General features: G+C 42.6%; 1 protein-coding gene across 6 annotated transcripts; it reads left to right on the forward strand.

Annotated features, from left to right (window-relative positions):
- Window positions 1–391: 391 nt before the first annotated feature.
- Window positions 392–42,942, forward strand: gpat3 (glycerol-3-phosphate acyltransferase 3). Of its 6 annotated transcripts, none has more exons than XM_041199760.1 (13): window positions 392–451; window positions 2,438–2,630; window positions 4,320–4,386; window positions 9,814–10,117; window positions 14,012–14,086; window positions 17,634–17,723; window positions 26,717–26,810; window positions 28,071–28,186; window positions 29,920–29,975; window positions 30,639–30,724; window positions 32,016–32,144; window positions 38,482–38,561; window positions 40,829–42,942. In XM_041199760.1, the coding sequence occupies exons 2-13, from the start codon at window positions 2,487–2,489 to the stop codon at window positions 40,923–40,925; spliced, it is 1,338 nt and encodes a 445-aa protein (XP_041055694.1). In that variant the 5' UTR covers window positions 392–451; window positions 2,438–2,486; the 3' UTR covers window positions 40,926–42,942. The 6 variants fall into 6 exon arrangements, with proteins under 6 accessions (XP_041055694.1, XP_041055687.1, XP_041055718.1 ...); XM_041199753.1 differs by having other exon boundaries at window positions 418–484; XM_041199768.1 differs by having other exon boundaries at window positions 442–550.
- The last annotated feature ends 29,147 nt before the right edge of the window (window positions 42,943–72,089 follow it).

Raw genomic sequence — 72,089 nt, forward strand, 5'->3', positions numbered from 1 at the left:
GACTCGAAACGTTAACTGTGTTCCACTCCGCTGATGCTGTCAGCCCTGCTGAGTTTTCCCAGCACTTTTTGTTTTGGTTTTTGTTTTTTTGTTTTGGATTTCCAGCACCCGCGGTTTTTTGCTTTTATACTAAATAAAGTGTCCCTAATTACGTCTGAAATGTGTGAAAAGGAAAAAAAAACTACGAGGAGGAATAAAACACAGGGAAAAAGTAAAGGCAGGAGTGAAGGTTAGGGGGAGAATCCAAGCGAACGGAGAGAGGCCGGAGAAAGCTGCAAGTGTCTGTTCCTCCTGAAGTGTGACTGCCCACGCCAGAGAGCTACTGGTGGGGGCAAACCTGGGCTCCAGCTGGTTGCTGTAATCGGGGAGGGACGGGAAACAACTGAGCTGTAAGTTCCGGGTGGGCGTGGTAAGGAACGGGTGAACTCTGGACTGGACTGGGAAAACAGGGGTAAGGAGCGAACCCGGAGCGAGAGGGACAGGGGTAAGGAGCGAACTCGGAGTGAGAGGGGCAGGGGTAAGGTACGAACCCGGAGTGAGAGAGACACGGGTAAGGAACGAACCCGGAGCGAGAGGGGCAGGGGTAAGGAATGAACCCGGAGTGAGAGGGGCAGGGGTAAGGAATGAACCCGGAGTGAGAGGGACAGGGGTAAGGAACGAACCCGGGGTGAGAGGGGTAGGGGTAAAGAGCGAACCCGGAGTGAGAGGGGCAGGGGTAAGGAATGAACCCGGAGTGAGAGGGGCAGGGGTAAGGAACGAACCCAGAGTGAGAGGGGTAGGGGTAAAGAGCGAACCCGGAGTGAGAGGGGTAGGGGTAAAGAGCGAACCCGGAGTGAGAGGGGTAGGGGTAAAGAGCGAACCCGGAGTGAGAGGGGTAGGGGTAAAGAGCGAACCCGGAGTGAGAGGGGTAGGGGTAAAGAGCGAACCCGGAGTGAGAGGGACAGGGGTAAAGAGCGAACCCGGAGCGAGAGGGACAGGGGTAAGGAATGAACCCGGAGCGAGAGGGACAGGGGTAAAGAGCGAACCCGGAGTGAGAGGGGTAGGGGTAAAGAGCGAATCCGGAGTGAGAGGGACAGGGGTAAAGAGCGAATCCGGAGTGAGAGGGACAGGGGTAAAGAGCGAATCCGGAGTGAGAGGGACAGGGGTAAAGAGCGAATCCGGAGTGAGAGGGACAGGGGTAAAGAGCGAATCCGGAGTGAGAGGGACAGGGGTAAAGAACGAATCCGGAGTGAGGGGAATAGGAGGAAGAGCCCTATCCAGAGGCAAGAGGGACAGGGGTTAGGAGCGAAGCTGGTGTAAAGGCCAAGGAATAAGGACGGACTCCGAGTAAGGGGCAGGAGTAGGGTTGACAACCTTCTAATGTTGATCTGGAGTCTCCAGGAATTGTTGGTCACGCTGCTGTGTGTAACCCTGGAGAAAAGTCATCAAGAGATTTAAAAAAATTGTTTTGTAATTTTATTTGAACATGTCTCTTTTTACCAGATATAAAAATATTGAAAATGGGGGGAAAAAAGCTGTTTAGCTGTCAGTCAAGCATCATCCAATTGGGTAATGAGTCTTTTTGCTTTCCAATTGGTGTAGGAAGCCAGCACCTCACAGATGGGCATTTGTCAATGGACACTGTGAGGGCATGGGGTTCCCGCACTCCTCAGTCCCTCTTGGGTGTGCTGGGGTTTCTCCAATCCCTAATCTCAATTTCAAATCTCCAGCTCCCAATCCTCACTGGGCAGGATTTGAGGGTATGTATGGGGTGGGTTTTCACGCCTGTAGTGTGTTTTGCGGGGTTGGGGGGGGTGGTCGGGGCAGATGTATCGCTGGTCTTCACTGTGATACAGTATTTGTGTTGCATCCCACGTGTGCACAATATTGACATAGCTCTGGCTCCTCAGTTCTACATGGTGCAAACAGGGTGGGATATTTGCCAGTTCCCATTCCCTGCTTTTGCCCATTATTCAGTGTTAAGCCCTCCTTCCTGTGCTCTGTAACCTGTTCAGCCTGACGATCTACTGAGATTTCTGCACTCCTCCAAATCTTGCCCCTTGCACATCCTGAATTTTGTTCACTCCATTGGTGGCTGTGCCTTCAGCTGCCTGACCCCTAACTGCTGCAATTCCCTCCCTAAATCTCTGCTTTCCTCTCCTCCTTTAAGATGCTCTTTCAAACCTAGCTTTGACCAAGCTTCTGGTCACCTGTTTTATTATTTCCTTGAGGCTTGGTGGCAAATTTTGTTTGATAATACTCCTGTGAAGTGCCTTGGAATGCGGTACTACATTACAGGCACTATACAAACATAAGTTGTTGTTTGCATGGTAGGTATTGTTTTGGGTGAGTTTATACAGAAGGGGCGGGGGATGTTGCACTGTTAGTGACAACATGTGCAGGAGGAGAGTCCCCATTATTACTGGTCTGTAATTCTGTTTTAATGTCTGGCCTCCAGAGCTGGATCCCAGTGTACTTTGGTTGCCGAGAACTGAGAGTGGCAGTGGATGGAGGGATTATGGGAACTCCTGTTGAAGGTGCTGTTGATATGGCTGATTCTTGGGATCACTCTCATTATGCTGCCTGCTATGTTTGGATTTTCCTTGGGAATAACAGAACTATACATGAAGATTCTGGTCAAGACTCTTGAGGTAAGGTCCTTTATTCAAAAAGCGCTACGTCACAAGTCAGTAGAAGACACTTCAACTTCAGTTATAGGATTGTGCCTGATATTGGAAGAAAATGTTGGAGCCAGGCATTTCTAAAGAGGCACAATTGGACCTGGTGGGAACATGAGGCTTTCAGTTTGTGGCTGCTCAGTAGTTACTGTTCAGTCCAGCGCCTGTGATCTCTCAAAACACATTTCAAGTACGTATGGTGTTTATTTACAAAATAGAATACGCTTCAGTTTTAATGTGCTCTAGCTTTTTTTTAGAAATAACAATTTTAAAAGTAAACTTGTGCAATGGGTTTGTGTAGTGAGGAGCTGAGCTGTTCATAGATCAGGTTTGATGAGTATTCTCTGTTGTGTTAGTTGCCTTCAAAGGGCGATGATGCTAGAATTGTCCTCAATGCCCCAGGCTTCCTGCTGCTGATCACCACCCAGTGACCACATCAGGAAAATGCTCACAGCTGGATGTTGGCTGGACCAGACAATGCTGTGATCTCCCTCACTTGCCCCAGGGCTCTTCCCTGCATTCCTTCCACCCACTACTTCTGACTGTCCACCTTTCACATTTATCATTGCATTCTTTGGACAACGTTGCATTCACTCCGAGTAACTGGTGTGGGTTTAGTCTAGGAAGAAGATGAGGACCAGCACAAGCTGGAAGAAAATGATCCAACGTTCCTCTGTCCCTGTCACAGCTGTTCTTAAGTGAAATATGATCTGTAAAGAAGTGTTTGCATCATGCAGTTATTCTGTTATTTGAAGGAAAATAAGAGTATCTGTCCAAAATAAAAAAGACAGATTGCTTACAAAACCTTCCATGATATTATATGTCACTTGGAAATAATTTTAGCCTCACGAACCCACAATTTGCCCTTCATTCCAAAATTACATTTCATTCCTTAACCTCATTAACATGGTGTGAATGTTCTGAAAGGGGAATGGATCTTGATAAATATTGCTACACTTTTTCCTTGACACTTCTTGGCAGTTTATTTTAAACTTTCATTGCAGCTAGTAAGTTTAGGAGTGAGAAACAAAGCCTTGAACAGATAAATGATTAAATCTCTCAGCCCCCTATATTGTGGGAGAGCTGCAGTGAAGTGCAATGTAATTTTGTGAGTGGAGTGTCATGATACAAGGGCTCAGATAGAATTAAACTGTAGCTTGCTCTGGTATATTACAAAAGAACCAAATAAACCCCAGGTAGTGAAGTTGTTCATGGTATGGGACAGTTTGGTGCCAGGGATTTCTTCTACATTCTTGATTTTAGAAAAGCTATTTGAAAGCAATGCTGTTTAAAGATAAGAGGGAAAGTGAAGTATATCTAGGTTACTGTAACATGCACGCACGCTAGCTCTCAATTCCCTGACTCCTTCCCCTTGCATACCACCCTTTCAAACATGCAGCCCCAAAAATCCCCACACAAGTATGCACCATGCCCTTGCAAGACCCCTATCGTCCACACACCCTTCCAGCACTCGTTCTCATTTACAGACCAAAGAGCTTGGAGATGGTGCCAGGAAGAAATTTCAGAACTGATTGATTTGCCAGGACTTGATGGGGGGTGGGGGATACAACTGACCTGTGAAATGGTGATGTCTAATTGCAATCTGGGGAGACATTCTGACATGGGCTTCTCCTAACTGAGGCGCTATCTGCTTTCTTTTAGTGGGCGACTCGAAAAATACAAAAAAAAGCGCAGGAGCAGCCTGGACACCCTTATTCTCCTTCCACTGGTGAGGTTTATTTTCTCTCTCTAGAAATGGCAAAAAAAAAGACATGAAAGGTGACATTTAATGATAACGCAAATAATGATTCATGCACAAAAGGTGTATTCTTGAAGGAAATCACTTAATATTCACTTTTAAAAATTGTACTTCATGAACTGACGAGCAAAGTTCCTCTGTACAGAATCCAAAGATAAAGAAATTCTGGAATAACCAGAAGTACCTGGGCCATCCTGCTCTCTGCAAGGAAAGCATCCTGTTTCTCTTTGTCATGGTGTATTAAAGCTATGCCCTGTAAGGGATGGGCAATAGTTTGATCCAGGAGGAGAGGAAGGCAGGCCTTGCTGTGGGGCTATGGTCAGCGTCACTCCCCTGCCTTTAGCTGACTTGGGTACATTCCATTCCTTTGAGTGGACAAGCAAATGGAGCTGGAATCAGAAATGCCATGCTTTAGTTTGGTTCTAGCACCACTTGCTTGTCCGGTCAAAGTAGTCATCTGCTTGGGAGACAAAGCATAAAGATAGAATGTCGTGTTTTTAAGTAAAACTTTGGAAACGCCATGAGAATGAAAATCCAGTTTCAGGGCCGACACCTCGACTGTTTTGAACAAAATTGTTTGAAATTATTATTCAGGAGTATATACCTTTCTTTTCATTGCTGTTTGTTGCATTCAATCTCCTTTCCCTGAATTGCTGTGGCAGTGTTACCAAGCAAACTGTTCAGATTATTCTAGGGGGTAATATCAATTTTCAAAGTTGCTGCATATCTTTGCTAGATTACAGACTGACCTGATGAAGGGAAACTTCATTTCCTGTTGTGTATGGGACCTTGTCCCGAGGGTTACATGTGGGAAAGAGGATTTTCTTTTTTTTGGGTTTGCACATTAGATGGCAGTGGAAATAAAATCTTACAGGGATTGTTGGCTGGACTGGAATTGACTACAGTGACTGCTGAAAATATAATAAAATGAGGAGAGTTTACCAACACCCAAGCACATTTATTCTTGTGCAGACCCCCAACAGCCCTTCAGCAGCTGATGATAATATAAGCTTCAGATCTGCCCATCAGGGACAATACTGCCTGTCTGGGAGAGAGTTCTACAGGCATGAAAGGCAGTGCATACAGGAAACTTCTGTAAAATCTGAATAAAATTCAATATCCTTGTTCTGATGCATCCGTTAATTTTACTACAGGTCAAGTATCCTTTATCCAAAACCCTCAGGCTGACTGCATTTCGGATTTCAGATAATTTTGGTTTTCTGATACCACGTATAAACTTACATTACAATAGCCTAAGGCTCGGTTCGTTAATAGCCTAGTGTAATAAAATGGCTAGAAAAGTAAGATGTATCACTGAATTAGTGGAGAGTATTCCATCACACTCCTGACTTGTGACTTGTAGATGGTGGACAGGCTTTGGAGAATGAGGAGCTGAGTTACTTACTGCAGGATTCCTAGCCTCTGACCTTCTCTGTAGCCACAGTATTTATATGGCTAGTCCAGTTCAGTTTCTGGTCAATGGTAACCTCCAGGATGTTGATAATGGGGGATTCAGCAATGGAAATGCCATTGAATGTCAAGTAGTGATGGTTAGATTCTCTCTTCTTGGAGATGGTCAATGCTCGGTACTTGTGTGGCACGAAAATCACTTGCCACTTTTCAGCCCAGGCATGGATATTGATCGGATTTGCTGAATTTAGACATGGACTGATTCAGTATTTATGGAGTTGCAAATGGTGCTGAACATTGTGTAAACATCAGTGAACATCCCCACTTCTGACCTTATGATGGAAGGAAGGTCATTGATGAAGCAACTGAAGATAGTTGGGCCTAGGACATCAGGATATATCTGCTGAAACCTTTTGCTGCTCATTGATACAGCCCTGTCCCCAAGCAAAAGATCAGTTCATGTGAGTTTCCATGTGCACCAATAATGTAATGGCCTAGATTTTTGCCCAGAAATTTAGGTGTGCCACTAACCGAAGTCACCTTATTTACCATTGTAACTTGGGTTGCTGGTAGTTTTCTTAGATCCTCTCAGGATCTTTTATGTTTCAAAAACTGAGTGTGGATGCTGAGAGGATGTTTCCCTTTGTGTGGGAGTCTAGAACTAGGGGGCGGGACACAATTTAAAAATTAGGGATCTTCCATTTATGAATGAGCTGAGGAGAATTTGTTTTTATATCTGAGGGTCGTTAGTCAGTGGAATTCTCTTCCCCCAGAGTGTAGCGGAGGCTGGGTCATTGAATATACGCAAGGCTGGGTTAGACAGATATTCAATCAACAAGGGAGTCAAGTGTTATGGAGGGCAGAGAGGATAGCGAAGTTGAGGCTGCATTCCGATCAGCCGCTATCTATCAACTGGTGAGGCAGTCTTGAGGGGCCAAATGGCCTACTCTTGCTTCTAATTCCTGTGTTTTCTTTTGGCTAGTTATGAGCAGGGCAATGAACCCTAGTGATTGTAGAAAGACAACAACCTCTTGGCAATGGTGCAATTCAACAAGGTAAATTAGGTCAAAGTATTCATGAAGCATTTGCCACTCAGGGCAACCTCTGTATGGTTTCTACATATAGTTGGGGTAAACCCCAGAAGATTGAGCTTCATTGTGCTGTCCTGTTCCCTACCCTCATTCTGCCATAACTAGTTTGACCTTGGTCTGTCTTTAAAGGAACTTGGCATCCTACGTATCTCCCAACAGGGTCCTTCTGCTGCCTGAACCTATTACTGTGTTTCCATTGATGTGAGTGTGTAATTACTCAGTGACAAGATTATGTGGGCAATAGACATAAAAATATTTCATGGAAAATATTGGCAGAAAGTGTGTGTGGGTGTAGATGTAGCATTTTCTATCTATCATTTATGTCTATTATGTGGTGCTCCTAGGTTTTGCTTCTCCTTCAGTGAGCTGGTTGACAGTGTGGTACAAGGAGTTTGAATTGCCCAGTCATTTTCTTGTGGTGATATTCGAGTTTTTGGGAGTGAAGTTGATGAATGACTGAAGTGGTGGGATAGTCGGTGCCAGATACGAGAAGGACTAGAGCAACAATGCAGTTACCTTCAAGTTTCCCCGTTATATCCTGACTTGGATAGGTGGTGCCATTCCTTCATCATCACTGGCCAAAATCTAATAGTGTCATGAGTGCACCAGCACCACAAGGACTGCAGAGGTTAATGGGGATGGCCCACCACCACCTTCCCAGGGTAACTAGGGATCAGCAATTGTTGTTGGTTTGTCAGCATTGCATACCTCCCAGGAGCAATTGGAAAAAAAAGCACGGCTACTTTTTTAAGCCCAAATTAATCAGATATTCAGAAACCAATTTGTTATCTGAGAGAATTTATAATTTCCCACTGGTATTTATTCTGATTTGGTATCTGTGCTGCACCTGTTGTATTTGTGTATTTAAATGTCCTACTATAAACTTCATGTGGATGAACCATCTGTACTTACAGGCACTGAAAGTCGAAATTAGTATTTAGAACTCTTTAGACAAATGCATTTCCACATTTTCGTTTAGAAGTCTGGAAGGAGCTCTGTCATATGCCCATAAGACCATAAGATGCAGGAGCAGAAGTAGGCCATTCGGCCCATCGAGTGTGCTTTGTATTTCAATGAGATCATGGCTGATCTGCTAATCCTCAACTCCACTTTCCTGCCTTTTCCCCATACGCTTGATTCCCTTACTGATTAAAAATCTGTCTATTTTAGCCTTGAATACACTTAACAACCCAGTCTCCACAGATTAACTTCCCTCAGAGAAGAAATTCCTCCTCATCTCTGCCTTAAATGGGTGACCCCTTACTCTCAGATTATGCCCTCTAGTCCTAGAATCTCCCACAAGGGGGAACAACCTCCCAGAGGGAGACAAAAAACAGGTAACTATAGGCCGGTTAGCTTAACATCTGTCATTGGGAAAATATTTGAGCCTATTATAAATGATGTAATAGCAGAGCATTTAGAAATACACAATATAATCGAGCAGAGGCTTCATGAAGGGGGAATCTTGCCTGACAAATTTATTAGAACTCTTCGAGGAGGTAACAAGCAGGATAGTTAAAGGAGAACCAGTAGATGTAATATATTTGGATTTCCAAAAGGTGTTCGATAAGATACAGCACATAAGGTTAATTAATAGGATAAGAGCCCATGGTGTTGGGGGTAGTATATTAGCATGGATAGAGGATTGGCTAACTAATAGAAGACAGAGAATTAGGATAAGGGGAGCATTTTCAGGATGGCAACCTGTAACTAGTAGAGTGCCACAGGGATCAGTGCTGGGGCCACAATTATTGACAATATATATTAATGACTTGGGGATGAGGAAAATGAATGTACTACCGCCAAGTTTGTGGATGACACAAAAATAGGTGGAAAGGCAACTGTTGAGGATGACACAAAGAGTCTACAGAGGGACATGGACAGGTTAAATGAGCGGGCAAAAACTTGGCTGTTGGAAAATGTGAGGTTATGCACTTTGGCAAGAAAAATAAAGGAGCTGAATATTACTTAAATGGAGAAAAATTCAGAAAGCTGCAGCACAGAGGGATTTGTGGGTCCTCGTGCAGGAATCCCAGAAAACTAACATACAAGTTCAGCAAGTAATAGGTAAGGCAACTGGAATGTTGGCCTTTTATTTTAAAAGGAATGGAGTATAAAAATAGAGAAGTCTTGCTGAAGCTATACAAGGCACTATTTAGACCACACTTTGAATACTGTGAACAGTTTTTGTCCCCTTATCTAAGGAAATATGCACTGGCATTGGTGGCAGTTCAGAGAAGGTTCACTAGGTTGACCCTGGGTATGGAGGGATTTTCTTATGAGGAGAAGTTGAGTAGCTTGGGCCTGTATTCATTGGAGTTTAGAAGAATAAAATGCAATTTTATTGAAACATATAAGATTCTTAGGGGGCTTGACACGGTAAATGCTGGGAGGTTGTTTCCCCTTGTGGGAGATTCTAGGATAAGGGTATTACATTGGCAATTTTCCAATCCTTTGGGACTTTTCCAGAATCTAAGGGTTGTTGGAAGATTACTACCAATGCATCTCTGCAGTACTTCCTTTGATATCCTAGGATGCAACCCATCGGGTCCTGGAGACCTATCAGCCTTTAGCCCCATTCGTTTCCCTAGTACTTTTTCCCTAGTGAGAGTGTATTTATTTCCTCATCACCCAGCCACCCCCCTACCGCCTTTTTGCCCAATGATTATTTGGTATATTTGGAATGCTATTAGTGTCTTCCACCATGAAGACTGATGCAAAATATTTATTCAACTCGTCTGCCATTTCCTTTCTCTTCCCGCCCCCCCCCCCACCACTGCCACACTCCCCAACTCCCACCAGGCACCCATTTGTATGTGCACACACTTAATCTTGGCTATCACTCTCTGGTTACTGTTTTATTAGAATAAAAAAAATGTTTATTGTTGAATGACAGAAATTATCGAGAAGCGTGATAAAGTGTCACTGGAAGATGAGATGATGGAATTGAGACGTTATTCGAATAGAAACAGGCCTCTCCATGAAGGAGACTTTGACTTGTCTGATGTGATCTATTTCTCAAAGAAAGGGTTTGAAGCCATTGTCGAAGACGAAGTGACCACTCGATTCAGCTCAGAAGAGCTGGTCTTGTGGAACCTGTTAACAAGAACAAACAGGAACTTCCAGCACATTAGTGTTTGTCTGACTATACTTTGGGGTTTGGGAGTCGGAATTCGATATGGAGTCCTCCTGCCTCTGCGGTGAGTGCAAAATAAAATTTTACAGAAGTTCAAAGTTTTTGTACTGTGGTTGAAAGGAGAATACTGCAGTCTGCATACAATTCAAATGAACAAAAAAGCTTCTAATGGGGGACCTGCGATACAGTTTTTAAATGTATTACATCATTCATTGGAGAGGATTTGAATGTAAGAGTTTGCGATCAAGAATTGCTATAACATGGTAAAGTTTGTTGGGTTTCAGTCAGTCACTAAAAAAGACAATAATGCACACACACTCAATTTTAGGTCATCACCAAATGTCATGTTTTCCATTTCCCTTTCTATTGATACCCATTATTCTTGTTGATTTTTACACATTTTCCTTTGAGCTTCCCTCTGTGTAAGAACATAAGAAATAGGAACAGGAGTAGACCATTCAGCCCCTCGGACCTGCTGCATGATTCAATAAGATCATGGCTGATCCTCTTTGTGTTTCGAATTCCACATTCCCATCTAACCTTTGATTCCCTTGCCAAACAAGATTCTGTCGACCTCTGCCTTAAAAATATTCAATGACCCCGCCTCCACCACCTTCTGAGGCAGGAGTTCCAAAGTCTCTCAACCCTCTGAGAGAAAAACTTTCTCCTCATCTCTGTCCTAAAAGGGCGACCCTTAATTTTAAAACAGTGCCCCCTAGGTCTGGACTCACCCACAAGAGGAAACATCCTTTTGATGTCTACCTTGTCAAGGCCATTCAGGATCTTGTGTATTTCAATCAAGTCACCCCTCATTCTTCTAAACTCCAGTAGAAACAACCCCAGTCTGTCCAACCTTTCTTCATAAGACAACCCGTTCATTCCAGGTATCAATCTAATAAACCACCTCCAGTGCATTTACATCTTTCCTTAAATAAGGAGACCAAAATTGCACACAGTATTTGAGGTGTGGTCTCACCTGTTTAACCGAAGCATAACATCCTTACTTTTATGTTCAATCCCTCTCAGATCCCTCCCTAAGGATAGCATTCCATTAGCGGCCTTAATTACTTGCTGTACCTGCATACTAACTTTTAGTGACTCATCTACTAGAACACCTAGATCCCTCTACACCTCAGAATTATGCAGCCGCTCTCCATTTAAGTAATACTCTGCTTTTTTTATTCTTCCTGCCAAAGTGAACAACTCACATTTTCCCACATTAAACTCCATTTGCCAGATCTTTGCCCACTCACTCAACCTATCTATATCTATCTGCAACCTCCTCATGTCTTCATCACAACATGCTTTCCTACCTATCTTTGTGTCATCTGCAAATGTGGCTACCATGTCTTCACTCCCCACATCTAAGTCATTGATGTGAAATGTAAAAAGTTGAGGCCCCAGCACAGACCCCTGTGGGACTCCACTAGTCATCGTGCCAATCAGACAAAGACCCATTTATGCATACTGCCTGTTTTCTGCTAGCCAGCCAATCTACTATCCATGTTAATATGTTATTCTCTACACCATGCACTTTTATTTTCTGTAATAGCCTTTGATGTGGCACCTTAGCAAATAACTTCAGGAAATCCAAGTACAGTATGTCTACAGGCTCCCTTTTATTCACAGCACGTTACTATTTCAGAAAAACTCCAATAAATTTTTTAAACATGATTTTCCTTTCACAAAACCATGCTGACTTTTCCCGATTACCTTGAGTCCTTCTAAGTGCCCAGCTATAACCTCCTTAATGATCAATTCTAATAACTCCCCCACGATAGTCATCAAGCTACCTGGCTTATCGTTTCCTGTTTTCTGCCTCCTCCCTTCTTGAATAGAGGGGTTATATTTGCTACTTTCCAGTCTGATGGAACCTTCTCAGAATCTAGCGACTTTTGGAAAATCAACACCAGAGCATTGACTACCTCATTAGCCACCTCTTTTAAGACTCTAGGATGTAATCCATCAAGACCCGGAGGCTTGCCTGCCCGCAGCTCCATCAATTTGCTCAGTACCATTTCCCTAGCTATTTCAATTTCACCAAATTCCTCTCTCCCTTTCACCTCCTGATTTGTAGCTATTACTGGAATGTTTTTTGTATCCTCTATAGTGAATACAGAAGCAAAATATTTGTTCATTTCTTTCGCAATTTCCTTCTTATCTACTATTAACTCCCCATTGTCACTTTCTAGAGAACAAACACCCACTTTATCTACTCTTTTCTTTTTCAAATACCTACAGAAACTCCTGTTAGGTTCTGGATCAGATGGTGCTATTTCAAGTTTGTATAAGTTGGTAATTTGTGTGCTGCAATGCACAGAGTTAATGACCTGTGAACCTGGGAATGTTAGTATCACTATTTCCCAGGTAGCTTTCAGGTGTTAGACTTGATACCACTGTGCCAAGATCAACAACAACCTGTATTATATAAGCACCTTTTAATATGGTCAAAATGCTCCAAGGGTCTTCAAAGCATACCTAATTTACAATGTGCAGACAGTGAGTTTCACTACCTGCTTGTAAGCTTTGACTTGCCTCCTCAATTTTGATTGGAATCTGAAAAGCTGCTAATCGCTGCTCAAGCAAAAACTATTCAGCACTGGCATGAAATTGCAAGTGTGATTATTAGGCTTATAGAATTAAAAGGGTGAAAGGGGTTTAGTAGTCTGGATTACAGTGCCAATTAATTTGTCTCGCACTTTGCATAACTTCAGACATCTAGGCTCCATAATCTCCAGCACTTGATGCTGAAATCAACACATGCATTGCAAAAGCTGCAGCTGTTATGTCCAAGCTGAGTACGAGAGTGTGGAACAACGGCAACCTGACTGAGAACACTAAACTGTGAATCTACCAAGCCTGCATCCTCAGTGCACTCCTCTACAGTGGTGAGACCTGGACAACATATACTGGGCAGGAGAAAAGGCTGAACAGTTTCCACCTTTGCTGTCTCAAATATATTGTAGGTATCTCTTTATGGGGTAAGGTCACTAACCCAGAGGTCCTGGAGTATGCTAATTCCATCAGCATACACTCATTGCTAAACCAATGACACCTGCACTGGCTCGGGCACATTCATCAGATGGATGACAGCCGTATACCCAAAGACCTTCTGTACAGTGAATTTACCACTGGGTTGTGACCTCCTGGCGTCTATACCTCCAATACAAGGACATCTGCAATCACGATAAGAAGATGGCGGACATTGACGCTGACTGTTGGGTGACAGTTGGTGATGGCTGTTACCTCTGGTGGTTGATTTTTGAAGGGCGTTAAAAGAAGCGAACAGAAATGAAAAGCTCAGCTAGCTGAGAAGTGTGCGCTGAGTTAACAGACATTAGTGAATTGTGTGTCTTCTCAGCCCATTGTCTTCCTCCACAGTAAATGTGGCAGAGACTGCCATGGCAGAGTGGGGCTCCTGAGCCACACCAGGTGATGCTTAACACAGAGTCGACTAACACAACAGAAGGCTGCCACCATCGTTTAAACCACCAAATGTACAATCAAAAGTAACGCCACAACAAATGGGCTCCTCACAGCCCGCAGTGTAACTGCAATCAGTGAAAATGGTACTCCGTGCTTTTAATGGCAGTGAAGAGGTGTTCTGATAATAAAATAATTCCTTTTCAGGAGTGCTGCCTAACATAGGTTAAACACAGATCATGAGTTGCATTGAGACCAATCAGAGCTGACAGTTCTGCTGGTTCATGCCACTCTCCAACAGATACTGCAGCCCTCAAACTGAACTTGCAGTCAAACAGTGTTGAAATTCCATTACTCCACAAAAAGCACCATTTACCTGCTGGTCATTTGCATGGAGTAGGAGTCCATTTTTATAATTTTCTGTTGTGATGTATCACTCCACCATACAGTGAATTAATTTAATCCTGTTCATTATAGGTGGCTTCCATTGTTAGACCCATTTTAACAGGACCTTCTAAACCGTTCTCTCCTGCAGGATCACTTTGGCTCTGATTGGCATTAGCTGGCTGGTGATTGGGACCACTTTAGTAGGACAGCTGCCAAACAGCGGGTAAGGAGGAGTGGATGTTGCAGACGTGTGGCATTTTGGCAGGCATCATTGATTGTGGTCAGGAGCGGAACTCTCCCCTTTTTCCCTGTCCACCCACCACCACCCCACCCATCTTGAGATACTGGGACCAGTTGTAGCACTTTTGCTGCTACTGAGTTCATTCAGCAAAAAAAAATTGGAGATGGAACCATTTTTGGTGAGTTTGACTCAGCTGGTGATGGGTAAACCCACTGAGGTATCAGTGGAGCCTGCTCCTGTGGATTTTAATAAAGAGCTCTCAGTGCCTCAGTCACAATATCCTGGCTGTTCTAGATTTCCACCTGGAGAAAGCACTTGCAAATTTCAGTTGGAGAACTACAGAACAAGAGAGGGAGAGTAGGTAAGAGACACAAAAAGTTAGAAAGAAAAGAGGAGAACCTGTGTGACAGTTGTTTGTTACCCTTTATCACTTTTTAGATGGTCAGTGATTGATAATCTCCGGTCTATAAATCATTTAATGGTAAGAGGTCCGATTGAGGGCTGGAGACGGGATACTGTAAGACATAAAGAACAAAGAAAAGTACAGCATAGGAACAGGCCCTTTGGCCCTCCAAGCCTGCACCGATCATATTGCCTCTCAAACTAAAACATTTTGTACTCCTGGGGTCCGTATCCCTCTATTCCCATCCTATTCATGTATTTGTCAAGCTGCCTCTTAAACACCACTATTGTACCTGCTTCCACCACCTCCTCTGGCAGCGAATTCCAGACACTCACTACCCTCTGCACAAAAAACTTGCCCCGCACATCTTCTCTATAGTTTTCTCCTCTCACCTTAAATCTATGTTCCCTAGTAATTGACTCTTCCAGCCTGGGAAAAAAACTTCTGACTATCTACTCTGTCCATTCCACACATAATTTTGTAAACTTCTATCAAGTTGCCCCTCAATCTCCGTTGCTCTAGTGAGAACAATCCGAGTTTCTCCAACCTCTCCTCATAGCTAATAACCTCCAGACCAGGCAGCATCCTGGTAAACCTCCTCTGCACCCTCTCCAATGCCTCCACATCCGTCTGGTAATGTGACGACCAGAATTGCATACAATATTTCAAGTGTGGCCTAACCAAGGTTCTATACAACTGCAGCATGACTTCCCAGCTTTTATACTTAATACCTCTGCTGAAGAAGGCAAGCATGCCATATGCCTTCCTGACTACCTTATCCACCTGTGTTGCCACTTTCAGTGACCTGTGGACCTGTGCACCCAGATCCCTCTGCCTGTCAATGCACTTAAGGGTTCTGCCATTTACTGTATAATTCCTGCCTGTATTAGACCTTCCAAAATGCATTACCTCGCATTTGTCCAGATTAAACTCCATCTACCATTTCTTCGCCCAAGTCTCCAACCGATCTATATCCTATTGTACCCTTTGACAATCCTCTTCACTATCTGCAACTCCTCCAACCTTAGTGTCGTCTGCAAACTTACTAATTAGCCCAGTTACATTTTCCTCCAAATTATTTACTACAAACAGCAAAGGTCCCAGCACTGATCCCTGAGGAACACCACTAGTCACAGCTCTCCAATCACAAAAGCACCCTTCCACTGCTACCCCGTCTTCCATGACCAAGCCAATTCTGTATCCATCTTGCCAGCTCACCTTGGATCCTGTGCAACTTTACCTTCTGTACCAGTCTGCCATGAGGGACCTTGTCAAAGGCCTTACTGAAATCCATGTAGTTAACATCCACTGCCCTTCCATCATCAATCATCTTTGTCACTTCCTCGAAAAACTCAATCAAGTTAGTGAGACACGACCTCCCCTTCACAAAATAATGCTGCCTCTCACTATTTGCACATAAGGACACTCTGGGGTTGGAGGGAAAAGAGAACTGACTTGCAGAATATTAGGACTGAGACACTATGGGCCGAAAACCTCAAGAGATGCTGTTTGTAGCCACAGACAATTTGCAGGTGGAGCCACACACACTGCCTGGGTTTGCAGAGGAGTGAATAGAATGCCTCATAATTCAGATTTTGTAGCTGTGACCTGTCCCTATTCATGTGCTATAACAATGAGTCTGTGTCCCAACCTTGTTGTTGACTTAGCTTACCCAATGAAACCTTGACATGGAGGCATGTCCAGATGCAGCTGCTAAAGAAGAAAGACAGACCTGCATTTATATAGTGCCACTCACAACCTCAAGGCATCCCAAAGTCCCACAGCCAATGCAGTGAGGTTTAGTTTCTGTGGTTGCTATGTTTCCTAATTTGCTCATGGCAAGCTCCCACAAATAGAAATATGACAATGACCAGAGAATCTGTTTAGTGATGTTGTTTGAGGGATAGACATTGGTTAGGACATGTGCAAAAACTCCCCTGTTCTTCCAAACGTTTCTAAGGGTTCTATTACATTCACCTGAGAAAGCAGATGAGGCCCTGGTTTAACATCTCATTTGAAAGAGGGTGCCTCTAACAGTGCAGCACTCTCTCTGACCTGCTCTGGAGTGTTAGTCTAGAATTTTTTTCCTGCTCGTCCCTGATCTGGGGCTTGAACTCATAACCTTCTGACTCTGAGAGAGAGTGCTGCCAGGTGATACGTGGCTGACACTGAATCTCCAAAACATATTGACTCATTTGTGAAAAAAATGCCCTTCATTTCAGTGCTGAACCAATGAAACAGAGCAAAGATCATTTTAGGCATTGTGACCATGTCTTGAGCTTATGCCAACACAAGCAGTGGCAGTTTTCAAAGTAGGGAATGTATTTTCCTGGAGGCAGTAGTGTAAAGATTTAGGGGTGTGAACTCGTCCAAAAATATTGACATTTAATAACAACTCCTGGCATTTATGTAAAATATTTTGTGTGCACATGTATGCTTTATATGAGAGAATATAATTAGCAGGGTGGTGAAGTAGACTGGTGAAAATAGACATTGTATAACCTCTTATCAGGATTGTTTAATTTTCTCCTGCTTTCACGTGATTTTATTTTGAGCCTAGACATTAATGTTGCTGTTATTGAAATGATGCAAGGATATTGGTATGATATTTCTCTGCCCGTTCAAACGGGGTAAGCACTTCAGTTGAGGTAGTGGGTTAAAGGATATCATACAAGTGCATTAAAGTAGAATCGCCAACAATAATTGCCAGGCTTGGTCTTAAAACAAATCACTGATCATCTAGAATAATATAAAACACAGCAGTAACTGCTGCACATCGGTTACCATCAGAAGGTGACTATCCATACTAACTTTTGAAATTTTGTTGTGTTGTACATTTGGAGCCAGGATCTTAGCTTCTCGATGTAAAACACACAGGCCTTTGATTCACCACACCACTGTGCAAAATTTACTTTGACCTGCTCTTTTCAAGCATGTACCAAAGTCCACTCTCTGCCACACTGGAAATCTCATCAATGTTTTCATTGACCTGTTTCATAATAAAAATTGAAGGCCACAATCGCTGTGCTCAAACTAATGCAATTTATGCACTGAGGCAACAAGCTTCATCTATATGTGAGTTAAAAGGATGGTAACTTGAAGTCTTTTATACTTCTGTCCTCACAGTGTGAAGGTATGGCTCAGTGAACTTGTTCACTTGATGTGCTATAGAATTTGTGCAAGAGGACTGTCTGCGACGATCCGCTATCACAACAAGTAAGTCTGCAATAGTCAAAAGTCTATATAGGTGATTTGTAAAAAACAAAAAAGCCTGATTTAGAAAGATAAGGCAATTTCATCTAAGTAGAAAAAACCAATTGGTAAAATGCAAAGGTTGAATTGATATGAGGACCACAAGTGTAATTCTGTTTAAGATTTGTTTGCTGCACAGAGAGCTATCATGAACTCGAAGGGCTGAATGGCCTCCATCTGTGTCATTATGACTATCGCAAGAAGACGTTCGGAACAGGTGGTGCAATGAACACAGGTAGTTCTTTTAGCCCCTGGCACATGACTTTCAAATACTGAATGGAAAGATTATTCCCCCCCCAGTGGCAGTATGGGCTCACAGGACGGGACTTTAGCCAATCTCAACCCCTTCTAGTCCCTAAAGGGCACAACACCAGAGTTCTAAAATGCTCCTAATTTACAACACTTGACATCAAAGTGATAGCCTCAGTCAAATGGCTGGTAAAAAGGTGCTGTACAATTTCAATGAAATGTTAAGCCAAGCCCCACCTTCCTGCTTGGCTGGATTTTTTTTTTTTATTCGTTCATGGGATATGGGCATCACTGATTAAGCCAGCATTTATTGCCCATCCCTAATTGCCCTTGTTCACAGAGCATTTAAGAGTCAACGACATTGCTGTGGGTCTGGAGTCACGTGTAGGCCAGACCAGGTAAGGACGGCAGATTTCCTTCCCTAAAGGACGTTAGTGAACCCAGACGGGTTTTTGCAACAATCCATAATCATTTCGTGGTCATCATCAGACTCTTACTGATGTAGAAGGTTCCATTGCACTATTTTGAAGAAGAGCAGGGGAGTTATGCCCGGTGTCCTGGCCAATATTAATCCTTCAATCAATATCACAAGAACAGATTATCTGGTCGTTATCACATTGCTGTTTGTGTGAGTTTGCTGTGTGCAAATTGTCTCCCACATTTCCTGCTTTCCAATGGTGACTACACTTCAAAGGTACCTCAATGGCTGTAAAGCACTTTGAGAAGCCTGGTGGTCATGAAAAGCGCTAAATAAATGCAAATCCTTTTTTTTTTCTGGAGGAGTAGCTTTGGGTTTCTGCCAAAACCTAGGAGACAGTTTCCTTGCATCTTTCCTATGAATTATCCGACCTGGGAGTGTTGAGTGCAACATTGGTCTAAAATTTCCTGTTAATTTTACCAGAAAAGTCGGCAAGAGGACTTGTGGGATTTTCCATTGTGCACTTTGATCATCAGGAATAATTTCATGCTGTAGGATGTGCAAGTATTCAGTTCACCATTAGTGGTGTGTGACTTTTGAGCACAATATTCAGATATGTATATCAGATTCAGCAGGATGATGTCCCTAACATAGGGCGGAATTTTATGTTCCCCCGCCCAAAAATAAATTGGGCTCAGACCTTGGGCGGGAAGGGGGTGGGGGGAGGTGGCGTGGGGGTCGCCTCCACTATCAGCAGCTCCTTTTAACACCAGGCACCCTCCACCATAAGGTCCGATCCTCACAGGTTTCCCCTAACTGTGCCCCCCCACCCCCCCCCCCCCACCCCCCAACAAGCCTCTCCACTGGTACCCCAATCCCCCTTGGTCCACCCAGCCCAGGCCTCACCTACCCTCCCCGCCCTAAGACCCCCAAAAGTTAGCTGGTCCTGAACGCCTGGTACTTGGGCTCTGGGGACTACATGCAGTGACAGTCCTGTCCACTGCAGCTTCTGGCACTTCAGGACGAGAGAGTTACTGGACAGCAGCTTGGCCGGCAGCTCCCGGAGGCAGGACTTCCCCTCGAGTGATGGGCACGAGTCCTGCCCCCAGCCAATTAACGCTCATTGGAATGTTAATGGCTGCGAGGCAGGCAGTATCAGCAGAGACATGTTCCCCACTGATTCTTCAGATGGTGGGAAGGGAGACCCCACCATCTTCAGAGTGAGATTGTGTTAAACTTCAACATGGAATGATCTGGAGATAGTGGTGGTATAACAAATTGATAATGATGATTTTGTAGTCAACTTTGAGAATGCAATTGCCCTGTGAGCATCTGGAGACTGAATGAATGTACCATCACACATCTGTGTGCACGCATAGGTACATGCAAGGTTGCAGGAATAAGGAGGCCACATACTCCTGAAAGTAAGTGTCTAAGTAGAGTAGAGAGGAGCAGAAGAATCCAGGCATATTGATATACCAGTTAGTAAAACTAATGATGCAGGTTCATCAGGCCATTAAAGAAGCAAACAAAACACTCGGGTTCATTTCTAGAGGGTCAAAATTGGAAAGCAGAGATGCTAAGCTTGTTAGCCCATATTTGGAGTCCTGTGAATGGTTTTGATCTCCACATTTATATAAAGGATACAAAATTTAAATCTGAATTTGAGCAGGTCATAACGTTGCCATGAATTCAAGTAGTTAATGTGTGTTAAATATTTTGCCATTATAGCATTTGATTAAATTGGAGCATTTTGAGATTTAATTTGTCGGTGCTTCAGGGTTAACTCTCAACACTGCATAGTCTGGGCACAATAACAGTCTTGTTTTTCAGTATAAGTGTGGGCTTATTCAGATTGTGCAGAATGGTGTTAGCCATTGTAGATATTTTGATACTCAACTGGTTTTGATTCCTTTTTTTAAACATTACAGATGAATGTTGGGGTTGCGAGAGTTCTGCAGTAAAATGTCCCAAGGTGTTTTATCTAAGGAGGTATTAGAGCTGGCGACCAAAACTTTGGTGAAAGAGGGAGGCTTTAAGAGTGTCCTAAAGGAGAGAAAGAGAGACAGAGATGGAAATTGAGGGAGGGAATTCCAGAGCTTGGGGCCTACGCAACCAAAAGCATTCCTGTCAATTTTGGACTAAAACTGGGGCAAGAGGCTGGAGTATTGGAGTGGCGCAGAGGCCTTAGAGGACCATTGGAATGGAGAGAGGAGAGACTGAGGAAGGATTTGAAAACAAAGTTCAGAATTTAGAAATTTAGGTGCTGGTTAATCAGGAGTCAATGTAGAAATGTAACAGCCAGGGTAACCAACTCTTGGAGAAAAAAAAGGGACAATCTGATGCAGGGAACTGTATGAACATACAAACAAGGAGCAGGAGTAGGCCATTCAGTCCCTCAAGCCTGCTCCATCATTTAATAAGGTCACGGCTGATCTGATAGTAACCTGAAACCTGCATCCCAACTACCGCCGATCATCAATCACCCCCTTGCTTACCAAGAATCTATCCACCTCTGCCTTAAATATTCAAGGAATCTGCTTCCACCACTTTTTCAGGAAGAGAATTCTAAAGACTCACGACCATCTGAGTGAAAAAATTTCACCTCATCTCTGTTTTAAATGAGCGACACATTATTTTTAAACAGTGACCCCTAGTTCTAGATTCCCCCACAGGAGGAAGCATCCTCTCCACATTCACCTTGTCAAGACCCCTCAGGATCTTATATGTTTCAATCAAGCTGCCTCTTACTCTTCTCAACTCCAGTGGGTACAAGCCTAGCCTGTCCTCATAAGACAACCCGTACATTCCAGGTATTTGTCTGGTAAACCTTTTCTGAACTGCTTCCAACGTATTTACACCCTTCTTTAAATAAGGTGACCAATATTGTGCACAGCACTCCAAATGTGGTCTCACTAGTGCTCTGTACAACTGAAGTATAACCTCCCTACTTCTGTATTCAATTCTCCTTGCAATAAATGGTAACATTCTATTAGCTTTTCTAATCACTTGTACTTGCATACTAGCCTTTTGTTTTTCATGCACTTGGACACCCAGATCCCTCTGCACCTCAGAGCTCTGCAATCTCTCACCGTTTAGATAATATGCTTCTCTTTTATTCCTCCTGCCAAAATGGACAATTTCACATTTTGTCACATTATACTTCATCTGCCAAATCTTTGCCAACTAGCTTAACCTACCTATATCTGTTTGTAGCCTCCTTATGCCCTCTTCACAACTTACTTTCCTACCTAACTTTGTGTCATCAGCAAATTTGGCAACCATCCCTTCAATCCCTTCATTAAGGTCATTTATATAAATTGTACACACTTGAGGTCCCAGCACTGATCCATGTGGCACGTCACTCATTACATCTTGTCAACCTGAAAAATACCCATTTATGCCTACTCAGCCAATCTTCTGTCCATGTCGATATATTACCCCCATACCATGAGCTTTTATTTTCGGCAATAACCTTTGATGTAGCATTTTAGGACCAGGGAAGTTGAGTGGGGGCATTGCTCTCCAGAGTTAGGGTGTGGGCAGCAAAGCTTTGGATAAGTTCAAGTTTATGGAGAATGAAAAGTGGAAAGCAGACCAGAGAAGTGTTGGGGGAGTAGTTGAGGCCAGGGATGACAAAAGCTTGGATGAGGCTTTCAGTAGCTGCTTTGCCGAGGCAGGGGTGGAGATGGGCATTGGTACAGATGTAGAAATCAATGGCCTTTGTGCTGGAGCAGATATGGGGTCAGTGTCTCATCTTGAGGTCAAATAACTCTCCTGGTTATTTGATTCCAAAGTTGTCAAAGCACAAATTACTTTTTAATGGTAACAGAATATAATTTATTTGTAGCATTTTTCTCAACAACAATGCAACCTATTTCATAATGTATGCTTTCTTGTTTCACTTCAGACACCCATTTTGGATTGAGTTAGATTTTGCAGTTTAACTACTTCAAATCTCATTGTTGGAAGGTGGCAAAGATAAATGATAGGGGTAAATTTCAATGGTGGCGATAGTTTAATTGCAAGTTCAAGGAAATTCCTGAACAGTAATGGTTTTCAGCTCATGCAAGAATATTGAAATAATCACAAATATTAAAAAGAAAGGCTTGCATTTATGTTGCCACTTTCCCGGCCCTTTTTGTGCTTTTTATTCTTGCTTTCCAACTCTGTCCTATTTTGACCTGTTCATATTTTAAAATGCCTCTTTTCATCTAGAGTGAATCTTCCCCCTCTAATCGTTTTCTAATTTTAAAACTTCTTCTAAAATCTTTCACTTCTTCCCTGGTCCCAAGCTGCCTGGAGGTGAAAGTTTAGCTTTCATTGACAGAAAATAACTATCAAAAGAACAGAATGTGAGGCTTAACCTGGCCACCAATCGGTAAACTTGTTAGTGGCCCCGGGGGCTCGTCTGTAGTTAAGCTTTTAGCTCGGTGACCTCCTGATCTTTTCATTACATAATTGTGGGTGAACAGTGTCGAGTGAGTGTTCAGTGCACCAGCGCTGTATATTATAGGATGAGTGTTTGACACATTTCAGGACTGGGAACAGTAGCACTGGCGTGAACATTAATATAAAATCATGATGTGGGCCTGGGGCTATTTTAAACCGCAATACTGTTTTTCCTTCAAGATTTTGAGGTTTTTTTTCAGTAATGGTTAATTTGGTTTTGGGAAATGTGCTGATTGAAACATTTATAATTTTTTCGTATTTTAATGTATATCCCAAACTGGTAACTATTCATCCTGGTGTACTATGTCTGAACCAAGTTTCATTTCTGCTCAGTTTCTACTGGTATTCTCAACTGCTAGACTTGTAATGAAAACTAATCTAACTGATGCTATAAATATTGAATGTATTCTGGGGGAAAAAATGCATCTTTAAGAAGTGAAGAGAGCTGAAAGTGGAATTGGAACAGAAATTGACAACAACCAAGGTGTTGATAATATCAAGCAATTGCTTTAAGGGAACTTCTAATTCAACGAAACATCTAGAGACATTTGTGTCTGTGTGTGCGCGCATTGCTGCCTGTGTGCGCGTGTGCACTCCTGTCTCTGTCCCTCTCTGTCTGTGTGCACGTGCGCGCGCCCGTCTCTGTCCCTCTTTGTCTGTGCATGCGCATGCCCATCTCTGTCCCCCTCTGTCTGTCTGTGTGCGCGCCTGTCTCTGTCCCTTTGTCCGCCTGTGCACTTGTGCGCCCATCTCTGTGTGTGTTGTCTCTTTGTCTGTGTGTGTGTGCGCGTGTGTGTGTGTGTGTGAATTGGCTAGGTTTCAGATCTGCTTATTTCAACTTAACAGATTCTGAATGGCCTTTCTGTTTTCTTACTCATCCCACTGAATTCCCAGTGAGATTTAATTTAATTACACAAAACACAGCTACCCATTTTATTCGCTCATGATTAAACAGCCTAAAACTGTTCCAAAACAAGCGTTGCCTACACTGAAATGTGTGGGCTTAATCTGGCCTTCAATTTCCATTTTAATTATTTAGAAGAATCGGCCTTTGAAGGTTCAGTTGGAGGTTTCACCCAACCTGCTGTTGGTGCTTCTGCTTGAGCCAGTTTGTCCACACACCCAGTTCAACTGTGCAACAGAGTAAGCTGCATTGGCCCCTGCAATATGCCTCTTAGTAAAATGTTGCTTGGTGTCAAGTACGGTTTTAGTGTAAATTTTCTGCCTGCGACATACATGGAAATACCTGTCTTCATCCAGTACCTTATTGCGTCAACAAAACACGTCAGGGTTTGATGCGATGAGTTACGTTTGGTGTGCAGGCTGGTTCTGGTTACTGGACAGAAGCTCTTTTGTGCTTCTTTTGGCCCAGTCTTAATGTGAGATATTCTGGTGCAAGCACTAATCACCAGACAGGTAAAGAACGGAGAGGGACACTGGCCTATCTTGGTTCATTCATGCAAGGTGACTCCTCTTCCCCATGAGGCATCCAATGGCTTTCTAGATGCTTCTGGACCAGAATCTTACGTTGATTGGGCGGTTCCGCGCCCGACCCAGATGCACTTAAAATTGCGCAAAATGATGTCAGGCGTGCATCCTGATGTCATCGCGCACACAAGCGATATTGAGGTCGGCAGGTGTGCATGGGAGTCAGAGCTGCGCCCACCGACAATTTAAAAAGTCAATTAAGGCCATTAAAAACCCTGTCATCCACAATTTTGCGCTCGTCTCACAGGCAAAATGGGCAGGCAAGCAGCCCATTTTTAACGAAACCTCACCCAAGGGCGGGATGAAGTGTCCGAGGTGAAATATAATAAAAAAAGATATCGGGGGACTGATGATTTCTGAGCTCTGTCAGGAGCTTGAATCTGTTGCATAGATACAGTTTGGTGCATTTTTTTTCTTGTCAATTAACCTGTCCAGGTCTGCAGCTCCCTGAGGCAGCTCCGCAGCAGCTGTCTGCCTTCAGGGGGAGCTCGCTAGAAACGCCCACCCGCACCCTCACTTCTGTCGGCGCCCGCCCTCTTCCCACCCACCTCGGCAGCGCTGAGGCTTTCTCAGCGTGCGTTTCACACTGGCTGCCTGTTAATTGGCCCAGCCGGCGTGAAATTGCATTCGGAAGCCAGTCGTGGGCGGAAGTGTATTTCGCATCAGCTCCTGGGCCTGCCGACTTGGGGCGCACGCCAACCATGACATTCAGGTCCTAGTTATTTTCCTCCATTGCTCACTCTGGACGGTGGTCTAGGAGTTGCTGACCATCTCTTCGAAGATCATCTGACATCAGCCCTGAATTGACACTCTGCCCTTTGTTTGACTCTCATAGTTTAACCTGAAGTGTTTTGGAGCAGACGCAGGGCCAACTTTTTTGTTTCAGAAAACAGACCTTCATTCAGAAGTCTCTTTCCCTGTTTAACCTACAAGGTTTTGATGATTGGAGAGTTAGGGAGGAGTTTCCCAGATGATCACCACCACACCCCTCCCACCCCCCCCACCCCATTTTGGCCCTGGGTTTCTTTTTCTGTTTCGTTGCCTCTCCCATATTGACATGGCTGCTGGAGGGTAGGAAGTACCTTGCCACAATCGCCCAGGCAGCATGGTGCAAGGCAGGTTTGAAGGGCCAACTTGTCTTCTCTTGTTTGTACCTTCTCTTGTCTTTACCTTGAGGTTGCCAGAGCTTCTCTGACAGTGAACAACACTTCTACTGACCAACAAAAATAGTTTTTTTTTTGTTTTTATATTTTTATTTATGTTGTAAATGTTCATGTATTTGATTAACAACGAAAATTGTGGTGCCTGTAGTTTCTGTTGAGCGTGTTGTGCTGCTGTTTCTAGTTTGGCACTGGCTCTGTTTGTGTATCAGTGTGAGAGGAAAGCATGAGGGTTTATTTCTAGATGGATAACATTGAAAAGCAGAAAGGTTATGCTAAACTTGTATCAAACCCTGTCTACACCACACCTAGAGTATTGTGCACAATTCTCCTTGCCATTTTGTGAAAAAGATAGAGGCACTATAGGGTGCAAAAAAAAAATCACAAGAATTACACCAGAAATGTGGAGTTATACCCAGCAGGAGAGGATTAACAAACTGGGTCTCTCTTTTCTCCTTTCCTGAGAGTTGCGCTAATAGAGATCTTTAAAATTCTGAAAGGTTTTTGACACACAATGTGTGGAAAAACAAAACTAGAGGCCATTAATGTAAAGGTGGTTACCCAAAAAATCAAAAGGGGAATTCAGAGGAAAATTATTTATTCTGAATGGTGAGAATGTGGAAGATGCTGCCACAGGATGTGGTTGAAGGAAAAAAATCATGGGTGCATTTAAGGGGAGACTGGATAAGCATATGAGTGAGAAGGCATGAGAGGGATATGCTGAGTTAGATGAGGCAAGATGGGAGGAGGATTGAGTGGCGCATAAATACCGACATGGACTGGTTGGGTTGAGTGACTTATTTCTGTGCTATACATCCTATATGATCCTATGTAAACAATAGTAAGGGAAAGAATGAACAATGCAGGTATGTTCTTATATGCACTAGCCGTAACTGAGTGCCACTCTGTTCTTGATCGGAAAGTTGTTTAGCTCCCTTCAACAGAGGAGGATAGGACTGGAGTACTAAAGGCAGCTTTGGCCAGTTCTAAAGAAAGCTTGTTCTAAGACAGCTGCTTGGAGACGGTCTTGCAAAGGTTGGGCCAGAATCGCAAGTGCAAACACTGCATTTTTGTGCTTGGTTTAATTTAAGGCCTTGGCATCATTGGCCCTGACAGTATGATATAAATTAGTGCTGGGAATTGTTGACTATTGATGTTGGACAATGTTAATGAATACTTTGTAATTGCAGGGAAAACAGACCAAAGAAAGGAGGTATATGTGTAGCAAACCACACATCACCAATAGATGTCGTCATATTAGCCAACGATGGAGGCTATGCAATGGTGAGATGGATGGTGCTCATATACAACAGTTTAACTTGTCTACTTTGCTTCTATATATTTTTCTTGTTTTGGTTTTATATTAAGAAGCCTTACACTAATTAATTAGGGTTTGAAGTCATTTAATTCCATTTTCTGGGCCACTTAGACAATTTATCTTATCTGAGGTGAAGATTTGTCCCCATCTCTGCTGCATGCTTCCCTACTTTCTTCCCCTCTCTCTTTTACCCCTTTGTCGCTTGTGCTCTCTCTCTCTTGCGCACTCTCTCTCTCTCTTGCGCACTCGCTCTCGCGCACTCTGGGAAACTTGACCTCAAATGTTTACCCTATTAATGGCCACGTGGGTTCACATCAGGAGCCATGTCACCCTGATCTGCCCTGCGGTTGGTCAGTCAAGTGGGTGAGGCTGCAGTGGGGTGGGTTTTGATTGGCAGAAGGGATGCCACTCACCTGTTTACAACCAGTAGATAGGGTTGACTCACTGAGGGACTTTAATTTATGCATGGATTGCACTCTATGGCCCAAGCGCACATGCTCCTTGCCCCTCGCCCTGCCCCCACCATATCCCTGGATGGTGTGCAGTTTTTTTTCCCAGAAATTTGGTTGAAGAGAAAATGGCACTGGAGCCAAAATACCCCAAATAATGGGGCCCACTAACCCGCTTGGACTATTGAGTGACGGCCTGGATAAAACATGCGGATGTACCAGAATCGAGGACACGGCTTGCTGTGCGGTCTCGGACAGTGTGGATGAGCGCTGGGCTGTGTGTCCCCAAATTTGTATTAGAAAATATTGTCCTAGTCAATGGACTATGCTTCCACCTCTAGATTCCTCCTTTTAATTTGAACATTTCAACCTGAAAATGCCATACACATTGAAAAACATGGAAAGACAATGGTTTACAAATCACCCAATACAATACTAATCTGCTGCTGTTCCCTGCTCCCAAACATGGACCTGGCTGTTCATACCAACTCTGTAACCCTAAAAACTAATGGTCTGACATTACGTCTCCTTAATATTTGTTTTGTCACTTTAGAAAGACTATAATGATTTGTGAGCATCAGTCTAATGAGGCGTTGGCAATTTTTATCAAATGTCTAACTAAGCGTTTGAATTGGCAGGCAAAACCCATTATGGGTGCTATGTTAAAGTTGTTTTTTGTGCTTTGTTAATTATATTCCTTCAGTGTGTTAATTTGCGGATGGGGTAAAACAAAAAAAGAATTAGCTGCGAAAAATTAACTGGTCCATTTCTGAATAGGTTGGGCAGGTGCATGGTGGGCTGATGGGAATCATTCAGAGGTCTATGGTCAAGGCCTGCCCACACGTCTGGTTTGAACGATCGGAAATGAAAGACCGCCATCTTGTAATAAAAAGGTTAGATGCAGCGGCTGTTATGTCTGGCATTCATGAACTTGCATTCATTCGAATTTCCTGGTCCCTGGTGCGGATTGAAAGAGTTCAAGTGGAGAAACATTAGGACAATAATAATGATCTGCTTTGTAATTATGACTTCACATATTGTTCACTAAATGCGCCTGTCTTTTCATTGTCTCAACATAGCTGCAGATTTGAATTTTTCAATGTTAATGCTTGAAAATCAAGGTCGCGCCTGCTGTTGTTCCTCCTGTACTAATTAAAAAAGGGCTGTAATTCGGGTTGTCAGCTGCAGCTCAGTGGGAGCACTCTCACCTCCGAGTCAGGAAGCTATGGCTGGGATTTTCTGGACCCACCGCGGGCGAGGTGCCACCCCAGCCAGAAGTCTATTGGCTTGCGGCGGGACTGGAAGATCCCGGCGGGCGTGGAAAATCCCACCTTATGAATTTACTTCCCACTTTCACTTGAGCTCATAATCCAGGCTGATAACCGCACTGAAGTACTGAGGGAGTGAAAGGTGTGCTACTCTTCCTGATTCCTGGCCTATATTTACCCCTCAGCCAAGATCACTAAAACAGACTCTCGGCTCATTCTCTCATTGCTATTTGTGAGATCTTGGTGTTGGTGGCAGCTTGCTGTGTGCTAAAAAGACTGAATTTCTTACATTATAACTGTGATGTACTTCATTGGCTATGGCAGGTTCTTAGCTTGTGAAGGATGCTGTATATGCAAGACAGACAATGATGGAAATACTCAACAGATCAGGCAGCATCTGTGAAGAGAGAACCAGAGTTAACCTTTCAGGTCATTTTCATGAGAACTGAATTCTTTTTCTCTCTACAGATGCTGCTTAACATGCTGAGTATTTCCAGCATTTTCTGTTTTGATTTTGTATTGCCAGCACCTGCAATGTTTTGCTTTTGCCAATTATGCAATTCTTTCTTTCTTTTCTTTGATTAATACAACCAGGATGTCTGTTGTGGCCCCTTCCTGATGTATTGTTGGTTCAATGGGCAGGGCTTTCAGTGACAAGGTGCTGATTGCTGTGAGGTTTAAAAGTTTTTTATTGTCCGTGTGTATAATGTGAACAGTCTTTATTTCTGTGATGCCTGATGGAAATGCAAGCTGCTTATGGGACATTTCAAAATGTTTGCGCTTTATTGTTGAAGGCAGACAATGTTGAACTTCAACTGTCTCCAACTGTTTTGCTAATCTTCATTCAGTTGTTGCTGTTTATTGAAGGTAAACTTCAATGTGCCTGTGTTAATTTCTATTTCAACAAAACAAGTGCAGATCCTACGATGCTGTCTAATTGTATTGTACAATGGGCATGCACTCAAAAAAGTAGAACATGAGTAGGGAATTCAGCCCCTTGAATCTGTTCTGCCATTTAATTAGATCATCATGGGTCTGTATCTTAAGTCCAAGGCGAGCAGATGATGTCATATTTCTTAATACCGTTGCCTAATGTCAATCTCAATTTTGATGTTTCAATTGACCAGCAGACACAAAAAACCTTTTGGGGAAGATCTTTCATGGTAAGGATAATAGCTGATGATGGCGAGTTGAAGTAGCCTTGAGTTTGAGGTTTTTAACACTCATAAATAATTTACCTGTTATTCATGTACCAAATTGAAAGGGAAGGATTTTTAAACGTTGAGAGATATAGTCTTCAAATAATGAAGGAAGATTGTGTTCTCCCTCATTTGATGAACTTTCTCTTCTATTCACAGACTAAGTGATCATGTTGCAGATAAGACAAAATTACCAATTTTAATATTTCCTGAAGGTAAGCACAATTTTGGTGTCAGTATGTTTCATTCTTCATAGTTATTTGAAAGCCTGAAAAACTGTAAAAGTACAAGAGCAAATTAATTTGAATGCACTATCCTATTTAAAGAAACAAATGTGCTTACCTGTCACATAATTTAGTTGAAAAATTGCATAAGCTGTAAGTCTAAACTTTTTTCCCCTCCCTTGTATATCCTTATTGATATTTTGGTACAGTATTCCCTAGACTGAAGGTGTGCGTACCTTTCAGTGATTAGGATACTTTCCAAGACTCAGTAGCTGGCTTATGAGACTCGGGACTGAAAAGATGTTCACCATTGCTGGACTTTGAGTGTCAACAGCTCACGTCAGCTGAGTCTGAGTTCGGAAGATACATTGAGATGCCAGATACTAAATTGACAAATGAAGATTCCTAAATAGGTCAATGAAGAAGTTTTACATTGAAGTGCTTCCTTTCAATTTTCTTCCCCTTTATGAACATTCGTCACACCATAGCAAGCAGAAATGAGTAATACCTTGGAAAAAATGTTGGATGTTGAGCCGGGATGGTTGTTGCTTAGGATGTTATCTTGCTTGATTTGCATTGGAGTCCATTGCAAGTTGTTCTTCCCTTCTGGTATAAATTTGCAAAATAATTCTCGAATATGAAACTTGCTTCCAGGTACCTGCATAAACAATACCTCTGTCATGATGTTCAAGAAAGGAAGTTTTGAAATAGGAGGAACGATATATCCAGTTGCAATCAAGGTAACCCGGTGAAGATTTTCTGAGTTTAACTGTAACCTTTTTTCAGTTTTTCAAAAAATATGTTTGACCTTGAGATATTCAACAGCCTGTGCATAATTGAGGATCAAACTGATCAAGGAGCTCCTGTTGAAGAATCACATTCCTGAAATTCCTTCAGGTGCAAGAATCAATTGGAGGAAATTGCTTTTGCTTGCTTGTAGCTATTTTAAAAAATAACTTCTCCGTTCATAGGTGCCTGGAGTTGTGTGTACCTGCATTCATTCTGTACTCAAGTCACGAGGGAATGTCTAGCTTGTATATCAGTGTACCAGAAAAATGTTGGCCTAAAGCTTTGCTCAGTAGGATGCATACCCTCTAATCTAAGAATATATATGAAGTTATTCACAGTGGCTTTCTCCTGAAAGCAGTTAGCATCAAGTTGTGTTCGTTGTTTATTATTTTCAACTTTCCAAACAACCCAAACTGCCGGGCTGTTGTCTGCAGGCCTTTATGCTTTGGTTTGATGTGCCAAACAGTGTAGATGTGTTGGTATGTCTTATTTGCTGAGGGTGCCTTCTATTCAATTTGAAGCTTTATCGGATCCCTACTTTGTTTTTTGTTCCCAATCGTGCCAAATGGCAAATGGTCAACTTATCCCAGGCTCGCTCTCTCAACAACCTTAAGAGACATGAAGTAACAGCTCAGATGATCATAGAGCAATTGAGCACAGGAATAGAAGGAGGCCATCCAGCAAAAAGCGGTCTAATTAGTCCTACTCTTTCTCTGTATCCCTCCCACTTCAAGTTTTCTATATTCGATTCCCTTTTGAAAGTTACGAAAGAATCGTCTGAAACCATTTTTTCAAGCAGTGCTTTCAGATGATTATAACTTGCTGTGTTTAAAGAAAAACCCCTCATCTCACTTTTGTCTTTTTTGTCAATTACCTTAAATCTGTAACTTCCAGTTGCTGACTCCCTTACCAGTGGAAACAGTTTCTCCTTCTTTATTCTACCAAAACCCTTCATGAGGATTTGTTGTTTCCTCCAATTTTCAGTTATCAGTAGTAGTAGAATGTGTTCCTTTTCTAAGGCAATTGCAAGGAGTCGATTTGTTTGCTTGTTCTCTAAACCAATCCCCCCCGGTTTGACTGTAAGATTTCTGTACCTTTTGGCTGAAGGGGAAAAGGCTGCGTTTGTGAAAACAGAATAATTGTAATTGGTTTCTTTAAAATCCTAACATTTTTACTTGCTGCAATTGCATTGACTGGAGTAATGGGATAATTAGTGAGTTGGTGTCATTGTTTTTGCTGCAGTATGATCCTCAGTTTGGTGATGCTTTTTGGAACAGCAGCAAATATGGGATGGTATCCTACCTGCTCCAAATGATGACCAGCTGGGCCATAGTCTGCAACGTGTGGTACCTGCCTCCAATGACCAGACAGGTAGGTGATTGGTTTGTAACTGATTGATTGTTCTCCTATGGCATTGCAATTGGACAGTCAAGGCTTCAAGTGAAGCAGAATTAGAGATCAGGAGATAAATGATCCAGGAGCACGGGTGTAATTCACTCCCTATTTTATAGGCGTAGCCAGTCCTTATTTTCATGGAAGACTTTTTAATATTTCTTTCAGTTAAATAGGAAGACATATGGTAATTGGGGAAGTAACCAGGTGGAGTTGGTTGGGAAATAGAAGGTTCTCTGCAGTTTAGGCTGGGAGGATCAAACTGTGGGGCTACAGCGCTATTCTTGGTATGAGGATATACTTATAATGTGACAAGTTTACACAGGCAGTTTCCATTACGCTTGTGAATTTAGGAGTTTTTAATAGAAATTTAAAAATAAGGAAAGAGTGCATGACTTGCAAATATATTTTTAATATATTGTAGATATCTGTGTGACAAGAACTTAATCTTGCAATGGTTTTTCATACACTTCTGACAATATTCAAGGCACAAGCAGTATGAACCTGGTTTTTGGTTATGTGGGGAGGAATTGACCACATAGTAATCTATTCCATTACCTTGAGCATTCAAAATACCAACAGTACTGTGCAGCATTCACACCAGTAATATTCTTGAGTTCAAACATTAGGTTTCTGTACGAAGATCGCAAATGGTGCTTGCAGTGTTCTTATCATAATGTTTTAAGTTCCCAAGCCAGCAGCACCCTCATTAACCAATGGTTCAAGTGCCGACTAACACCTGAAGGTCATGTGTTCAAATCTCACCAGGGCAAGTGATGAAAGTGAACTCAAACCATTTGGTAATTTGTGGTTTGACACCAGAAAATGACCATAACAGCTGCTGGATTACCATACAACCCCAACCGGTACTCTAATGTTCCTCTGGGAAGGAAACCTGCACACTGTATCCGGTTTGACCCACATGTGTCTCCAGGCCTCACATTATACTGAAGACTCCTAATGGTCCCTGATCAGGCTTTGTAGCACAGCAAGGATCCCTATTGCAAGAAACTGAGTCTCTGCGTACACACACCCCCCCACACACACCCACACACACACACCCCCACACCCCCATTCTTGAAAATCCTAACCAGACAGTCCAAAAAGTACTCGCAGGGCATGGGTTAGATACGGAGTAAAGTTCCCTTTATTCTGTCCCTCTGCAATGTCGGAGCAAACATTCCCACGGCAGGTACAGTAGGGGTTAGCTACAGAGAAAATTTCTCACGAATTCCCCCATAATAATGTGCTGCATTCTCAACATTAGAACAGCCCCATCTGCCCTTGCGTAACTTTTTTTTGTCTATCCCATTAACCATCTAGTGAGCTCTCTCTCAATCATCTAATTCCCCAAATCATTTTAAATTGTAATAACTGGAGGTTTGTTGAACAGGCTTTTGATTCCTCTTTTAACTCAATTTGAGTTAGTGGTAAACTTTCAATCCACTGAATTGGCAATATTGCAGTCTCAACTCCCTCTAACACTGTCTCTGCAGGAACTTGTACTGCAAGGATATTGGCTGAACTGACGGCTACTGAAGCACACTCTTCAATTTGAACAGATTTACTTTTGGCTTCAGTTTTGCCAAACTTTTCACAAAAGTAATTTAAAAAAAATTAAGAATGTTGAACAACCAGACTGCAGGTTATACCAAGGTCAGGAAGAGTAAGAAAGAGCAGGTCATGGAAACAGAAGTATTTGGTGATACCAAATCTGGGTTTTAAAAGACTAAAATTTATTGAAGGAATTAAGGAATTGCATGGTTTAGAGGAGGTGGGAAAGAATTATTTGGAGACAGTATCAATGTGTGCAAGAAGAGAATGCAGAGTTTCCTCATATGTAGGAACTATGAACTACTCTAAGAATTAAGAATTGTTCATTGGGTAAGAAATATTAATTATGAAAGAGGAAACAGCTTCTTGGGGAGGTTTTTGCAATACAGGAAAGATGGTAAACTCCAATAGTGGTTAGAGGACGTGTTGAGATCAAGAATGTTGAAAGTGTTATGGACAGATGGGGGATGAATTTAAACAGCCCTAATTTCTCCTCACGCTACCCTTCCATAAAGAGGTGTTTTTGATTGCTGATTTCCCCCTTTATAACTGCTGGTGTGTTTCCTTTATTAATAACCCCACAGCAAACTTGAGATAAGTTAAAATAGGGGGGCTGGTTTATTTTACACACACACACACGCGGGAAAGGGTTTTCACAATGTCCCTCCCTTTTGCACTTGTATAATAAAAGAGGGATAAGGGAAAGAAAGAGGAACAGGGGAAGACCACGATAAAAATAAGAGTTATAGTTTCACATGAGTCCAGAATCAAAAGTCCAGTAGTGTATTCCGTCTTTCCCAGAAGTGAGGACTTCCACAATGGGAGAAGCACGTAGAGATGAATTAGTATTGAAGGTACAGATGCAGTAGTTCCAATGTTCCAGTAATTCACAGTATAGCTGAGGGCCAGGCAGCCTACCTAGACCAAGCTCTTTTTGCTGCTACCTGTTAGATGATAAAATGGTAGACTGCCTGGGCCCAGTTCCACAATATTACAGGTTCTAGCAGCTTGGTGATGGAGGTGGGGAGGGGGTGTTGGGGGAGGTCAGGTGAGGTGGAATACCTCACACTTCTTCTCCTGGTTGTTGGAAAAAGGATGTCTTTTCCCAGGTCTGGAATCTTGAGGTGTTTAATAGAGGAGTCAGGGTTCCTTTTGTCCTTTGCAACATACCCATTGGGTGGAGCCCTGCTTTAGAGATGCAAGGGGGGATGGTGCGGATTGGTGCATTTCTTTGGAATTTGATTGTCAGCTGCCGCTGAGGGCATTATCACACATTTAAAGATAGTGAGGTCCCTGCTGGTTTCTAAAGGTTAGAAATTCCTTTGATATGAATTATGGCTAATCAGCGTAATGCGTTGTCCATTTTTAAAATAAAAATAATTTTATGAAGTAGCCGGGCCAAAAGATAAAGGATTGTCACGGTTCAGGATTTTGTGGAGGTTTTTTTTTAAACAAAGAAGACTTTAGACATAAGTGTGTTTAACTTGAATGTTGGTGTTTATTCAGAAGGTTCAGTGTGGGGTTGGCCATCCATAGGCAACCAAGAGGTAATTTACGTAGCAGGTTTTACAAGCTCAGGACATCCCAAAACACTTTAGAGCAAATTATGTTATTCCTGCATGTAGCCATTGCTGAAATGTGAGAAACATGGCAGCCAATGTGTGCACAGCAAGCTCCCGTGAACAGCAATATGATAATGACCAGTTAATTTTTTTTTTAGTGATGTTGGTTAATGATAAAGATAGGCCAGGGCACTGGGGAGAACTCTCCTGACTTTTAATGTATTGTCTCGGGGCCTTTTTATGCTCACCTGAGAGAGCAGACAAGTCTAACATCTCATCTGAAAGATGGCATCTCTAACAGTGGGTCGGCATCGGGACCAAGATCAGGAGCGGAACTGGGATCCCTCAGAACACCTCCGTGGTCATGACAACGTACCAGGAATTCATTCAACAGAATGAAGAGCGTGATGGTGTTTGGTTCAGCTGGAATGTGTGGCCATCCAGTCGACTCGAAGCTACGCGCATGGTGGTTCCTTTGGCTCGTCTCTCTACTCCTTTATTGCATTGAAGTGTCTGAGTGCATTTTGCGTTTCATTGGGACTTGAACCTACAACCTTCTGACTCAAAGGAGGTAGGGCTGCCACTGAGGCATGGCTGCCACTTGTTGGATAGGCAGTTTTGCACAGATCCTGAACATTTTTGTGTAAGGTCTGGACATTCAAAAAGGCATCAAGCACCTTGGTATTAGCAAGTCTTTTGATTTGCAAGGCAAGGTCATGAAAAATCATCACAGGTGCCAGAAACCAGTTAGCCAGGGTGACTGAAAGACTGAGAGTTTATGTGACACCTCTGCCCTGTTCAGAGAAGCATCATGTATTAATGTTCAGTAGCGAACCCATTGAAGCAGGCTAGTGTATTAATTTTGTAACATGAACAGAGGTCAAGCTGATTGTATCAAGTGACTGTCATCATAATCTTTTCTGTGTTTTACCCACTGTGGGATAAAGCAGTTTCACAATTGAAGCCAACAAGGCCTCATCTAGAGTTAGTTTAGAGAGCTTAAAGACATGCACATGCTTAGTTAAGGAGATCTGGTCCTGTGCACAAGGGAGCTAACTTCTGGATCTTATTAGAAAGTAGGCAGGCAGACAGACAGACCGCTTAAGTGAGTGACTGACATCACCGAATCTGCAGCAGATTCAAATTTGGAATGAGGATAAAGGGTGGAAATAGCGAGATGGAGAACTTTTGAATGTAATTGCTTTTAAATAATTGCGTGCACCTCACTGTTCTCTTTGTAAAATTTATGACTGACTATACACTTAAAAGTCTTGTGTAAAGTTTGTCGTACCGGATTTATAGCATTGAATGTCCCTCACTGTGCAACTTAAAATATGTATGTATTTGAAAAAAAAAATCTGTCACTCATTTGCAACTGGTTTAAGTAATCACTGTTTAATTAAGAAGCTAATTTGCTCAAACGTCTCAACAGCTAGGAAAAACTACCAGGTATAAAATCATGAGTGTACACCAAACCAGCCAAATAAATTACAAACTTTAAAAAAAAACCTACCCACCCGAAAGCACCAAATAACAGATAGGAGAATAATCCAAAACAAATCTCATTGTGTCAGTCCACTGATCCACTGCTCGGTATGTTTCTAATTAAATTTAAAGCTAGTACATGAAAAATTTCAAAATTCTTAAAAGAAAAACATCCAACTCCTACTTGGCTTCACTGTTCTGTTATCAGAGCTGATGGACATCACTACGGGAGAGGAGAACAGAGAGAAATAGAGGGATGGCGCAAAGTGATGTCTGCTGTTTGGGAAGTGGCTGAGTGTCAGCATCTGGAGACCATATGCAGCTCGAGATGTGTAAACAGAAAATGCTGGTGATGCTCAGCAGGTCTGGCAGCATCTGTGGATAGAGAAACAGAGTTAACGTTTTATGTCAAATATGACTTCTTCAAAAATTCAGGCATTCAGAAGAGCAGGAGCTCTGAAGAGTCATGTTCAACGTGAAACTTTAACTCTGTTTCTCTCTGCACAGATGCTGCCAGACGTGCTGAGTATTTCCAGCCCTTGCTTTTTTTTATATTTCAGACTTCCAGCATCTGCATACTTTGCTTTTATCGGTGTGAGATGTGCTGGAGAAGCTGTGTATTCACCACCTATTGGAGGTCATGGGGGAATGCATGGTTAAAGCAACTTAGCTGTGTGCTCATCATTGAGCAGAGCAGAAAGCCAGGCCCCGAGCTGCAGAGTTAAGTATGCGAGTTAGGCCGTGCCACTGTTGGTGATAGATCTTGGCAGAATGCAGTACCAGCCGCATTACATCTGCCAGAATTACTCATGGTACAAGGTATGCATTAAACCCAGGTAGGCATAAAAGGCAGTGAGACCTTGACACCTTGAATGGGATCATAAGAGGCTATGTCGTTTGGGAAAGACTGAATAGTCTTTTCTCTAGCAAAAAGAAGGCTGAGGGGGTGACCTGATAGAGATCTTTGAAATTTTGAAAGTGTTTGATAGGGTAGATATTGAGAAGGTATTTCCACTTTTGGAACAGACAAAAATCAGGGGCCATAATTGATAGTCGCCAATAAATCCAAGAGGGACTTCAGGAGAAACTTTACCCAGTAAGTAGATAGAATGTAGAACTTGCTACCATGTGAAGTAGTTGAGGTAAAGAATATTGATGCAATTAAGATGAAGCTAGATAAGTACATGAGGGAAAACAGAATAGAAGGATTTTGGCTGTGGAGTTACAGTGCATTAAAGTTGGGAAGAGGCTGATATGGAACACCAACACTGGCATAGACCAGTTGTGTGAGATGGCCTGTTTTAGTTCTGTAAGTTGTATATAATATAGGAGAAGGTGTTTGACTGTGAGTATACTTTTCAACTGTACACAATGCTGTGGGAAATTGAACATGTATATTAGATGCTTGGTAATGCCCCAATTGTAGAACTACTTAGCGTGGAGAGCCAGTGCAAACACAATGGGCCGAATGGCCGCCTCCTGAACTAACAATTCTGCGATTCTGTGATTCTTTACATGAGCAATGCCACAGGAGGTCTGAATGCGCTGTGGTGAAATTGCAATTTAGAAAATGAAATGCTTTAAAAACCCTTTTGCAGAGTCACCTTAGTCAACTTGCATTTTTTCATTAAGAACCGACTCTCTCTCTCTGTTGGCCCCATCAGGAATGGTGTGATTGCTGAGTAACGGTTTGCCTCTCCCTTCACTCTCTACAGGAAGGTGAAGATGCCGTGCAGTTTGCCAATCGAGTCAAAGCAGCCATAGCTCAGCAGGGAGGCTTGGTGGATCTCGCCTGGTAACTAACTCGTGCACGCGTTTTGAATCGATAATAGAGTGATTGTTTGGAGACTTCCCTTTTTTAAGAATTGGATTTTGATTGAACTTTTATCTACCAAGTTAGTGGAAAGGGGATGAAAAGCAAATTTGTTTTATGATTGGGCAGCAGTTAAGCTTTGTAATTCTTTGGCAAGAGGATGGAGGAGAAAAAGAAGACAGTCAGTTTGTTTTTCTTTTCCTGTGTGATGGAGCATTTTGTTTCCATTACTCAACGGCAGAGGCTTAGCTTAGAGCTGTCAAAACTCACCCAGATTAGGAGTTTTAGCGACATGAAACTCAATACACACAATCTCCAACAGTCGGGTTAAAAGCCTACTAACTATTTGATCCACTCAGCTTTTGTTTGCAGACCAGGCTGTTTATGTTTGCAGCCTAAATGTCATGGCTTTTTGTTCTTTCACCTTACTCCTATGTAAGTGGTAATGGATGCTGGATATAAGAAATTAAAATCAGGAAATGCTGGAAACACACAGTTTGGGTAGCATCTTTTAGGAAGTGAGAAACAGAGTTAACATTTTCTGGTTGATAACCTTTCCTCAAAACTCTGAGGCATTATGTCAGCTGCCTTGTCCAACCTGAACTTTCTGTCCCTGAAACCCTCACCCATGTCTTTGTCATCTCCAGACACACTGACACCAACATTTTCCTTGCTCTCTTACTTCATCCTCTATAAACTTTAATTTGTGAAATCCTCTGCTGTCCCATCTTGTTTTATGCCAAATGGTGCTTGCTCATCACCCTTCACTGATCTACATTGACTTCCTTTTCTCCATTGCCTTAAACCTGAAACCTTCGTCTCTGTCTTCAAACCCCTCTGGCCACGCCCCTTCCTGTAATCTCTCTCTCTTTTTATCTCCATCCCATGACCATGCCAATCCTATGACTTTGGCCTCATGTGCTTTCCCCACCCCATTTACCCCTTTATGGTGGCTAGGCCTTCAACCCATCCTGAGGCCAGCTGTGAAGTTACCTTTCTAAATCTCTCTACCTTTGTCTTCTCCATTAGAAATCCTCTCAAAACTCATATCCTCAACCAAGTCCTCCATCACCTGTCTGTACCTCATCCTCCGTGGCTCAGTATATGCTCCCCTTAAACCCTCTGTAATGTACTTGGAATGTACGATGTTTAGGATGGAAGTTGTGTATTCATTGCTTTTCAGGATGAACTGTCCGTGTTTTCTCTCCCCACAGCAAGTGACTGAGAGTCATTTTTCCCTTGCTGTATTTGGCTATTTCTATTTATTTTTGTCAATATTTTCCTTCCCTTTGGCCCAGTAACTTTAAAAGAATCCCATTGCAAGGCGCAGTTTTATCCTTTTCATTGATGGAGTGATGTCACTTATGGCCTGTAAAGCCCTGGCACCTGACGACTCTTTGCCTGTGATAGCATTAACCGGTGTACTTCATCTCTGAGTGCAGTATTGGCCATATTGATTTGTTGTCACATAAGTAGACCTCTCCTCCCAAAACAAGCCACGTGCAATTTACTTTGTATTCGGATGGCTGCTATCCTGCCATTCGCACCTCGAAATGACGCACCTTTTTGTTTCTTTACTTTCCCATTACCTGTCCTGGCGTCCACCCTCTCACAGATCTTCCCTTTTGCCACTTCTCCCCACCCCCTCCCAACGCCCCCTTTTCACTTGCTTGGAACCTATTAAATTTCTAACTTTTCTCACTTTTTTGTGATAGCAGATCATCCACCTGAAATGTTAGCTCAGTTTCCCAACCCACAGATGCTGTCAAGCCTGCTGAGTATTCCCAACGTTTTCTGCTTTTAATTATTTTCAGATTTCCAGCATCCGGAGTACTTTGCTTTTGTACAATTGGGAGCGTCTACCATCCTCTGGGACAATGGGGTTACAGATGGGGTGGGGTGGGAGGTTTTGGGGGGGCATGCTGAAGAGAATGATAGTGGAGACAAAGAATCTTAAAAATTTATGAGGAAGATTATACCATGCTAAATAACCTAGTGATAGCACAACTAATAGCTCCTTAGCAATTCTGCCAAGCACGGGAAACACACAATCTTCTAATCCTGAAGCTAACAAAAGATTACTGTTTCAAATGGATTTGGATATTATCAAAATTCATCCAAGGATGAGTATCTGGCACAAGTATTAATGCTTTATATGTTTTCTCTCGAGGTTTCTAGTCAATCCAAGCCCTGTCCTTATAAATTCCTAAATCTCAGAAGATGAGACTGAATATTTTCTTTTCATTTAGGGATGGAGCTCTGAAAAGAGCCAAAGTTAAAGACAACATGAAAGAACAGCAACAGAAATGCTACAGCAAGATGATCTTTGGGGAAGAAAGCAGCTGAAGAGAAATGAGATGTTAGTCTATTAGTCCTTATGGTCATTGTTTACGTCTTCATGCATTCAGGTTTTCAATGAATGTCTTCTCTTTATTTTTGTAAACTGAACAAATTTATACATTGAGTCCCAAATAGAACAATATCTATAAATGATAATGATCTAAATGTGTTTTTTGTTTTGTTTTGTGGCTAATCTCTGATCTAGTGATAGGTGATTAGTGCGTCTGTCCTAGTTGGTTTGTGTTCTCTTCGAAGCAACGCTTCAGTATAATAAATGCAAGGGGATGGCAGGCTTCGGTCAAGATCTTCACCTGTGATGTGTTTCCAAGACTGTGTTGAAACGTGATGTTAACTTGCTTTGTCTTGGTTGCCACCTCTCTCCATGCACCTCTAAAAGCAATGAGTAGCAGAGGGTCCTCTTATCCAAGAGAGAGTAAGGTTTGACGCGTTTTGCTACAGGCATAGGAAATGCCACAAAGGCAGAACTGGCAATCAGCAGGCTGAGGGTTAATGTAGTTATAGGAAAAGGAGGAAAGTGTGACAGAGATAAAAATATGTAGTTTCTGAATTTTACTCGGGGTTTACATGGCTTACAGTGGCTTCTTTTTCTATACCCTTAGGTCCCCCTGCAAGGATCGAGCCGTGACACACCCTATTCCTGTTCATGCTGCCCCTTATAATCTGAAATCATGTCAGCTTTCACATGTACTCTGATGATACCAGGTCTACCTCAGCAACACCTCTCTTGACCCCTTCCCCCATTCCCTTTGATTTGTCACACTGCTTGTACAACATCCAGCACTGGATGAGCAGAAATTACCCCCCCCCCCCCCAGATAAATACTGGGTCAACCAAAATCATTGTCTTCAGTCCCCACCACAACCTCCATTCCCTCGCTGCTGACTCTGTTCTTTAGGTCACTGGTCCTAACATCTCCTTATGTGGCTCCGTGTTAAATTTTGTCAATGCTTCTGTGAAGCACTTTAGGACATTTTAGTATGTTAACAGCACAATATAAATGCCTGTTGTTGTTGTTGTTAGACGTTAAATGTGTTGTCTGGTAATTTCAGGACTATTAATACTTTGATTAAATATGTTGGAGTAGCTGGAATGAAGAGGGTCTGGTTCTGGAAAACTAACGGCAAGTGGATTCTACAATCTGTAGGTCCTTCTAATAACAGCCAGTCAGTTATCAGAGTTTGCTGTCAGGGCAATGTACGGGACCGTATCAATGGACTGGGATTTGCCGATATATTATTAATAAACATTTCTGTAACTATTATAACTGCAGCAGGAGGTTCTTCAGTCTTCACACTGTAATTGGGGAGGGCACGTGTTCTAGGCTAGGTGAGGGAATGTAATGGTTATCACACACAACTGGAGCTCCTTTCAAAATAACTCAATCTGTAACGGGTTTTCCAGTCAGTATGATGCGAAGGGTAAAATGGATCTTCTCAGATTTGTGCAAGTTCTAATATTAAATATATAAAACGCCAAAGAGAATTTTGCAACCCAGCAAAATCTGACGATGAATATTCAATTGATACGCTTTGAGTATCCTTTATCCGAAACCCTTGGGACCAATTGTGTTTCAGATCTCATATAATTTTGGCTGCAGATACCGTAAATAGGACTAGGCCTACTTACATTACAATGGCTGAAGCCTAGACTAGCTGTAGTCTAAAGTAAATAAAATGGCTAGAAAAGTAAGATGTACCACTGAATTATAAATACGGGGTACTGGTAATAAGTTCCCACCTGTGGCGCCATCTGCAACTCTGCATGTCGGAGAGGGTTTGCAAGGTGAACATTGCAGACAAACAACTAGACATCCTGTGCTAAAGGTTGGGTGTGCTCAGTGAGGTTTGTGTCTGCTCAGGTTGTGTTGGCTCGGGTTACAGACCTCTCGTGCTAAAGGTTGACAAGGTTCAAAAAAATTGCAGTTTTTGAATATGTTAGGGTTTTCGAATTTATGGACAAAGGATACTTGACCGGCCTGTAATAAAATGATACAAAATCGTTACTTTTTTTTTCTGTCCCATCCTTTTCAAACTAAGCTAATAATTTATTTTCAATCTTGTTACTTATACTGATGCACACCGCACAATACTGCAGAATCACAGAAACGTCACAGTTCAGGAGGAGGCCATTTGGCCCATCAAGTCTGCTCTCCGAATGAGCAGTTCACCTAATGCCATTCTCCCACCTTCTCCCTGTAACCCTACACATTCTCCTTTTTGAATGCTTAAATTAAACCTGCCTCCACCACACTCTCAGGCAGTGCATTCCAGACATTAACCACTCATTGCCTGAAATTATCTCACTTAATACATAATTGGTTTTAAAACAATAAAAAGCCATGCATACTCAGTGATTCTTTTCAATAACGTTTAAATTGACTCTTTGAATTGTTATGTGACAAAGACACCACAGGGTCTCTCTTCCTAGCTATTTCGTGTGGAATTACGAAGAAATAATATTCAAGATACTTGTATAACTTCCTGTGACATCCCAAAAAAGCCCTAAAAGCAAAGGGACATTTCTAAGTAATCAATACAATTAATCTTCTCCAAGGCGTGAGCTAATATTTGTCACCTGACCATAACTAAAAACATTCCCACTAACTGTTGAGAGTTCAGAAATTTGTGCACAAGAAACATATCAGAAGTGCAAGAAGCTAACGAAACAAATTTAACCTGATGTATTCTGGATCAGACAGTTCCAAAACTAAGGGTACTACCTCCCATAAACTAGGCTTTTTCTCCCATGACACCAAGGCCAGAATTATCTGTTCGGCATGTGGGGGCGAGCCCCACACATTGACGCACAAATTTAACCTGATGTATTTTGGATCAGACAGTTCCAAAACTAAGGGTACCACCTCCCATAAACTAGGCTTTTTCTCCCATGACACCAAGGCCAGAATTATCTGTTCGGCATGTGGGGGCGAGCCCCACACATTGACGCACAAATTTAACCTGATGTATTTTGGATCAGACAGTTCCAAAACTAAGGGTACCACCTCCCATAAACTAGGCTTTTTCTCCCATGACACCAAGGTCAGAATTATCTGTTCGGCATGTGGGGGCGAGCCCCACACATTGATGCACAAAATTAGGTGTGCGTCCTGACATCACCACACGTGTCATTCCGACTTTCCATTTGGCAGGAGCGCACTGGAGCCGGTTGTACACCTGACGAACTGTCAAAGGCCTGTTAAGGCCATTAATAAGCTAATTAACCTAATTGTTAAGGCTGCCCGTCCAACATTAAGGTTGGCGGGCGGTTGGAGGGGGCGGGGGGGGAGGCAGGCAAAGAGCCCAGGCGGCCTTCGCATTTTTCATGAAACCTCATCCACCGGGAAGAGGTTTGATGAAGGGTGTATTAAATTAATAAGTATTTTTTAAACATTTGATAAACATGTCCAAGCTCGTGACACTGTCACATGAGGGGACCTATGTAATTGATTTTTAACTTTTTTTATTTTGATGTTTCAAATTGAATACAATCTCCCTCAGGCAGCTCTGTGCCTCAGGGAGATTTCTGCATTTTTTTCACGCGCACGCCCCGACTCTCCCTCCTCCCCCTGACCTCACAGGTAGCGCTCCAGGCATGCGTCACGCCTGCCCACGTAAAATGGCGCGCAGCTGATCGGCTCCGCTCCTGACTGGCCTGTCCGACTGGGAGAAAATTCTCCCCCAAGACCCAAAAAGCACCTCTCCCTGCCATGGCTAATGAAGTCCATTTTAAATTCATGTTTCTCTGACTTATCCAAGTTGAAAAAAGAAATGCAGTGTATTCGTTTTCTTGACGAGGGCATGACTACCTCTGCTTCCATCGCAAGTACGTGCAAAGAGAAGCAAATGGAAAGCCTACACCATTATTTAAGTTTGGAGACAGTTTCTGACTAAAAGTTGAGGGTGGGATGTCCTAAAAATGTGACCTTAAAATACAGTCAGATTGAATGCTTGAAAAGAAATGGGCTAATGCTGATTAAGTCATGAAGTCTACTAGTGCAACCAATACATTCCTTACCTATGATAGAAAACAATTAATCAAGATCACAGGCCTGTACACTGTTTAGACGGGACATAAAGATGTCCTTCCTTATCAGGACTGGTTTCTGGTCCTTTGTGAGCAAAGAACTGAGAAGTTAAGGAATAAATGAGCAACTTTGCATCTATGTGTGACACAGTGAAAGGTTGGATGGCTATACCAGGCAGATATAAGTCCGTCGCTTAGATGCACGAGTTTCTCTGCGATCGAGGAGGGTGAGGTTTTAAGCTAACTAGTTCACATCCAGCGACCAAGATGGAAGGTGAATTGATCCAGGAGGAAGAGGTAGCAGCACCTCTACAGTCAAAGGTTTATATACTGTCTCAAAAGGTTAACACCATCCGTCAAGAGGAAGGTGAAGTAACCAGTTCATCCATGCAAACTCACGAACAAGCTTGAGCAAATTCGGAAAATATCCCTAACTACAGATGTATAGACTTTGGGCAAGAGACTGGCTCGATTGCTGTTAACTAGCCAGCTATCGAAAGAGTCTAATCAAAAGTCTCAGCCACTGGTGCCTACTGAAAATTTTTGAGAAGTTAATACTGAATTGCAACTGTATTTATTTAATTATTAACCTTATCTACTAGCTATTTACATTGTGCTTAAATGCTGTGAACTGATTCTACGGTCAATAAACAATTGCAAGTTCATGACTTTTTGCCTGACTTCCTTAATAGTTGGCAAGAGTGTTGATTCATTCTCACAGTCTGAATCCTGATGCGAGGTTGGTGCTGTAAATGTTAATATAATTTGAGCTGGTTGATGTAAAGCAGTTTGGTGAGCCAATATTTAGGCTTCATGAACTCCTAGGCCTAGATTGGGTGGTAAACCTCAGACGATTCTTCGAGGAGTTCTGGGGCCTTGATGAATGTTCTTGTCAGGATATTGATTCGGGTGCTCTCGCAGCATCTAGAATTTAAACAAAAGACAAGAAAAGTGCAGATGCAGGGAGTCAGAAACAAAACCAGGAAATGTTGGAAACACTCAGCAAGTCACTCACCCTCTTTTGCTACAGCGCTCAAGAAGCCCCAGATTAGGGGGTACAGCATATCAGTAAGGAAACTGTTCCCTCAGCAAAAATAACTTGTTAGCTAAACAACAACAGACAATGATTAAAAAAAAAATAAACTCAGCAGATCAGTCAGGATCCGTGGAGAAAATAGGTTAGTTGATATTTGAGGTGTGGATCCCAGATCATAACCACTGCTCCTACATTTTCAGATAACAGGAGGTGCTTATAGTTTTGCTGTTGCCATTTACTGATCCTCTGGATTCATCTTTTGCTTCTTTATTTGTCTCTTTTGTCATTTAATGTCTCCTGCCTTTAGGGTTGCCAGCTGTGATTAAATGTATTCCTGAAGGTTTCTTCACATGACTTGTCCCCACTCACCAGCCTTAGTTGGCCAACACATTCATCCTTGTGACTCACTGCCTTCCTACACCAATTGGAAAGCAAAGAGATTTGTTACTCAGTTGCTTGACTGTCAGATGCTTGAAAAGAACATGAAGATATTCTGTCTCCAGTAAGAGCTGTTTGGTTGTACGGAGATATGATTGTCTGGGCCTGAAATGCATTCCACAGATTCCCACATGTTGCCGTCACGACACACCACCATCTGTCTAATCTTATTTATTTCATTAGTCAATTAGTTATTAATGTACACAGCTAAAGTAATAGCAAGTCTCCTAGCTGGGAGACAAAAGAACAATACTCACCAGCTACTGGAGGCTGAAGATACTCCTCCTCCACCTCTACATTGAACTTCAACCTGTACCAAATTCCCTACTTAGCACTCATTCCTTGTCACACTCAGTCCCCATCTTACCTTGTGCTCCAACTGGGAGATAGGCAGGAACATGACTGGGATCCCAGAATTCTTTCAAGTGCAGGATTGAACAGTGGTGGGAACCTTTGCATGGTGCTATTGATTAACACAACAAGTGTTCTCATTAGTCTATCGAGTTTGGCATTGCAGAGATGTTAAATTTGTGGAGCTTAAATCAGGTACAAAAGCCAAGAGTGACTAAAACTTGTGGGACTGAGGCTCCCCGTTCACTCCTCTGTGTTCAAAAGCTGGTGGATTTGGCATTTATACTATAATTGTAGTATTGGTGCACAATGAAAGCACTTCACACTGATGGTAAGCTTGTGGTGTCCAAATTCCTCCATGTCCTCTCTCCTTCCTTTCTCAGTATCCTCTAACCCTAGAACCATCCCAAAACTCTGCATTCCTCCAACTCTGGCCTCTTGTGCATCTCCCAAATCCTTTGCCTCACCGTTGGTTGCCGTGCTTTTAGTGACCTAGGCTCTAGAATCCACCCTCCAAACCATTTCACCTCTTTACTCTCTCCTCGAAGATGCTGCTTAAATCCTACCTCTTTGACTAAGCATTGGTCACCCGTCCTAAAATCTCCTCCTGTGGTCAATTTCAACATTTACCTTATTCAGCTCACAGGGAAAAAATTAGGATGTTTTGTTGTGTTCAAGGCTCTTTACAAATGTTAAATGGCTGTTGATTTTGTGAATGAACCCTTCAATAACTTGCTTAGTTTAGAAAAAGCAGAAGTTCAGTTACGCTGAACTTGAAGTCACTGCAGCTGAAAGTTGATACATTCTTGACATTGACTCAAAGACTTTAATCACAAGAATGTGTTGAATTGGCTGCTACTTCAACTGGTGAACTTGACCTGTATCTTTCTGCACACTTTGCAAAAAAAAGTGAGACAATGATACTGATGGTTGTGTAATGTAATTATGGGAATCAGTCCATCCAGAAACAGATTAAATGTGTTATGACTTGAGGCAGTAGGTTCTATCTTTTGATATAAGGTAGCACAAAGAACAGGACGACAACTGTAAAAAAGGATGTGTACCCAGACAGATGACACTTTCAGTAGTGGAGAGACACTCCAATAGGTTATCAAGGGATAATTTCCAGGGTCTCATAACTGCTGTGGTAATGCATATGAATGGTGTGCGTTATATTTGGTTTCTTCTTTGACCTGAGTTCCACGTGGCCTTCGGTGGATGATTGTCCACTTTTTGGGCAAGTAGCATGAGAAGGATTTGACTCTGAATCCCACGCAGAGTTTCTGGATGGATTTAGAAAATGGACTCTGGCAGCATTTCCTGTACACTTACATAAACTTATGTTGTTCAATTTATACTCTAGTCATATATTGACAGGCTGGCTACAGATCTTCAGTTCTCAAGAAGTTCACCTTTAGCATGGAATGGGAGTCAGGTACTTTTTCTACCCTTTTCCGAACAGGATGCAGTCTCCTATCGCTGGGCAGGCATGGACTGTGTGGAACTCCAAGTAGGCTGCTGTTTCAATTTACACTGGAATTCAGGTTGTCAGGCACTTCAGCAGGTGTTTTGACCAATGGACCAATGCTACTGAGTTAAGTCTGGCTAACTCATGACATCCACATTTTCCAGCAAGGCTCAAGTAGAGTAGCTATGATGGGCAGTTGCTCTGACCACTTCGGTTTCTCTGCCTTCCTGACCTTTACCAGTGCCCAAGCTGAGAGGTAGCTCAGATCAAACCGAGCAACGGCCTGTACGACTGAGCTACTGGGTGGCGATCATTAGCTAAACACCTTGACCAGATTTTGCAATGAGCTTTACGAAGCACTGAAAGAACTTTTACTTTCATATCCTGAGGATATCTTAATTAGTTTCACAGCGATTGATTATTTAAAGTCTGGTTGACTGATGAGCAAACCAGGCAGACATTTTATGCACAGCAAGATCCCGCAAACACCAATAAGCTAAATGACCAGTTCCTGTATATTGGTGGTGTTGACTGAGGCATCAATGTTGGCCAAGATACAGGGAAAGCTCCCCTGCTTTTCGAATAGTGCCATATGGGATGCTTTACATACAGTCAAACGGGACCCCCATTTACTGTCTCATATGAACAATGACACCTCCGAAAATGCAGCTCTTCTTCACTGATGTAGGCTCTATTTAAATCAAACTCGGTTGAGTCAACATATGGTTGGTAAATTCACTGTTCATAATTATGAGCTGTAAAACAGTAAATTATATTTCATTGCAAAGAAACCGCACAGCATAGTTTAAGGAACAATATTTCATGCAGACTCCTTAATTACCCATAAATAATGGAGCGTAATGGAGAATGCATAAAAGCACATGGGAAAATCCATGAAACATCATCAGCCTTACTGAACACTGAAAGCCAACCTGCAAAGCATCTTCCTAACAATGTTAATTATGTCTAATAAACCCTGGCAGTAAATCAAAGCAGAAAGCAAATATAAAATACTCCACTGTAAGAAAATCCTCTCATGTTTTAAATATTAGCAAAGATTCTGAAGAAAATCTTTGTTCAGGTTTCCTCCATCTGGCTAAAGAAATTAGAATTCTGTCACAAAATGCTCCATCCCAAAAAACGTCCATGAGCTGGCAGTGTTCACCGCGTTGAGGTTATATGAACAGCCAATAGTATTGGCAAAAGGCCACTTCTGCCATTTTTGATTGCTTGTTAAAATTTTCACAGCACTGTTGCTAGATGAGGACAATTAATGCATCTATTATGCCATTCGTTAAGCAATTTATACCCTTCAACTCATAGAGGAATTCATTTAGTGGGATTGTCATGTTGTAACCTATATTATACCTCCTAATATACAGTAGTGACTATTAGCAAATATTGATCATTACTAAAATTGATTAAAATCCTATAAGCTGTGAGAATGATATGGCTTAAAACCTCCCTGTTTCAGCAAGCTTATAAGATTATGTAAATAAGCTGCCTTACTACCTTACTGTGTGGTGTAGGACAGAGGGTGACACGAGCGGGGGTCGAGCCTGAAAGCCTGGCTCGTGCTAAGTTAGGGTAATGGTTGGTTGGAACTTTACAGTGTAACACCATTTCACACACTGCTGGTTGTCTTACTTGATGAGATCAAATAAATTCACAACACTAGTGGTTTGGCATGAGAGTTACAAATTTGTATGTGAGAGCATGACGGGGGCTTAAGGTCTAAAAGCTGCATGTCTAATATGTGAGGCTTGAGAAGTAATGCTGTCTGGAAATCTTCCAGCACAATGGAAAATGGAGCAGATCTTAGTCACTGCACCATGTCCTTGTCTCCCTTTAATTTCTTTATGCTCGCTTCCTGTGAAACTTCAACATCGTTTTAAAAATTTTCATCATTGTCTTCAAATCCCTCCAAGGCCTCACCCTTCTCTACCTCTGTCACCTGCTCCAGTCCAACAACCCTCTGAAGTTTCAGTTCTCTTCCAATTCTGGCCCTTTGTGCATCCCCGATTTTTGTATCTTCAGCTGCCTGCAGGCCCTAAACTCTAGAACTCCCTTCCTAAACCTCTCCACCTCTCTCTTCTCCTTTGAGATACCCTTTAAAATCAACCTCTTTGACAAAGCTTTTCCCCTTACGTGGCTCTGTGTCAGATTATGTTTGATAATGCTTCTGCTAAGCCCCTTGAGATATTTTACTGTATTAAAGTTGCTATGTAAATGAAAGTTACTGTTGTTGTGCATCTTTCACTTCTCTCCTATCAATCAAGACAAAAACCACTTGTTCCTTGGTCTAGTTGTTATGAGGTTTGAGTAATCTGAAAATAATGCTTGCCAACCTTTCCTCGAAGCTGTGCATGCGAGTCCTTAAGGGACCGTGCAGTGCAAGAAATGGGCTGTGTTCAACAAACAGGAATTAAAAGTGACATTGCTTATGGCAAATCCCAAAGGTGTCACAATGATGTAATTCCATCACTCACTGTATTATACCACTCCCTGCCTTCCAATGTGACTGAGTGAATGCCTTTAGATAAGTACCTTTAGATAAAATAGCCACTGAAGATTGCAAGGTGGCAATGGGAGAAAAAATGTTCAGACTTTTCAAGGCTTCAGCTTTGCAACACATGGAATTTTTGGTATATCTGAAGCCAAGTGTTCGTTGTGCAGTTTGATCCCAATTTTCATTGTAGTGTAAGATCCTCCCTAAAGCTTGAGGGATCTAACCTTTTTTTTATCTCACATTAGGCCCGATTGTTAATCCAGCTGATGTGGAAAGAATGTTTCCCTTTGTGGGAGAATCTAGAAATAAGGCATCGCTCATTTAAAACTCAGACGAGGAAAATTTTTTTCTCGTAGAGGGTCGTGAGTCTTTGGAACTTTCTTCCTCAAAAGGCGGTGGAAGCAGAGCCTTTGAAAAACTTTGAGGCAGAAGTAGATGGATTCTTAATAAGTAAGGTTATTGGAGGTAGGCAGGACTGTGGCGTTGCTGTTAAAATCAGATCAGCCCTGATCGTATTGAATGGCGGAGCAGGCTCGAGGGGCCGAGAGGCCTACTCCTGCTCTTAATTCTGCAGCGGTTCAAGAAGGCAACTCACCATCAAGGGGAATTAAGGATGAACAATAAATGCTGGCCTAGCCAAAGACACCCACATCCCATAAACGAACATAAAAAAAATGTATGTTTGACTCTGCTGGATCCTGTGGATCCTCGTTGCCAGTTTGTTGTGAGTGGTGGCTGAGTTGGTACTATTGATAAAGTTGGTCAGCAGACACTTCTTAGGTGGAAACTTTTAGTTTATTTACTAAGGTACTCAGCAGCAACTAAACATGTGTTTTCACATCAAACTCTTAACTCTACACTACTAAGTACAAAGGTAGCCCCTGCTACTCTCCTATTTGGTACTAAGATCATGTGATCCTCCTTGACAGCATTCTTCTTAAAGTTATATTACACATTAGATAAAACGAAAATCACCACAGACTCATTAATTTCAGGAACATTCTGTGCATCCAGTAGCGCTATGGAACTGGCGAGGTTTGTTGGCCTTGTTCTGGGCACTCCACTTGACCAAGACACCTGAGTTGGATAACTGTCACGGGCTCCAGATGAGTTGTTCTAATATGTTACAGAGCTGAGGAGGTAGAAGCTGCGAAGAGATAGTGGCAAGAAGCCTGTTTCAAGCTGAAGTGTTTCTCTATTATTTCTTTGAATTGAAATTGCAGTGAGGTGAGGGCTCTGTTATTGTTAGTTTTTGTCCTTTTGGTTTGAGAGTCTGTAACAATGCAAATACTCAAAATATGGAGTCATTATATATTGATGAAAGACTTAATCAGGTATATTTCTGCTAAATGCTGTCTCTATCTGGGAGTAGGGGTAGAATTTAGTACCCTCCATTGAGGCATGTCTGGTGGGGAGGAGGGGCATTTAATTGGGTGGGAGGATGGTGGTTGGAGACTCTCCTCACCTTCCCACCTCTGGTATTCACCAGCGGCAGGTGGGGGACTTACTACGTGTGATGCCCGTAAAGCAACCACGGTGGGCATCGGACAAGGGAGGTGGGGCTGCTGAGAGTCACCTCCCTGTCCTTGCAGCCAAGCAGTCTCTCCTGTGACACCTCTTCCTTTGCCAGCACTCACCTGTGGCTTAGGCCCGATCAGTGATCCTAGGTCTCAGGTGGGTGCCTTGCAGGCAGCTGCCTCCCCTCCCACTAGTACTGGCAGCAATGATGAGCCGTCGGCCTCTGATAGGCTGGCTGCTCTTGCTGGGCGGGCCTTCTGCCTCCTAGGTCCTTGATCCTGGCAAAGGCCTGCCACTGCCCAGTTGAGTGCCTGCTTGGAACTCAATTCGGAGAACCTTCCCCAAAGGAGGTGGCTGAGGGCTCTCGCTGGCTCCCTAGCTGGCAGGCGAGGCTGGCGTTGCCTCCATTAAATACCATTCCAAGATGTTTGCTGCAGAGGAACGTTCACCTCTACTTACATTAATTACTTGCAGACAAACCCCCTTGAAGACAGAGTTGGTGATTAATTCTTCAGACATTGAATGTAAACTTTTTATATTCAACGCTGGGATGTGGAAACGGCTTGCAAGTCTGGCATTGATTGACCATCCCTAGTTACCCTGAAAATGTGATGGTGGGCCTTCCTGTCCCACAGGTGGCCATTTTGATACAACGGAGTGGCTTTCTAGGCCACTTCAAAAAACATGTCGGTGTGGGACTGGTGTGACCTGTTCATGATGCATGATGGGCTCCCAGCGGGAATCTCCTTGCAAAGAGTGAGCCCTGCATTGCTTGGCTGTGAAATTCCAGCTATACTGCAAGCAAGAAAACTGTTGCAACACCAGAAGAGGAAGCTAGGCAGTTAACGGGACCAAAGGAAGCTTGGCTTCTGAGTGGACCGAGGTCTATCCGAATGGAGGCCGCTCCATGGGGGATGGGGAGGGGAATCGAAGAGTCATCCCTGCTGCTTCCCTGGCACCACCGGCATCGTACCCTTGATTGCTCCAGGGACTGCAGTCACATGGGTGGAGAAGAAGGAAATGCTTGGAGAACCCATACCTTGACTCCTCCCCCCTCCCCCTTTCCTATCACATGTTGTGAGTGGGGAAGAGATGGCTAGTGGCAATCCTGAAGCGACAGTGAGAGGGAACCATGGTTGGCCAATGAACCAGTAGTAGACCTCACTGCCCACATTTTCCTTCATCTTCCACTGGAATTCTGCTGATTTTCAGAGGGGGATCACATAGAGAATCCTGGCTAAAGTGCCACTTAAAGAAATGACTTCCTTTACGCACTGGGGATCTGAGATGCTTCAAACCTGAAACTCACTTGATTGGCAGCTTTGGAACACTGAAGAAAAAAACAGACATTATGTAAGTTTTGGTTGGAGGTCAAGCTATCCTTAAAGCTTACACTGAGCTTTGTGGACTGTTGTCATTCTGTCTTGCTTTGGACTGAACAGTACGGTTTACGTAGACACTGAATTTACAGCACCATTTGGCTCAACTGGTCAGTGCAGGTTTTAATGCTCTACATGAGCCTCCTCCCACCCCTCTTCACCTAACTCTATCCTTCCCTATAGCCTCTCCTTCCTCACTGCCTTAACTAACTTCTCCTTAAATGCATCTAAGCTTTTCGCTTCAAGTGCTCCTTGTGGTGGCCAGTTCTCTGGTTAAAGAAGATCCTCCTGAATTTGTTAATGGATTTATTAGTGAACTATCTTGTAGTATTTGAGTGTAAAGTCCAGAAATTTCGAGATTGTATGGGTGGACATTGAAATGTTTTGATATTCCCTTTAAAAGCTCCACACTCTTTGTGTCCTGTGACTCGAAGTTTGTTAATTATTAGCACAATTATTAATTAAGGACTTATCATGAATTTTTAACAGAATGCAAGCCTCATTGTCCTTTCTCCACCCTAACTTTGGTTTGGTGTTGGATATGGCAATTGGTTGCTGCCCCCAGCTTCTAGTTACAAAGTCCTCCCAAGACTAAAGCATGGGTTAGAATCAGCCAGAAGTCAGTGCAGACCCCTAGAGGCCAATAATGATTCATTTTTACTCTTCTCAAACTAAACCTTCCCAGGATTGTGCAGTATACAGCTTATTTTCTACTGATTTCTATTTGCATACTTTAAGTAGATTGGCTATAATTGGTCTGTATTGATTTTATTTTTGATTGAGCTAAGATAGAGTCAGAATCTCAACAGGCAGAGAGCTGATTGATTTATGGTGGGATTGTCAACTATTCAGTTCGGAAAATAATGTTGTACTTCCTTAGTTATTGCCAGAGCCGTAAGTTTATTCCTGCAGTGCTGTTACATTCTACATGCAAAGGTGCAAAACCTAAAGCTGGTGGAGCAGCATGAGAAATGGGGCTTCCCACTCAGCCTGGAGCTAACTTTCTCGCTCGAGATGGTGGAATTTTATGGCCCCTTTGCGGCGGGGGTGGGGCTGTAAAATGAGGCGAGCTGTTCAAAAGTCCATTGTTGTTGGCGGGACTGGAAAACCTCACCGGTGGGAGGGGCTGTAAAATTCCACCCTGTTTGCTCAGCATGTGAAATCCGTTAATCTCCATCAGAGGGACTGGTGCGGCTGGGCACTGGGAGGGTGGGGGAAGACTTCTTTCCCCAGGTTATTGATGTGAGTACTGGGTAAGATTGCTTTAAGTGGGTGCTGATGGTGCTCTGGATGACAACAAGCAGGGAAGTGTTGGCATAGTGGCACTGTCACTGGACTAGTAGTCCAGATACCCAGGGCAATGACCTGGGGACCCAGGTTTGAATCCCACCATAGCAGAAGGTGAAATTTGAATTCATTAAAAAAAATCTGGAATTAAAAGTCTAATGATAACCATGAAACCATTGTCAATTGTTGTAAAAAAAAACCCATCTGGTTCACTGATGTCCTTTAGGAAAGGAAATCTGCTGTCCTTACCTGGTCTGGCCTACATGTGACTCCAGATCTACAACAATGTGGTTGGCTCTTAAATATTCTCTTCGTTCTCAAGAGCAATTAGGGAAGGGTAATAAACGCTGGCCCAGCCACTGATGCCCACATCCCATGAACGGATGTTAAAAAAAGATGAATTGATAGGTGCAAATCAGGTCTGGCTAATGAATAGAGAGAAAGGGGACGCTATTGTTGAGGTCTGAAGTGATTTAAAGGCAATATTGAGACGGAATAGTTGTTAAAATGTGCTTTGCTGGGAACCGCTGGCAATGTGGGTGGGTGTGCTGCTCTTCCTGAGAAACCCGGGAGGTTCTTGAGGTGAGTGTCCTCTAATGGAGTACTCTGCTTAGGGTTACTCTGCATCCTTGGCATCGCCCTAATTTATTCTTCTTTCTGAGTCCTCCTGGGCTGCAGGAACCTATCAGTTTCTCACTTCCTCTTTAACTCATCTATTGCTCCTCTTTCTAACACTCTCTTATTCCATGCTGCCTCCAATTGCCTCAAGCTTATATCACGTCTTCCATTTAACCATCTCCTCTTCCCCACTTCAGCACTTTGCAGGCCTTTTTATATAGTTTTTCCTGTGCATGGTTGTGCTTTTCTCCTCCTGCTCTCTTGCCTTTGTTCTGTTCCTTTTTAAATGTTGATCATTAATTTCTTCCAAGCCCTGATGAAGGGACCATCCTTGACCTTATTTGACCTCTCCCCGCGTGCTGCTTGCCTTGCTAATTGTTTCCAGCATTTTGTGTTTTTGCTTCTGGCTAACAAGTTGTTTTTCCAGAGCATGTGCTGTACCCTCTAGTCTAATTCTGAGGATGGGATGGGATGGGGTGGGGTGCGATAGGTTGGCATGGGATGGGGTGGAGTGCGATAGGATGGGATGGGATGGGGTGGGATGGGAGGGGGTGGGGTGCGATGGGATGGGGTGGGGTGCGATGGGATGGGATGGGATGGGGTGGGATGGCATGGAGTGGGGTGCGATGGGATGGGATGGGATAGGATGAGATGGGATAAAATGAAACAGACCATTCATCCCAACCAGTTCATGCTTGTGTTTCTGCTCCACTGGAGCCTCCTCCCATCCTCTCTCAGCTAAACCTATCATTGTAACCATCTCTTTCCTCCCCCCTCATATGCTTGCCTAGATTCCCCAGAAATGTATCTGCATTATTTGCTTCAACCACTTCCTATGGTCGCAACTTCCACATTCTCACCATTCTTTGGGTAAAGAAGTTTCTTCTGAATTTCCTATTGGATTCCTTGGTGATGTGATCTCTAGTTTTGCTTTTCCTTACAAGGGGAAACATTTGGTGGGACTTTTGCCTGCTCTCCAAATGTTCCCATCCAGCCAGTGACTATGCCTGCTATTGGTGGGACAGGAAAATCCCAACCATTCTCTCTGTATCCACTCTATCAAAGCCTTTCATAATTTTAGAGACCTCTATTAAGTCACCCCTCAGCCTTCATTTTATTCAAGAGATCGGAGACCCAGCCTGCCAACCCTCTCCTGATATCTAATCCTGGTAGCATCCTTGTAAATATTCTCTGAACCCTCTCCAGTGCCTTTGTGTCCTTTATATGATATGGTGACCAGAATTCCACGCAGCACTCTAAGTGTGGCCTAACAAATGTTTGATAATTGTTTAGCATAACTTCTGTACTTTTCAATTCTATCCCTCTAGAAATAAAGCCCTGTGTTTTTTTTTTATGGCCTTGCTAACCTGTGACGCCACTTTTAGTGATTAGTGTATTTGTACTTTGAGATCTCTTTGTTCCTCTACCCCATCTTGGACTTATCTTCCAAGTAATAAGTGACCTTACTGTTCTTCCTACCAAAATGTACTACCTCACAGTTATCTGTGTTGAACTTCATTTGCCAATTATTTGCCCATTCTGCAAGTTTATCAATGTCCTCCTGTAAACTGAGTCCTTACTATCGACTATCCGCCCAATTTGGTCTCGACTGCCAATTTAAAAACTGTATTTTTCATTTTTGATTCCGACACTTCTCCCATGTGTCTCTCCAGTGCCACCTGCGGGAATCAGTTAGCTACTGCGTTTCTGTCACTCTTGGAATGATTGAGTTTTCCAGCTTCTGCGGGCGGGGCAGGGGTCTGGGGTGTCTCGTTCACCGGAAGAGGGCAGAGGTTCTGCTGTAAGGTCTCTCCCTGGTGGGTTGAAGACTTCACACGTGTGGGCTGCTGAATCCTCCTCATTAGTTGCCAAGTGTTGAAAATTGGGAGGTGCGCTGCCCAATGATTGAAGATGTCGTTCAAGCTCAGAAAAATATCCTTTTAAATACAATGACAAAAGCGAACAAAAGGTAAAAAGGGAGAGGTCAGTTTAAAAATGGCCGAAATTCTTTTCCCTCCAGGTGTGGTCATTTCCATCATCTTCTGGATGTTGCCTGGCAACTGGATGCCCATTTAAAATTGGCACTCTGTATGTCACTTGTCTGCACTAGAACTGTGGAAGCTGATATGGAAACCTGACACACTTCCAAGTGGGTATTAAATCAAGGCTTCTGCCCATTTGAGGTGGGTATTTCTAAGGGCATTGGTCACACCCAGTGGAAAAAGCAATGGGATGTCAGCACAACACCTTTCTGGCAGGCTGGGATTGCTGCCAACCTGAAATCAAATGGTGAAGCTGAGGAGAATCCAACCTCCGACCTGGTTCCTGAGATTGCAGCACTGTCTGTAATTCATGGCTACAATCTATAAAGTTATAAATCTTCCTTAACAAGCCATGCACAGTCAATAGTGTTAATATGTCCCAAGCTTTGATCCGCTATGAGTCATAAGGAAAACCCTTAAATTCAATTGTGTTTTTTGGTTTAAATATTTACATCTCCAAATATCAGCCATGGCGCAGCTGGTAGCACTCCCTCCGCTAAGTCACAAGGTTGCAGATTCAAGTCTCACTCCCTACTTGAGCACTAAAATCCAGGCCAATACTCCAGTGCAGTACTGAGTACTGTTGGAGGTGCCAACTTCACACCAAGTCCCGTCTGCTCTGTCAGATGGATGTAAAAGATTCCCTCGGTACTATTTCGAAGAAGAGCAGATGAGTTGTCCCCGGAATGCAGTGGAGGCTGCGTCATTGAATTTATTCAAGGCCAAGTTAGACAGATGTTTGAAAGACAAGGGAGTCAAGGATTATGGTGGGGGGGGGCAAACAGGAAAGTGGCATTGAAATCACAAACATATCAGCCATGTTCTTAATGAAAGGTGGAGCAAGCTCGAAAAGTTGAGTGACCTACTCCCGCCCCTAAGTCAAACGTTCCTACATGTCCTGGCCAATATCCTTCAAACCAACATCATAAAAATGGATTTTCTGGCCATTATCATGTTGCTGTTTGTGGGAGTTTGCTGTGGGAAGATTGGCAGCTGCATTTCCTACATTACAACAGTGACTACACTTTAAACGTACTGGCTGTAAATTGGCTGTAAAGCATTTTGGGAATGCCCGAGGTCATGAAAGGCTCCATATAAATGCAGGCCTTTCGTTCTTTCTTTAATCGAACAGTATAGTGCGCAGCTGTAATAAAATGCTGGCTCTAACTAAAGGAATAAATGGCAGGTTGTGTTCCTTTAGCTGAACTGCATGAAATTAATTCTGAAGAGATTTTAAATATTTAACATAGTCCTTTGAAAGAAGCTGATGAACACTGTCGCTTGGTCAAAATCCTGGAACTCCCTCCTTAACAGCACTGTGGGTGTACCTACACCACATGGACTGCAGCGGCTCAAGAAGGCAGCTCACCACCACCTTCTCAAGGGCAGTTAGGGATGGGCAATAAATGCTGACCCAGCCAGCGAAGCCCACATCCCATGAATGAATAAAAAGAAACAATGGAAGGCTCTTCTGGTCCTTTCCAGAGAAAAATCGCACAACATTCTCTGAATAAGTGCACCTATCTGTTATACACCATTCATTTAAATAATGCAAATCCCATCTGTAAGGAAACCAAAAGAAGCAGCTACAAAGCAGGGAAGCTATGCTGGACTTTTATAAAGCACTGGTTAGGCCGCAACTAGAGTATTGTGTCTAGCTCTGGTCACCACGTTTTAGGAAGGATGTTAGGGTCCTTGAGAAGAAGTGGAGGAGATTTGCCAGAAGGGTTCTCAGGATGAGGGGTTTAGATTCAAGGTTAGATTAGAGAAGCTCTGGTTGTTCTCCTTGAAGCAAAGGAGATTTAGGGGAGATTTGATAGAGGTGTACTGGTTATGACAAGTGTAGGTAAGGTAGACAAAGAAACATTATTCCTGTTAGCTGATGGCACAGGAACTAGGGGACACAAATTTAAAGTATTCAGGAAAATGCATTTTTATGCAGCAAGTGGTAAAGACCTGGAACTCGCCACCTATGAGAGTCATGAAAATGGAGACGATCAATGATTTCAGAAGGAAATTGGATCAGCACTTGAGAGAAATAAACTCGCAGGGCTATGGGGGGTATAGAGGCAAAATGGAACCAACTGGATTGCTCTACAGAGAGCTGGCATGGACTTGGTGGGCCAAATGGCCTCCTCATGTGCCCTTATGATTCTACAGTGGGAAGTATTTCCATAGCCAACTCGTCCAAGCAATCAAAGGTCCACTTGCACCAAAGTTTCAGGATTTCTGAGGTGGAACTTTGCAATAGGCTTCTGACAGGAAATGAGCACAAGCTAAGAGGAGCTCCAAGGAGCTATGGCGGTTTCAATGCAAGCATCCTTGTCCTCAGTTAAATCCTGTAGTTCTCCTTCAAATTAAACATTCTTGTGTTAGTTTGTCTGGTTCCACAGCCAACAAAATATTCACTCAGAAAGTTGGGCTTCCAGTGAATAGGGCAATAACTTTCTCATGTTTTTGAAATTACTGATACTTTGCAACTGTGCAATAGGATTTACTTTGTAACATAATACAATTTAAACTGATTTATAGGACTAAAATGGTAAAATATAATTGACAGAATGGTACAATATATTTATCGCAAAATGGGATATAGTTTCAATCCCAGGAGGATTTGTAGCATGTCATAATAATTTTAAACCCAGCATAATTCACAGTGAGATAGAATAATGTTCTGACAATGATGACAAAAGAATGGTTTGATATTTAAAACATGGATATAACGTGCTGTTTATATAATCGGTTCAAAAAATGTTTGAAATATAAATGCTGAAAACAAAATCTGTGAATCAACTGAAGGTAGGTAGAATTACCACTACAATTTTAGCTATATACGTTTAATGCATTGTATGCAACTTGTTCATATATTATTTCACCTTTGTTAAGATAGTGGGCAGGGCAATTCATTAAATATGTTTGCGTGTTATTACTAAAACTGCACCTCAACACGATGTTAGTTTATATTTTTCAAATAACATCATAATTTTACTTGTGTTTTCTATTCAGACAAATTGGGAAATAACCAATAAATTTAGAATTGTTAATAAATTTCAGATAGAAATGAATTCTTGGGATGTGGGGGTCAGTGGACAGGCCAGCCTTTATTGCCCATGCCTGAGAAGGTACTGGTGGGCCTCCTCCTTGAACCTAGGTGCAGTAACTCGATGTACTGTTCCTCCCTCCTGTCAATCACTCATCATGTGATGCATTTAGGGGGGCTTTGTCCAATAAGCTTATCGCGTGGGTAATCCTGTAGGTGGGGGTTCTGACGGTGAGATCGTGGCTAGCGTGCAAGCACCTCTACATGTCTCCTAAATAAAGCTTAGCCGTTTCTTCACCAAACCTGCTGCTTCATCAAGTTGTTACTTTTGGCAGCAAAGATAAAACCGACTTCTGCTGCATGCTTCATCTTGGTTGATATGTGTAAAATGAAGTTGAACAATACTGACCAGTCATGCAGCAGTTTGGAAGAATGGATTCATACGATACTAACATTGAAGATTGGAGTCAGTATATCGAGCGACTCGGGTTCTATTTTGTTGCGAGCGAGAAAAAGGTAAAGCTATCCTGCTGAGTGCATATGGCAGCAAATCGTATAACCTGATTCGAAACCTGACCGCCCTGAACGAGCCCAGTTTTAAATCATACAGAGAGTTAGTGGAACTCGTGAAATCGCACTTTCAGCCCAAACCACCTATGATCATGCAGCGCTTCAAGTTTAATTTGAGAGTTTGTGCGCTGGGAGAGTCCATTGCTACCTTTGTGGCGAATCTGAAACAGTTAACCGAATGCTGTGAGTTTGGGGATGCCTTGAATGATATGCTGCGGGACAGACTTGTATGTGGAGTCAAGGACAATGCCATACAGCGCCGCTTTGATAGCCGAATCTGACACCGATTTTAATCGTGCCCTGGAACTTTCTCTCGCTATGGAAAGGGCCGTGAAAGATTCGCAGGCTTTGTAGCATGTGGATAATGGTGCCGCACTCCATGTGGGAACCTGCCACTGAGCGTGGTGCGAGAAACAGACTAATGATAACACGTCAGCTAATAAGATACACATTTGCTACAGATGTGGAGGAAATCATGGAGCAGACATCTGTAGATTCAAAGAGGCAGAATTCAATTATTGCCACAGGAAAGGACCCCTGGTTAGGCAGTGCAGAAAAAAGGATAGGCAAACAGCAAAACATCAAATGAATCTGATTGAGCTAACTGATACAGCAAAGATGGAGATTGTTACTGCTGATGTATACTCTCTGTATCATGTGACTGCTGTTAACTCTGAGCCCATTTCAGTGACAGTGCAAGTGAATGGTAAGCAACTGCAGATGGAGGTGGATACCAGTGCTTCAACTACTGTTGTTGGGAAGCACACGTTCAAGTATCTCAGTGAAGGGAATCAACCTTACTGGAGTGTAAGGTCAGAGGCATTGCTGCTGTCCCAGTCTGCTACAAACAACAGACAGCCCAACTGCTTGTGGTAATCATAAAAGGGGAGGGGCCGAGTCTTTTGTGTCGAGATTGGCTGCAGAAAATAAAACTTGACTGGTCAGAAATATTCCATATGAAGTTCAATGGAATTCCAGAGCTTTTGAAGAAATACGACACTGTTTTTCAAGATGAATTGGGAAAACAGAAGGGCATGCAAACTAAAATGCTTGTCGATCCTCAGGCAACACCAGGTTTCTTCAAGGAGAGGCCAGTGCCTTACTCACTAAAGAAAAAGTGGAAGCAGAGCTGTGCAGGTTGAAAAACCGGGGAATCATTCAGCCTGTCCAGTTTTCTGAGTGGGCCGGACCCATAGTCCCAGTTGCCAAGTCAGATCAGACTATATGTATATGCAGTGACTACAAACTGACAGTCAACAAAGCAGCAAAGTTAGACAAATACCCCATTCATAGAATTGATTACTTGTATGTCAAGTTAGCAGGAGGGAAGTCGTATACAAAACTAGACATGAGTCATGCCTATCAGTACACCCGATTACCTTCTGGAGTTTCATCAGCATTCGCTATTTTTCAGTGAACCATGGAGAGTCTCCTGCAAGGTCTTCCACGTGTAGCCGTGTACTTGGATTACGTTCTCATCACTGGACTGCACGAAGCTGAACATTTAGCCGACCTTGAGGGAGTGCTGAGAAGATTTATGGAAGTGGCCGTGCATTTGAAGCAAGAAAAATGCACATTTCAAGAATTGGGGGTAACCTGCCTGGGCCACAGGGTGGACGCAATGGGGTTGTATCCTGTTGAAGACAAGGTCCAAGTAATTAGAAATGTACCATTGCCTCCCCCCCCACCCCCCAATGTGACAGAGCTTAAATCCTTCTTAGGTATGATTATTCTTAGGTATGGCTTTTACCTAATCTATCCACTGTACTGGCATCACTACATTTGTTGCTGAGGAAGAACAACCGCTGGTCATGGGGTTCACAGCAAAAAGAAACCTTTGTAACAGTGAAGAAACTACTTCAGTCACCATGCTGGTTGGTACATTATGATCCATCTAAAGAGTTGATGTGGTAATGCTTCTCCATAAGGCATAGGAGCCGTTCTATCACATCAAATGGAGGACAGATCAGAGAAACCCATTGGCTTTCCCAAGCTGCTCTCCTCAATTGGAAAAATAAGGCTTGTCAGATGTATTTGGTGTCAAGAAATTTCACCAATACCTACACGGGCGTCAAAATTTACTCATATGTATCCACATACACTGACATACATATAGATTTCCGTGTATTTATATTGCAGTCTTCCCAAAATTTCATATTACGTTTCTCATTCTGTTTATGTGACAGCTATATATACTTGTACATCTACTTGACTATCCCAAAACTGTGAAGCAATAAATAATATCAAGGAACATAATTTAATGTAGTCCAGTCTATCGTAATGATTATTGATTGTGTAAATTGTGCATAAAATCATTTAATAACTGTTGCAGGAACACACAGCATTACATCATGTGAGCCCTATTACAGATTATAATGTGATTTTTTTTTCTGGTACATATTCTGTGAAAAGTGTAGAACAATGATAATGTACAATCAGTATCATAACATTCTCCTTGTCCATGTGGAATTTTTATTCATACTAATGCACAATATTCATTTTCGCAAGGTAATGGTGAGGGATGGGGCGCAAGAATTAAAGTTTCCCTGGGGTGCCTAAGGGTTTGCACCAGCCCTGCTTGAACCACCGCAGTTTGTGTGGTAATGGCACTCCCACAATGGTGTTAGGCTGGGAATTCCAGGATTCTAACCCAGTGAGGATGAAGGAACAGCAATAAACTGCCAGAATAAATGATATAGTTTCGATGCAGTTACTCATTTATCAAGGCCGGGTAAATAGAGCCATTGTCGACTTAAACAAATGTGCTGCAAAAATGATCAGTCACTCCTTTCATCGTATTTTACAGCTTTTTCAAACAGCTTCCAAATGTGAATGATTTCATTCCACACAAGGCACCCGATACTGAGTTAGATAAATTACAACAGGATGCTTTCAGAAAGGCAACAATGGCCACTTTAAAAGTGTGATTCTGAGTATCAGTGCTGGTAAAAATCAGCCAGAAGTGGACGATGTTGATGACTCCATCTGGTGGATGGGGAGGGGTTGGTTGGAGAGAGGGGGGGCTGGAAAGCCTGATGGAGGAGTCACGCTGTCGGGGCGAGAGTGCCAATACAGAGAGCGGCCAAGTAACCTCCAACTGTTCCCAAATTTCTACTAAATTCTCATCCTTGTTTGGAAATCCCTCCATGGCTTTGCTCCTCCCTCCAGCCTCGCAACCTTCCCTGATATCTGCACGTTTCTAATTCTGGCCTCTTTAGCATCCTTAATTTTCTCTTTATCTGGCTCAGTGCAATATCTTGTTTTTTATGATGGCCCTGCGAGATGCATTGGGACATTTTGTCATGTTAAAGGCTCTATACAAATACAAGTTGTTGTTGTACTATGCCTGGGAGGTCTCAAGGCATTGCGCTATGAGTACAGGGGTCATTGAAGGCTCCTGGCTCCAGTCCTGGTGAATGAAGAAAGGACACTTGGTAATGAAAGATACTCAGCCCTCACCCAAAATGTCATTCGAAAAGCAAAGCTAAAAAAAGTTACAATGAATCTATCACTTTTTCTATCTCGGTTCAAACTGTTTTTCTTTTCCAAAATTGTTCTGTTTCTAAAATGAACATTGATGATATATTCAAAGGGGACACTCAGGTTGGCACAGTGAGCAAACTAACATCATTACATGGACTGCTGAATATTTGAGTCCCGGCTCCCTTTGCTATTTCATGATGGTTTATTTTCTAACACCCTGTGAATATTATGAATGTCAATTAGAATTAAAATCCAACCTATTTTAATCTGGGTTCTCATTCTGAGATGCGAATTGGCGCAGATACTGTGACGGAGGGTGATAACTTTAAAAGTGAAATTTTTGAAATTGTGTCAAAAATAATAAGAAATATATTGACTCTACAAAAGCGAAGTTAATTTTAATGATAAAGGCTCAGTAACTTTTTTGAAAGAAGTATCCGGTTTTGAAACTATCTCAGACACTCTCATTTTACGCTTAATAATCAACATTATTCGTTTTACCATCAAGACCACATTTTTGAAAGGAGATAGTTTCAAGGTATTATCACTAACTCCAATGTCCCTTTGTTTGTTTCTCTCACATGCATATGTTTGAATGCTTTTTAGAAAATGTTGAGGAGATTATATCACATTCTGACTCTCGGGAGTTACCAAGCTGATTGTGTGAGACAGCTGATTTAACCTGCACTGTTGAAGCTAAAAAACTAATGGGATTTAATAATTTATATCTTTACTGATATTAATTCTGCTGCTTCACACTACAGTAACACCTCTAAACCAGCTGCTCAGAAATATCATCTGTACTCATTGCCTAAACATGTCTCAAACTCAAAATAATGAGATGGAAAACAGATAATGAAGTAAATGTTAATTCTCTGCAATTGTTTGACTTCTGAAAAGGGTTGCGATGATGTGGCTCTTTTCATGCTCTGTGTTCACCCCTCCTTTTCTGAATGGAACAACGCACTTGGCTGTTGGCTGCCCCTCTCAATTACCTCAACTAAGTGACCATCTTTCATGTGTGATGCTTGTCAGAGTGTTAGTAAGCTCTTGGGCCATAGGAGATTTCACAACAGAGCTCAATCCTTTCTTCACTAGATACTCACTCACCACTTTCCAGTAGGGGGAGGGGGGTCTTTGCACAGCAATCAGGATTTGGAATTCTGTCTAGTTTCATTACGGAGGACTACCAAGGTCAATTGTAGCTAATAACATCTAGCCTGACAGAGATAGAGAGGGGTGAAAGATGTAATAGATGGGGGAAATGTGGTGGATGTTGTGTACAAGGACTGCCAGAAAGCTTTTGACAAGACACCACACAATAAACTACTGGAGAAAATGAAGAGGTGTGGAATTAGGGGAATGGAAGAGATTTTGGTTAAAAACTGGTTAGAAGGGAGCAAACAGAGAGGGTAGGAGTTAAGGGCAGTTTCTTCACGTGGTTAGAAGTGGGTAGTGGTGTATCAGAGTTTATTTTTGGTACCACTACTGTTTATTATGTATATCAGTGGTTTGGATATAGGCTTGGAAGGGACAGTGTTGAAATTTGCACATGATACCAAAATAACAGAAAGAGTTGACTCTTTAGAAGACCAAAAAAGGCTACAAAGGGGTTTTGATAAAATCAAGCAATGGGTTAAAAAGTGGCTGATGAAAATTAATGTCAGCAAGTGGGGAGGTGGTGGTATAGTGGTATGGTCACTGCACCTGTAATCTGGAGACTCAGGGGACTGGGGTTTGAATCCCACCATGGCAGATGTTGAAATTTGAATCCAATAAAAATCTGGAATGAAAAGTCTGATGATGATCACGAAACCATCGCCGATTGTTGTGAAAACCTATCTGGTTCACTAATCTGCTTACTTTACCTTACCTTACATGTGACTCTAGGCCCACAGCAATGTGGTTGGCTCTTAATCACCTCAAGGACAAGGGCAATAAATGCTGGCCTAGCCACGTCCACATGAACGAATGAAAAAGAAGTATGGGATGATGCATTTTGATATACTTTGACTGGGAGAAAGCTGAGTACTGTGAAATAATAGACGGATTGGAGGAGGGGTGGGGTGCAGGTTTCCAAGACGTTAAAAGCAGCACCTCAAGCATAAGGCTGAGTTAAACTGAGTGCAACGTCTGGTTGTATGGAAAATGTTTTAAATATTTAAGTTGATATATAATGATGAATTTATATAAAACGTTTGTAAGATCACATTTGGAGGACTGTGCAGTTATGGGCTCCATACTACATGAAGAAAACATTAAGGCAATAAAGAACGTTCAGCAGAGACTCACTGAGAAACTGCCTGGGAGGAGGGAAGGCAAGTGTTGAAAATATTTGGTCTGTTTTCATTAGAACAGAGGAGTCTAAGGTGTGATGCTCAGTTGAGAAAGGAACAGTTTGTCTCAGTGCATGAAGGGATACTGAACAAGGAAACATATCAGATCAAATGTAAGAAATTTAGGACAGAGAGTAAGAGAAATGAGAGGCTGGGGACTGAATCATTGAAGACAGGCCATGTCAACATTTACAAATAGGTTAGACTGATTGATAAGCCGCACTGGTGCACGACTGCACAAGCAACCTGGAAGGTTCTGTGCAGGAGTTGTTCCATTATAAATACCATGACTGTGTGGCTGTGCAAAAGAATTTAAAGGGAACTGTGCACTGAAAAAAAATAACTGCGCACGACCATTTCTTTTTAACGGGAACATCGATTGGGTCAGAGTGGGCACGTGGGATTAGGATTAGAAAGAAAGGAACGTCATTAACATGAAAGCAAAATGCTGCGGACGCTGGAAATCTGAAATAAAAACAGAAAATGCTGGAAAAACTCAGCAGGGATGGCAGCATCTGTGGAGAGAGAAACAGAGTTAAGGGGCAGAATTTTCCATTCGGTTGAGCGCCCGACACGGCGGAACGTTAAATGACGCGCGATGATGTCGGGCGTGTGCCCTGATGTCATCGCGAAGTCGAGCGATATTTCGTTTGGCTGACGAATGCTGGAGTTGGCTGTGCACCCGCCGATAATTGATAGGCCTATTAAGGCCATTAACCAGGTAATTAACCTGGATTTTACGCTGTCCGTCCAACTCTACATTTGGTGGGCAGGCGAAAAGGCCAAGCGGCCTTTATGTTTTTTTAGGAAACCTCATCCACGAGCGGGACGAGGTTTCCTAAGGCTCTCACAAATTAGATGAAGATTTTCTTTGAGAAATGAAAACATGTCCCATCTCATGTGACAAAGCCACATGTTTCATTAAATAGTTATTGTCTTTAGCTTTTTTTTTTGAAAAGCGCTTCAATCTCCCTGATGCAACTCCGTCCCTCAGGGAGATTGAAGCTCTCTTTCGCGTGCATGCGTGCTGGACCCGACTCTCCCTCCTCCCCCCACCCGCCCGCACAGGTAGCAGTCAGCGCTAACGCTCGCGATCCACGCAGGGTGGGCGTTAATTGGCCGGCCCGTGTGAAACTGTGGTGTGGAGCCGATTGTGGGTGGCAGCCGGCTCCGTGACCATCCCTGCCCACTCCTGCCAAGCCCCTCCGATGAATGGAAAGTCCTGGCCAATGTTTCGAGTCTGTATGGCTCTTCTTCAGAGAATTATCATTAATGTAGCAATATCATTAATATAGTGCCTTTCGCAATCTCAAGGTGCCCCAAGTGCCTCACAGATAATTAACTACTTTGAAGTGTAGTCACTGTTTTAAAAAAGGGAAACTTTGGCAGCCAATTTACCTAGAACAATGTCAAAAAATCAGCATTGAGATAAATGTAGTGATGATGATTATGACCCAATTACCTTTTGAAAGCTCCACTTGGCCCTGCCTCCACCAAACTCTCAGGCAGCGCATTCCAGGTCCTCACCACTCGCTGCATGAAAAAGCTTTTCCTCATGTCGCCACTGCTTCTTTTGCCAATTTGGTGATAGATGCTGTCCAGGATACTGGGCGAACTCTCCTACTCTTCTTCAAATAGTGCTATGGGTTCTTTTATATCTATCCACATCCGCATAATATCAGGATCAAAACTTGGGATATTTCCAGTATTGTCTCAGTGCTATCCTTATGATTTACCTGCTGCTCCATTAGGGGAGCTGTGACTGTCTTTTTGTGCTGTCCTGACAACCAGGATTTGCCCCTGGTAAACTAAACAGTGGAAACTGACCTCTCTTTTGCTCTGTGCTGTTCCGCTGGAAGCCACTGCGTGGGGATTGATCAATACTGCAATAAAATGCCTCAAAGACACCAATTAAAAAAAGAGGATTAAGTTGTAAATCAGTGTCAGATTATTAAGGTCCACATATTTTACAACCTTTACAGATTAACTATCTATTGCTTTTCCATGCTAGTGTACTTTCCATACAGATTCTGTAATCGTCACCCCAGAATCTAAGCACAATCTAATGTCCATAAATTATAAAGAAAACAAGAAATGGTAATTTTTGTCAGGAAAGCTAACCAGTTCCATTGATTTGCCACTTCATTAAATTACTGGAAGGATATTTTATTACAGCTCCGATAGGGTATTTATTAAACCCTTTGCCTCCACGGGAGTAATGGCTCAATGGTAAATAATAGGGAACTGGTGAGGCCTGAAATTCAGTACTGTCCAGCCATGGCCTGGTGTCTTGGTTACCATGTGTTGCAGTGTGGGACTCTGCCAGGGTGTAATGTGAGTGAGGTAGCACTGAGAGCAAAGATTATAGTTCAACTCTGATGACGCGTTTCCTGTGAAAGCAGGGTGCCTTTCTGGTGTATATATCAACAGCACAGTAAAATGAATGCACTTTGTTCAGCGTACCAACAGTCCCTCATTATTCTTTTTATTCTATAGTTTCTTAAAAATGACATGTAAAATGAATTTTAAATCACATTACAATTGTATGTGCTTCTTAACTGCAGTGCAGGCAGTGAGAACTAAATGAAAGTGTATTAAAATTAACAGTGACCTGGGACTTCACGTTAAAGGCATCCTGTGAATTGGACTTTATTAATAATACCTGCTTTACTTTTCAACAGTGAATTACTGGGAAATGTTGAGTGTTTGACGTAAATATGGATTGAGTCAAACACAACATTAACAGTGGGGAGGTGGTGGTCCAGTACTGAAAGGCTATAGATTTCAGCTCTACTTAATTGATTGACAAGTGTGAGAAACACTTCTAACGAGAGAGCAGATATTGGAAGATAATAACCTAATCAAGATGTTTAAAGGATGCTTTAAATAATGGTGGCAAAAATAGAACAGCATCTAATCATCATCTGAATTATAAGAGTAGATGAAAAGTAAGAAAAAATGCTGGATATCCACAGCAGATTAGTTAGCATCTGAACATAAGATTGGCTAATATTTTGGGTGGGATCTTAATTAGAATTGGGCATCCGATCAAACACATTAACCAGCATTTCTCTTTCACAGACTGATCTGTGCATTCAGAATAAAATATGGCCCTTATGGCATGATATTATGCACAAAGATTGAGAAATCCGATTGTGCAGTGTCCATTTTTAGGGCACTATTTTTTATTTTTTCATGGGATGTGAGCGTCTCTGGCAAGACCAGCATTTGTTGCCCATCCGTAATTGTCCTTAAGCTGAACAGCTTGTTAGGCCATTTCAGAGGGCAGTTAGGAGTCAACTACATTACTGTGGATCTGGAGTCACGTGTAGGCCAGACTGGGTAAGGACAGCAGATTTCCTTCCCTAAAGGGCATTAGTGAACCAGGAAAATACTTGAAAGTGAACTTTAAATATGGCCTCTAAAACACCTGCATAGCTGGAATTCAAACTCTTCCTCCATTTTATTTAGCCACTGCAAAATGTGGATATTTTGCATAAATGTTTTCATATCACGAGAAAAAAACTAACTCCAATATCTTTCACCTGCAAAAATACAAAGATTTCTGAGTTTTTTTTGTAAACTGTGTGACAAGTGTGGAGCTTGTGTTATGTTTTTACAACGATTGATGACAGTTATCATGGTGACCATTACTGAGACTAGTTTTATATTCCAGAATTATTAATTGAATTTAGATTGCACTAGCTGCTCTGTTGGGATTTAAACATGTGTCCCCAGAGCATTAGCCTGGACTGCTGGATTACTAGTCCACTGACTTTACCAGTATGTCACCATATCTCCTAAATGATTGCTTAAGTATTCAACATGGTGCACTTTTCTGGCCAGTATGTAGCAAATTGAACAAGAAAGGACACAGTTCTGGACTTCATTTTGAAGCTGGGCAGGTGGAAGGGGTGGCAATGGGAGAGCATTTGGTGGTAGTGATGATAATTCAGTTAGTTTAAACATAACTATGGAAAAGGACAAAGGTAAAACAGGAGTTAAAGTTGGGTTAAGGCCAATTTTACTAAGTCGAGGAGTGATTTAACAAAGGTGGACTGGAAACAGCTACTTGAATGTAAATCACTGTTAGAACAGTGGGAGGCATTTAGAGGGGAGATTCAATGGGTTCAGAGTAAACATGTTCCCACAAAGAATAAGGGTGGGGCGGCGAGATCTAGAGCCCTCTGGATATCAAGGAGCAATATTCAGGTCCCAATCTATGTCAACCTACAGCCATGACTTTCTAATGGCTATCAGATTGTATTGATTTATTTCTATTTGCGTTATCAGTTCATCTGTTTCATTTCAAATGCTACGTGCATTTAGATACAGAGCCTTTAGTTTTGTCCTTTTATTATTTTTGTAACCTCCAGCCTTATCTGCTGATTTACTCTTAGATTTGTACTCTCTATCCCTTCCTGTCATGGTCTGTTTATCACTTTCCTTATTAATACCTTTCTGTCTTGCCTATCTCTACTCTTTGGTTTACCACATCTTCCCAAATTTGATCCCTTCCCCCCACTATTTAGTTTAAAACCCCCTCTACTTCCTTAGTTATGAGGCTCGCTAGAACACCAGTCCCAGCCTGGTTCAGGTGTCAACCATCCCAATGGTACAGATTCCACTTTCACTGACAAACTGGAACCCACTTCTCCAACACTAGGCAGGATGAGGATGAGGAAGGAGGTTCTGCATAGTCAGTATGAGGAGCTAGGCACCAAATCAAGAAGCAGAACCAGAAAGGTAATAATTTCTGGATTATTACCTCCTACATGGACAATGACCACTGGATCCTCCCCCTCCCACTGTAAGTTCCTCTCCAACCCTGAGCAAATGTCCTGAACCCTGGCACTGGGCAGGCAACATAGCCATCTGGACTCCCACTTTTTGCAACAAAGCACAGTGTCAGTCCGCCTTACTATACTGTCCCCTACAACCACTACATTATTTTGTGCTTCCCCCCACTTGAATGGCTTCCTGTACCACAGTGCCATGGTCAGTCAGTTCATCCACCTAGCAGCCCCCACTCTCAACCAAACACGCTGAAA

Source organism: Carcharodon carcharias, chromosome 1, assembly GCF_017639515.1.
Source record: "Carcharodon carcharias isolate sCarCar2 chromosome 1, sCarCar2.pri, whole genome shotgun sequence".
Taxonomy (NCBI): Eukaryota; Metazoa; Chordata; class Chondrichthyes; order Lamniformes; family Lamnidae; genus Carcharodon; species Carcharodon carcharias.

Excerpts from the sequence above, each read along its gene's own strand:
- gpat3 (XM_041199760.1), top strand. The coding sequence starts at position 2,487 with ATGGAGGGATTATGGGAACTCCTGTTGAAGGTGCTGTTGATATGGCTG. Across the intron at positions 4,387-9,813 it reads CCCTTATTCTCCTTCCACTG|AAATTATCGAGAAGCGTGAT; the intron begins GTGAGGTTTATT and ends GTTGAATGACAG. Across the intron at positions 17,724-26,716 it reads ACGATCCGCTATCACAACAA|GGAAAACAGACCAAAGAAAG; the intron begins GTAAGTCTGCAA and ends TTGTAATTGCAG.